Source organism: Neovison vison, chromosome 3 (genome assembly GCF_020171115.1).
Source record: "Neovison vison isolate M4711 chromosome 3, ASM_NN_V1, whole genome shotgun sequence".
Taxonomy (NCBI): domain Eukaryota; kingdom Metazoa; phylum Chordata; class Mammalia; order Carnivora; family Mustelidae; genus Neogale; species Neogale vison.
In genome coordinates this window covers 16,035,934-16,108,022 of record NC_058093.1, presented here as the reverse complement: position 1 = coordinate 16,108,022, position 72,089 = coordinate 16,035,934, and the positions used below count along the sequence as shown (strand labels likewise).

The 72,089-nt window shown below is 40.0% G+C and overlaps 1 non-coding gene across 1 annotated transcript; it reads right to left on the bottom strand.

Annotated features, from left to right (window-relative positions):
• Positions 1–25,518: 25,518 nt before the first annotated feature.
• On the bottom strand, positions 25,519–25,621 carry LOC122903829. Its single transcript, XR_006384047.1, has one exon. It is a non-coding gene; the product is annotated as a U6 spliceosomal RNA (small nuclear RNA).
• Between the last annotated feature and the right edge of the window lie 46,468 nt (positions 25,622–72,089).

Genomic DNA, 72,089 nt, shown 5'->3' with positions numbered 1-72,089 from the left:
CCGGGAAGACATTTGGGGTAGCCTTCTACTGAGGCATAACATACTTGGTCTTGACTGAAACAGTCAATGAATGTTTATTAGCAAGTTCTAAGTTAAAAGTTTTAAAAGCCTGAATTCAGTCACTTGGGCATGATCAGTTCTGAAGTATTGAAAATGCTTCTTTAGACCCTCTGGTTCCGTGACTCACTGACTCTAGGTCCCTTTTCTGAAGCCTCTTGTCACCCAAGAGTGCTTGTCCGGCCTTCTCAGCCTCTTCCTTTGTAACTGAGCTTGTCAGTAACAGAACTTTTCCTTTTGTGTAGGGGAGGATAACCACCAAGCATCAAGAGACAGGGGAACCTCTGATAAACAAATGTGCAGAGCCTTTCCAGGGCTACATTTTGCAGAAACCTCACACTCAGAGCCCACAGAGAAGAACAGCCATTGTATCACAGCTCCAAGGGCCTTGGCACAATTCCTACTATCAGGACATGTGTGTCTGGTGGCAGCAGAGCTGGGAAAGGCCCCGGTCCCACTGCTCTTTTCCAGTCTGAAGTATTAATCCCCTTCTTATAGGGTTCTTTCTGTGCATGTGTATATTCTAACTTTGCATCTGTAATTGAATTTACCTCCCAAACTAGGGACGCATTTTCTGTTGCTACTGTCGATATGTAAAAAATAGGTCTCTTTTATGTTTATTTTTCAAAGTGTAGGAAGTATCCCCTAGATTTCCCCACTTGGAAGTACAAGATCTTGTTTGTCAGGGGAAACTACCAGTCTGGATGGTAAAAGCTTTCCTTAATCCAACTTTAGATTTTTTTTGTTCTAAAAAAGGGCAAGTTTGGGATGGTTGCTAGAGGTTTCAATATATTGTTGGAAAAGTTAGTGGCTAATTATCTCTTCATTCTGAGCTTTATCATATGATGTTTAAAAAATTTCAATAAATCTAGCAAATACTATTAAGTAGGCAGGACTGTCTAGTTGTAGGGTTCACCATCTTTTATTTAATCAACAAAGAATTTATTGAGCACCTACAAGACTTTGACCAACCTCCTGCATCTCTACTGCCTAGCTTGCAGCCTGCAATTTAATGGGTACCCAATAATACATTTTCATAATTGCTCTTCAAAATGCCATGTTAATGCATCCAGAGAAACAAGGAAGTCTTTACACTTAAAGAACTAATACTCTACTGGATAAGATAAAGTCAATGCACAATCAACAGTGGCAGTAAAGAAAATATAATTTGAATATTTGAAGTGTGACAGAGAAAGGAAGGGATGTGAATGGGCCCACAAATAATACAGAAACTTGGAGTCCCTGGTTTTCCTGAGTCTCTACTAACTAACAGTGTGACTGTGGGAAAGTTGTTCAACATTTCTGGGCATCTGTGTCTCCAACTGTTAATTGAAAGAGCTGGCAAAGGTTTCATAATTAGGAACTAAAAAATTATATTATTGCACTTGAATGCATTCTAATGAAATTAATAAACAAACCATGTGGATAGAGCAAAATTTCTCCACTGCTACATCTGTATCCCTTAAATTTTGCTATGTTTGTTTTCATTTTTATTCATCTCAAAGTATCTTAAGATCTTTGTTGTGTTTTTTTTTTTTTTTCTTTGCTCCATTTGTTATCGGGAACATTCTGTTTAATTTCCACATATTTGTGAATTTCCCAAAGTTTTTTCTGTTATTGATTTTTAATTTCCTTCCATTGTCATGGAAGATGGTTTTATTGACTGAATTGTGTCTCTCCAAAATTTGTAATGTTGAAGCCTCAATCCCCCATATTTGAAGAAACAGCCTTCAAGGAGATAATTAAGGTTAAATCATGTTATAAGAGTGGGCCCCTGATTCAGTGGTATTGGTGTCCTTGTAAGAAGAGGAAGAGACACCAGAGATCTCTTGGTTTTTTTACAGAGAAAGGGCCATGTAAGAATATAGCAAGAAGGTGGTTATCTGCAAGCCAGGAAAAGAGGCCTCATCAGAATCCAACTCTGCTGGCAATCTGATCTTGGACTTCCAGTTTGAGAACTATGAGAAAATGAATGTGTGCTGTTTAAGCCATGGTTACTATAATATTTTCTTATGGCAGTCTGAGCAAATTAGTATAGGTGGGATTTATATCTGCCATTGTGCTGTTTGTTTTCTGTATATCTATGTCTTTTTATTCCCCTCTTACTCCATTACTATCTTCTTTTGTATTAAATATATATGTATGTTTGAGTGTATAATTTTAATTCTCTTGTTATTTATTTTAGTATGTATTTTTAGATTATTTTCTTGGTGATTGTCCTAGGAGTTACAAGTAACGTCTTAATTTCTAAAAATCTATTTCAGATTAATACCAAATTAATTTTAATAATATACAAAAGCATTTTTTAAATAACTTCTTTGGGCCGTTATTATTATAAAAATGACAACTTTATATGCTGTATACCCATCAGCACAGATTTATGATTGTTGTTTTATGCAATTGTTTTTTAAATTAGATGGGAGGGAAAAAAGTATTACATACAAAATACACTAACACTGACTTGGTTTTTATTTATCTGGGAATATCTTAATTTCTTCAAAAGATAGCTTTGAAAGATGTAGATTTCTTGGCTGACACCTTTTTTCTTTTAGAACTTTGAATATATCATTCCACTAGCTTTCTGGCCTCCATGGTTTCTGATGAAAATTGGTTGTTAATCTTATAGAGGTTTCCTTGTATGTGATGAGTTCCTACTCTCTTGCTGCTCTTATAATTTTTTCTTTAACTTAGGTATTGGCAAGTTTGAGTATGGTGTAAATCTCTTTGAGTTTATACAACTTGGAGTTTATTATAATTCTTTTTTTTTTTTTAAAGACTTCATTTATTTGTAGAGAGAGAGAGGACTCAAGCAGGGGGAACATTAGGCAGAGAGATAAGCAGGCTCCCTGCTGAGCAAGGAGTCCGATGGGAACTCGATCTCAGGACTCTAGGATCATGACCCAAGCTGAAGGCAGATGTCTATCCAACTGAGCCACCTCTGTGTCCCTGTAATTTTTAATTATGTACTTAATATTTTTCATCAAATTTGGGAAGTTTTCTGGCATTATTATTCAAATATTCTTTCTGCTACTTTCTCTCCTCTCCTTTGGGAACTCCTATCAGGTACATGGTAGTATGCTTGATGATTTTGCACATGTGTCTGAGACTCTGTCTTTAAAAAAAAAAAAAAAAATTCCATCCTTCTACTCTTCTATTCCTCAAACTAGATAATCTCAATTAACCTATAATCAAGGTCACTGATTCTTTCTTCTGCCTGCTCAGGTTTGCTGTTGAACCTATCTAATGAATCTTTTATTTCAGTTATTGTCCCTTCAACTCCAGAATTTCTATTTGGTTCCTTCTTTCAATTTTCTTTTTCTATACTTATATTCTCTATTTGGTGAGACATCAATCTCATAATCGTCTTTAATGTAGCTTTTTACGTCTTTAAACGTAGCTTCATTTAGGCCAACTGGACGGCTTAGTTGGTTAAACATCTGCCGTTAGCTCAGGTCATGATTCCAGAGTCCTGGGATTGAGTCCCACATTGGGCTCCCTGATCCACGAAGAGTCTGCCTCTCCCTCTGCCACCGCCCCCCCCAACCACTTATTCTCGCCATCTCTCTCTCTTCAATAAATGAATAAAATCTTAATTTTTTTTAAAAAAGCATGGCTTCCTTTAGTTTTTTGAGCATATTTAAATTGATGATTTAAAGTCTTTGACTGCTAAGTCTAATGTCTATGCTTCCTCAAGGACAGATTCTACTGATTGCTTTTCCCTTTCTGCGTATGGGCTCTACTTTTTTTGTTTCTTTACATGTTTCGTATTCTTTGTTGAAAACTGGATAGTTGGGCGCCTGGGTGGCTCAGTGGGTTAAGCCGCTGCCTTCGGCTCAGGTCATGATCTCAGGGTCCTGGGATCGAGGCCTGCATCGGGCTCTCTGCTCAGCAGGGGAGCCTGCTTCCTCCTCTCTCTCTGCCTCCCTCTCTGCCTTCTTGAGATCTCGCTCTGTCAAATAAATAAATAAAATCTTAAAAAAAAAAAAAAAAGAAAAGAAAAAGAAAACTGGATAGTTTAAATAATATAATGTGCTAACTCAGAAATCACATGTTCTATCCCCTCCCCCCAGGTTTGCTATTATTATTGTTTGTTGAGATAGTTGTTCATTTACTTTTATGAACTAATTCTGTACAGTTTGTTCTTTGTCATGTGTCATCACTGAAGTCTCTGCTTGGTTAGCTTTGTAGTCACTAGTAATTCAACAGGGATTTCATAATCCAAAGGTGAGAGTTTAGGGCCTCAGATCTTTTCTGATCATGTGGATAGTCCTGACATACTCACAGCCCTGTACATAACTTGTATACATAATCATTGAAATTGCACAATTTGTATACTATGGCTTATATATGCATATATATTTTGTTCTTACTAGAAAAGTGAGACCACTGTACAAAACTAATTCAGCTGTTCTTATGTCACTTTTTGATACATACTCATTCTATCAGAACTCTCTTCCTTTAACTTACTGATGAATAAGAAATGACTGGAAGGAAAAGGAATTGTAAGTTGTTCTGTTTATCTTTCCTCTACATTGTCATTTTCAGCTTAGGTGGTTGGCTAATCCAACGAAGTGACCTGAGTAAGAAAAGGTATGATAGAGTCCCCAAGTTATTTATTTTTCTTAAAATGCCATTGCTTTCTTTCTGTATTTGAAGCAAGTTCTGATTTGAATGGAAAGCACAGGGCAGTCAGTGCCCCCATTTACTCAGTTAAGGATGTAACATACTTACTTTGTACTTGCTTTGATTTTCACTGAGCTTCCATAAATCATGGATCCACTGTAATTCTTTGTCCTTGGGGTGCCATGAATGTTATGTGCAATAAGACCATGAACATGCAAATTACATGTACCTCCTGGGCTCATGCACATGTGCCATTGTCCCATTGGACTTCACTATAAAACACAGATCCAAAGATAAGGTTACTAAGGATTTCAAGATGGCTATAACAGAGCATTAAACCAAGCATGGGGTCCTGTGTGACTGCATAGAACGCATATCCATCAGGTTGTTCCTGTGGTACAAACACTTCTAAATGCCTACCTAGCCATTCTTCCTTTATTCTTTATGGAAAAGAAAAATAGATTTTTTTGATTATGGTGTAATTGTGCTCAGATAAGCACCTGTGTATTTTAACCTTCCTTGAAGCTAGCGTGTTGGTGACAGAGTTCTGACACTGAGATAGAAGTAGAAGCCTACTGGGACTTCTGGAAAAGTCCTGATATCAAGACACATCCATTATTCCCTGCTTCTTCTTTTTATTTCTGCTTAAAATAGTGACACGAGGTCAGAGGGTGGGAAGGAGAATGAGAGGATTGTCCATGAGGCAACCAACATGATGGTAAGAAGATGTGATAAGGAGGCTGGAATGGAAAGCTAAAGGGAACATAGATCTCTGAAGGCTCTATTTCTAATTTGAGGAAATAAATCCCTGTTTGATTAAGCCACTGTTTTCCAGGTATCTGCTCCTTGTTGCAACATGCATTCATAGCTTATACCCATTATCTTTAAATATCACCTCTATCATGTACTAAATTCCTATAGATATATGATTCTCTTTCTGTATACTCAAACTAACTCATTGATTTAAAAAATACATACATTTCTATGCTAAAAATCACATTCTTAATAGTCAGATTTATAGTATGTTTTGCAATTATTAAAGTAATGCCTTTTTAAAAAAATCATTAATTTTATCTATATTAATAAGAATTTTAAAACAAGTTTGTCAAGTTTTGTGAAAACTCAGAGAATATTTATTGAGATTAAATTGAATTTATGGATTTATTTGGAAAGAATCCTTAAAATTTTCAGTATTTCCATCTAGGAATATAACATAACTCTCTATTCAGATCTTTCTTATATCCTTCAGTAGAGTTTTGGTTTTATTTACATAGGTCTTGCACATTCTTATTAGATTTATTGCTGGTATTATACTTTTGGTTCCTATTGTGAACGGGATTTTTTTTTCACTGTATTTTCAAATTGGTTTTTGCCAGTTTATAGTAAAGTGATTGTTTTTTATTAACCTTGATTTTGTATTCAGCCAGCTGAATTATTTCTCCTAGGTGACTTCGAGGATCCCATTTTAGCTCTAAAAGTGCTGAAACTTAGGTATTACAGAATGTCTTAATTGTGAGATATTATATCTGGTCCAGGTCAATGAAAGAGCTTCATGGAAGGGGTGAGATTTCATTGTTGCCATTATTTAAGAGTGACTAGTTCTTCTAGTGGGAATGCTCTGTGTCTGTTTATTTTTAGTGACAGACTATTTAGGGTTCCTGCACTCTCTTCTGCGTTTCTTTATTGTTTAATCCCTACCTACACAATTGTTTTCAAAGTCAATATGTTAGGCTGAGTGAGGATTGCAATAGAAAAATCCCAAAACAGCCCCAGTATTGCTCACAGCATACTTAAGGGTAATCAAGTTCCCCTCTCACTCCCTACTCCAAAGACCTGAGACCTGAATTCAGATTCTCTTTACTAGGAAATGCATTGAATGGCCACAGCCAAGTTCATTTGTTTGTTCGTTCGTTCGTTCCTTCCTTCCTATCTTCCTTCCTTCCTCCCTGTCATCATTCTTTCTTTTTCAAGATTTATTTTATTTGTTTTAGAGAGAGTGAGTGAGCAACTGAGGGGAGGGACAGACGGAGAGAGAATCTCTAGTAGACCGCGTGCTGAGCTGGAGCCTGGAGCTCGGCATAGAGCTCCACCGCACCACCCTGAGAGGGTGACCTGAACCTAAACCAAGAGTCAGATGCTTAACCCACTGACTCACCCAGGCGCCCCTCACAGCCAAGATTCTTATTCAACATTTTAGAGTTTTGGCTTAACTAGATTGAGATTGAATTTACAATGGTTTCTGAAAGAACGACTGTTAGCCAAGAAGTCATATTATCTTCTCTCACTCCATGGCCCTCACTCCTATCTCTAAATTCTGAAAAAATGTGTCTTCTATTAACAGTGCTAAAAAATATTTATCACTCAACCCCCAATGCCTTGTTTTTTTGATCACGGGAATACGCATGTGTTGAGGGGCCAGTGTTTAAGCTTGGACTAGCCATGACAGCTGTATTGTATGTCATGCATGTATCTTCACATCTGGAACATTTTAGACCGTCCAATGTAAATGAGCAGTGGTGGGGGGAGCGCAGGGGGAAGTAGGGAGAGATAGGAAGCCTTATTTTCCAAATAGACAAATCTCTGAAATTTCTCCTAAAAATCTCTGATGATGTCTCTGAGGGTAGTGATCGGGGAGTCAGGAGGTTCATGTTAAAACCTGGCTCTGCTACTATCTCTACCATTTCCATAATTCATTCCCAACCTTCCTAAGGTTGGTTCTCTCATGGGAACGTTGTAAGGATAAAGCAAGATGAGGTTGACAGAAAAACTCTATAAACTGTAAAGTGCCATGCAGAAATGAGTTGCTAGTAATTGCAGAATATTGAACACTTCTCTTTGCCTGCTATATATAACATGCTTGGAATGTGTTACCCAAAAGGGGAAAGAACCCCCAAACAGCTCCAACATGTAAGAAAATCATACTTTAGATGCTAAAAACCTTCACAAAAATATATAACTCAAGTAATATCATGACTTGGTGATAAAATATTAATGAAAATGCTCAAAAACAAGTCATAAAATATAAATGCAAAGTAGTTAGCATTGTTTTGATGTTCAAAATCTAAAAAGCAAAAAATGGTGACAGCTTGATTGAATCAGATGCACAGAATTACTTCATTTTTATCAAGCTCCCTACCTGGTATCTTTCCCTAGGGCAGGAGAGCATACATTTCTTTGGTTGATTAGGTTCTGCTTCTTGATTGTGCGTAGGAGGTGCTGGATTTCAGATTGTTGTTATCATTATCGTCGTCATCATCATTGCATTAACTTTCTATTTGCTGCTATACCAAATTCCCAAATTACAAAAAACTTTGAGTGGGTGAAGACAACACAGATTTATTATTTTATACTTATGGAGATCAAGAAGTCCAAAACGAGTCAGCAGGGCTGTGTTTCTCTTGGAGGCTCTAGGGAAGAATCTGTTCCTTGCCTTTTCCAGCTTCTACATGCCACTAGTCCTTCTTGGTCCCTAACCCTGCTGCATCTTTCTGACCTCTGCTTCCCTCATCACATCACCTTCTCTGGCTCTGACCGTCCTGCCTCCCTTTCATAAGGATCCTTGTGATTACACTGGCCCCCCGGAATAATCCAGGATACCTTCTCCCGTCTCCAGTTCCTTAAGACTTCTGCAAAGTCATTTTTGTCATGTAAGGCAACATGATTGCCGGTTACTATGGAGGAGGACATCTTTGGGGGAGAGGTATTACTCAGCCCATCATAATCACCAATGATTAACACTTCCTGAGCATTTTTGAGTGCCAAGCACTGTACTAAGAACCTCAAATGCACTAAATTATCAAAACCTTTAAGGTCATGCCTTCGAGGTAACTTGTACAAGGTGGCTGACTTAACCGGTACACTCTCAAGATGTGAACAGACTGGACCACTAGACTTAGGGGAAGCAGAAGCTCCTAAATATAGTTTTTGATGAGGCAAAAACTGTATAACAACAATGGTAATATTAGATATATTTTTTTAAAGTTCTATTTATTTAAGTGATCTCTACACCTAATGGGGGACACAAACTCACAACCTAGGGATCAAGAGTTGAATGTTCTTCTGAATTAGTCAGCCAGGTGCCCTTATGTCAACTATTTTTTAATTGTGATTCACAATTTCTAACCACATTCCCAGCAGTTTTCCATGAAACTCTTTCATATTAATGGAGCTCGAAGTAATTTTTCCCTCCATTAAATCCTCTTCTTAAATTTATTTAAGTAGCAAGGGTTCATAGTATGCCTTCTGCCAGAATTTGTGTACACGTGTATTTATTCTGTTTCAACTGTATGAGATACTTAAGTAAGGGCAGAAACAAACACTACCCCCACAAATTTAAAAAAAAAACCAATAATATAGTTTCTTGAATATGGAACATATTCAATAAGTATGTGTTCAGCTGAATAGTAGACATGAGATGGAGTATTACTTGGAGGTAGTACAAAACCTACAAAAGAGACGTGGTAGACTGTTCCTTTGATGACTCCCATGAACCGTGCCTTCCAGGATTCATGCTTCTGCGTAGTCCCCTCTCAGCTGAGTCTGGGGAGAGCCTATAACTACTTTAACCAACTCAATATAATGGAAGTGATTCTATGCCAGTTCTGGGACCAGCCCTTACTTGGCCTGGAACTTTCTATTTTTCCCCTGCTTGAAACTCTCCCTCTTGGCATGTTCTTTTCGGAATCCAGCTACCATAGTATGAAGCAGCCCAAGCAGCCATGTGAAGAGGGCCTAAATGGAAGAAGACTAAGTCCCTAAATGGAAGAAGACTAAGTCCCTAAATGGAAGAAGACTAAGTCCCCTACCAACAGCTTTGGCTGAGTTCCAACAGAGTCTCCAAATGACAGCAACCATCCCAGTTCCTGGGCTGACACCCCAGGGAATTGCTCAAACAACCGGGATGGTTGTGGAAGAATGAATTATTGTTTTTGAGCCTCCAGGTTTTGAAATGGCTTATTATGTAACAATAGAGCATTAAAATGCAAGGACAGCCTTACTTGTGCAGCACAGAGACACCATGTTCTCTCTTCTTCCTGTTGAAGAACTGTCAGTGGGATCAGAGATTCTGGGGCAAGGAGGTAGAGGCTCTGAGATTCTGCCTCCAGGCCACTGAATGAGGCTTCTGCAGTTTGGACTAGGGTCTCCTTGCTGGTCAGACACTAAAAAATAAAGCCTGAAAGTAACCTTCAGAGTTTGGGGCTATGAATAGTTGGAGGAGGGATTGCTGGAGCCTCGTGCTGGTTTTAACTCCTCAGGATCTCCTGGTGCCTTCCTCGACCACCTGCCAGTGAAGCTCCATTCCGCACTGACGCTGGGTAGTGGGAGGAACGGGGTGGGGTAGTGTAAGCAGTGGTGTCAATCAGCTGAGAGGGCCTACTGCGAGAAAGGAAAAAAGAGTCGAGGAATATCCTTGCGATTACTGTACCCCGAGAAAGATCCCAGTCCCATCTTCTCCAGCCTTGCTCAGAGACTGAATATTGTGTTCGAGAACAAGGGATAGTTGTTTATGTAAAGCATGTGTAGACGGTTCGGCGAGAGGTTGGTTGGATCGCTTATTTACTTAGCAAGTCTTTATTAGTGCCCGTTATCTGCCACGCCCTGTTCTGAGCACTTTACAAATACTAACTTGCTGAATCCTTGTAACGACTCTGTGAGAGAGATCCTCAGAAGACAATACTATTTTTGTCTCCATTTTGCAGATGAGGAAATTGAGGCTCAGAGGGCTTAAGGACCTTATCCAAGACAGAGTTGTCAGCCTTAGCAAGTAAAAATACAGGACACCCAGTTAAATTTGAACTTCAGAGTAACGAATGATAATCTTCCAGTGTCAGTATGTCCTACGTATCACAGCCTCACAAATTTTTGCTAACCAAATATTGCACGTGACATATGGGACATACTAAAAAAAAAACAGTCTTTCAGACGTTCAAATTTGATGTGTCATCCTGAATTTATCTGGCAACCTAAGCTCCAAACCAGACTTCCTGTAAGTAGGGGACTAGGACTTGAACCCCGAAAGTGTGGGTTGCTAGTCCAGGCTCTTAAGTACTTTACAAAGCTGGCCCTCCAAGGAAGACTGGACCGCTCATGTGGCAGACAAAATACTAATCAAGCATGTTTTCCTGCTATAGATCATCTAAGAAAGAGTAAGGGGGCATTTTCTCTTTCTCTTTCTCAATCCATGGTAACATGGATTGGGATCTGTACCCAGTGGTTTACACTTCCTTCAGTCCGGGAAGGAATAGAGAAGCTTTCATTCCCCAAAATCTGGGCCCCTGAGGCTCCAGAGCTGGATTGTCTCAAGGTGTTTCTCAGAATTGAGGGTCCCGAACAGGGCTGTCTGCATGTATCCCTGGAGAGGCTGGCTATTGCATGATTGAGATTGGGAATCTCAGCCCAGAGCCTGACAGCCCGTTGCTGGCACAGGGAAGGCAGAGCACATGCCTCCGGGTGGGTAGTGAGGGCTATAGTGGAGAGCCCAGGAAGCACTGCCGGGACCCCACCCCGATTTTTCTGAACTGTGGAAGCCATAGAATTCGAGAACTCCTCTCGAAGGAGTTTGCTTCCCTTCTATACTGGAGGACTAAACCCACCCAGTCCTGTTAAAATGAGTACATTTAGTGAGCTGTTAGGGTGTACCCAGTACTTACAAATATTTCTCATTTGATGTTCACATGCTTGCACTTGAAAACATCGATCTGTCTCAACTGGAAGCTCCGGCTCCTAGCCTCCGCCTTACACTACCTCTTCCAATTATTGCCCTAGTTTTAAACTTGAATCAAATTTAGCATTTTAATCCCCTGATGCTGGGGGTGTGTGGGGGTGGGGGTTGATTTTCAAGAACCAGGTTGAGGGAGGTTTTTCTCCTTAGGCTCTACAGAGAAAAATCATCCATGAACATCTAGTGCTGCTTGATTAAAGAAACTACATTTCAAATAGAAGTGTGATTCTTTTTTTCAGGATTAAATGCTCTCCTTTTTTTTAAACCCAGATATCCACTGTGGTGGAGCTTTAGCCGAGTGTGGGCTTCTCTTCTCAACACAGATTCTGGTGTGATGGGATCCTAGTCTTGGCCACATGTCCCTCCATCTAGATCATTCTGTACAGTCATGCTTGAGTCACCATTTCTTGACAGAGTTCCGTGGACCCCATGTAAAAAGCCCCGTGGGAACCTGAAATTCAGTACACTCAGAGGAGCTGAAGCTGTTTACAACGTGAATCAGCAATTAATGGCAACTTATTTCTCCTCCCCCTAAAAAGTCACATCTTTCATATAAGCACTGCTAATTATGCTGTTTAGTTTTGTTTTTCTAAGGCAAATGACAAGAAAAATGTATAACCAAGGGACTGGTTGACAGAAGTGAAGAAATATGAGACAACTAAAACAGAGAACAAAAAATAATGAGAAAAATGATTAAAAGAACTGAATTGGGAGGCTTGTTCTACTGGTAATGAGCCTGAACTAAATGCAGAAGTTGCATGTATTTCTGGAAACTGCAGGCGAGAAGGAGGAAGTCATTTTCTCCCAATCTTGAACTGGATTTTGTTTTCAAACTGGGTGGATAATACAAAAACAGCATGAGAAATCAGTCCTGGGGGTGCCCCAGCTGTGGCCCTAGATGAGGCACTGGCTACACAGACTCTGTTGGATTCCCACCCCACCTCACCTTTAGATGCGACTCTGCCTAGACTTACGGAGAAGTTCACAGCCATCCAGACCCAGTTCCATTTTTGCACGCTCACCTATGCAGTGCCTGCCTCCCGCCCACCCTCGGGCCCGCTGAACAAGAATCCCTCTTCCACCCGAGGTCAGTTCTCTGTGGCTCTGTAACCAATAACCCTAACAGAAATGCATTCTTTCACTCTTATGGGGGTCCAGAAGTCTGAAATCCTTATGTTGGTGGGACCAAACTGCCCCTAAAGCGTCCAAGGGAGAATCCTTTCTTGCTTCTCGTGGCCTCTGGTGTCTCCAGGTGTCCCTTGGCTTGTAGCTGCAGAGTTCCAGTCTCTGCCTCTGGGCTCACGCAGGCTTCTCCTCTCCCTCTGCCTTTCTCTTACAGAAATGCTTGTCATAGGATTTGGGACCCTCCTGATAATCTGGGATGATCTTACCTTGAGATCCCTGACTTCAGTACATCTGCCAAGACCCGTTTTCAAAATAAATCCCCACCTGGAGGGTTTGGGCAGACACATCCTTTGGTGGGTATGGGAGGCACCAATGAACCTTTTTTTTTCCAAATCCAAGGATTCTTTTTAAAAATTTAAAATCAATTAATTAACATACAGTATATTATTAGCTTCAGAGGCAAGTTTGGTGATTCATCAGTTGCCCATAACACCCAGTGCTCATTACATCACGGGCTAGTGACCTTCACCCAGTTACCCCATACCCCCAACCCACCTCCCCTCCAGCAACTCTCAGTGTGTTTCCTGTAGTTCAGGTAAGAGACCAATCAATCAAAAAAGAGTCCATTTATACTCCACCAAGGCATTTTTAACATACCCTTTCCTTGTCTCCTCAATTTTCTTAGGAGTCAAAACTGTTTAAGGTCATCATTCCCTTATGGACTCCTCCTCTTGGCATTTAAATTTCTTTTGGATTTGAGGAACAATTGACAGCAACGATTCTGTTTAGAGAGTCATGAGCCATGAGGAGGGAGAGGCCTTTGTTTGAACCTACAACGTTGGAGGCTAACGCGGGAGCAGGGAAAACCCGAAGGGGTGAGCCAGCACGCTGAGTAGGCCAGAGCATAGCATGAAACCACACTTCTGTTCCACTGACTTACAAGAGATCAAGCCTCTCACAGCAGTTTAGGGCTTCAGGTTCTCTATCTGAAATAGTCCAGGAGCAATCAGCTTCTGAAGTTTGAGTCTCTGATCCAATCTGATTATTTGGTTTGGTGAAATATGGTCTCAACAAGCTTGCAAGCAAAACATTCCCCAGAACGATTTGGTGACAATTTAAACAACTTTTCCCCTCACCGCTTTCTACCCAAGGAACCAAGGCATTCTATTGCTCAGGAGATGTACAACTAGAACTAAGGGCTTAGCATCACCTCTTAACACTTAGAACACAGGGAAATGTTCAAAGAACTCAGCACATCATTCTTCAGTTTGACGGAACATGCCTGACAGAGTCCAGTAAATCACCGAAGGGGGTATGAAATGGCACAGTCTCTTTTGAAAACAGTGTGGCGGTTTCTTAAACAGTTAAATATATACCTCCCCTGTGACCCAGCAGTTTCACTCTTAGAGAAGTAAAATTACATGTTCATAATAAGGGTTATATAGGAATATTGATAGCAGTGGTACTCCGAGTAGCCATCAATAGCAGAATTGATCACTGTATTATTATATAATCATGTACTGAAATAGTGATCAGCAATTAAAAAAAATTATTGATTAAATCAGCCAATAGCCAAGTCCTATTGATTCTACTTCCCAAATGTATCTGCGTTCCTCTTCCCACTACTGCCATGCTGGTCTGTGCTCCCGTAATCATCCTCCCTCTGACAATGCAACAGTCTTCACCTGGTCTGTCCCTTTCCTCTCTTTCCTCCTTAAATCCTTTCCCTACACAGAGCCAGAGCGATCTCCCAAAAACCTGAATCTGATCTTTACATCCATTTGGGGCAAAATCCAAACTCGCAGTAGCCCACAAAGCCCTACCACGCTCCCTTCCTGCTGTGCCCCTAAAGGTTGTCCCCTCCGTCACTTAGCTGCAGACAGTCCCCTGCCCTGGCCACCTTGCTGCCAGTATACCACACTGCCTCGGGCGCCGGTGTGTGGCCGAGGTTGTCCTGGCCACAGCACATCACTCTCACTCCCTGTCTTCTCCTGGTCAACATACTCCTGTCTCCTCCAGAAAAGTCGAGGGAGGTCGGCTCTGGTCCTGTTTTAGATTAGGACTCCATTGGCATTCTGTGCTTTCCCTTCAAGGCACTCTCAACGATGATCATGAAATGGCATTTTGAAGGGTTATTTGCTCATTTGAGGGGTATTATTATTTTCCTATCGCTACTGTGACAAATCACCACAATTGTAGTGGCTTGAAACGACACAAATTTCTTACGTTATAGTTCTGGAGATTGCAAATCTGAGTTGGGTATCACTGGCCCAAAATCAAGCAGAACCTGGCTCCCTCTGGGAGCTTTATGGAAGAATCTACTTTCTTGCCTTTTCCAGCTGCTGAAGCTCACCTGCATTTCTTGTCTTGTGACTTCTTCTTCGATCCATATAGCTAGTGGTGTAGCATTTTCTCTCCACTTGTGCCTCTGGTCGGTTATCACAACTGTCTGACTCTGGTCCTCCTGCCTCCCCGTTATAAGGACCCTTGAGATTACATGGGCTCATCTAGATTATCCAGACTAATCTTTCTATCTCAAGAACCTTAATTTAGTCACATTTGCAAAGTCCCTTTTGCTCTAAAGATAACATATTTACAAATTCCAGGGGTTAGGATGTGGCCATCTTTGGAGGTGGGGCTATTTTTCAGCCTATCACATTTGTCTTTTCCCCACATTTTAAGCTCCACTGAAAGTAAGAACCATGTCTGTCTTGCCCACTACTGAACTCTGATTGCCTTGCTGGAATCTTGCACATTTCAGGTGCAAAACAATTCATTTATTGTGTAAAGTATACACATTGAGGCCACTTGCATGCAAACAGCTCAGATTTTATAATACTTATCTGTCTGTTCCATTTCCAAATTTAAGACTGGAGCATCTTTTATTACTCTGTAGCCACCAAAGAAAGAGGGCCCATTGTACCTGGACCTCCTAATCCCAAGCCAAAATGGTTCTAAAAAGCTACCTGAACCTTAAGTGCATTACTCACTTTTTTTGTTCATACGGTTTTCCTGCATTTAATTCTCTTTGCCTAATCATCAACCAAACTCCCTTGGACACCTCCCACTTTAAAAGTGTTCTCACCTGCTCATGAAGGCCACAGTTCAGAGAATGGGCATGTATCCTCTAGACCAACAGGCTTCTCAGAGATTTATGCTCCTGCAGTATTTCTCCAACCCAGATTTCTTCAAACTCTATTTCCAGCCTCTATATACCATTTCATTGGTTAATTTCACAAATGGAAAATCTGATATCAGTATTCTGAGAGCCAAATGATAGCATAAAAAAACTTAGAATAAATGCAGCTCAATTATATTAGTATTGTTTTAGTCTTGGTCATTTAAAAGTATATATATATATATATATATATATAGAGAGAGAGAGAGAGAGAGAGAAGGCAAAGTGACAGAGGGAATCTCAAGCAGAGCCTGGTGTGGGGCTCTATCCCAGTGGGGTGGAGTAGAGGGGGTGCTCAATCCTGATGGGTGCTTGATCCCACAACCCTGAGATCATGAACTGAGCTGAAATCAAGGGTCAGATACTTAACTGATTGAGCCACCCAGGCGCCCCCAGCCTTTGTCATTTTGAGAATCTCCCAGGTCAGGAGATTGAATAAAGAGATGGAAGAAGGGTGTGCGTGTGTGCTTTAAGTGGGGACACACTATAAATGCACATTAAACCCATTTCAAAATAGAAACCTTCTTAGATAAAGTAAAATAAGTGAATTCCTCTAATCAACTAAAATAAATATAAAGAAAGTTAAGTCAGCCAAACCAGTTCCTTGATACGTGGTCAATAAAGGAAAAAATGGTTACCCGAATTTTTAATTTTTACCATCTTTTTAAACCTATGTAGACACAGTCTGAATGTGAAAACATTAGACATCTGAAAAATGAAATAATTCACCAAAGAGATTTAGGACACTGCAAACTTAATTCTGCTCATGAACATCTTCTTGTCTTACCTAGTGTGTTTTGAAATCTTGGCTTGGCTTGTTTTGCAAGGACCTTAGGAAGGTCCCCTCCCCCACCCCCAATACAACAAGCAATCTAATCTAGTTAAGCCCATTGTCTCCACCTAGCCTTGCCTGGATTTACAGCACGATGCCTGGACAGATGAGGCTGTGGAGCATTATTCATTTCTCACAGAGAGGCCAAGTGAGTGGGGATTAGACTCAACAATGAGCTCTGCTATTTGCTATTTAGCCAGGAGCAAGGTTCTCATCCAACACAATGCTTGTGCACGGTCAGCTCACTGCTTGTCTGTGCAGATCCCCACATGCAGAGAGGACTTTTACAACCCAAAGTGACAACCATGTGTCCTGAGGCTCTGTTCCCACCAGGGATAGGAAGGCCACAGATCAGCTCTCTGCATTTTATCGCCACCACTGCTGAGAGCAATGCAATGGTCTGGGCAAAGGACTTGCATTTGCTTGGTTTTTATAGAGACAACTTATGCTGGTTATTAAAGAATGTTCATCAATAAAGAAGCAACTGACTTAACCTCACGTGGACACAAAGGTATCAACTCATTATGACAAGAACTTCACTGGGTTAATACTAGAAAATTCCTTCAAGCAAAAGGAAATCAAGCTGAAGAGAGAGAAGGTCAAGAGTCATATACAGCCAGTCTTCTATTTAGGGATATTTAGGCTCATGTTTCTGAATATAAGTAACGAAGTTTGAAGAATAGACTTAAATTTTACAAGGGGAAGGAGGATTTTCCATTTGGGGATGCCACAAATATTATAGCATTTCTGATTTCCGGTCTTGTAAAGCCATTGCCTCTCTTCAGTCCTTGTATAGTTTGGGTCTCCTCTAGGGGTGAAGAACTCCTTTTGATTCACAGGAAGCCAGTATTTGCTACAAATACAGAAAACTTTGCCTAAAAACTCATTTTGAGTCAAATATTAACTGTAGCAACAGATGCTGACAGAAAGTAACAGGCACTTGGAATTTAGTCCTTCATTCAATAGGTAAATGATGATTGCCACTGTGTGAGGAAGCCACGATACGGGTAGTTCACTTCCCTAGCAACCTCACCCAGGACTAGGGCAAAAAGCAAGCCTGTAATACTTTCCTAACACTGCTGTGACAAATACCACAAACTTAGTGGGTTGAAACAACACAAATGAATCACATTATAGTTCTGAAGTTCAGAAGTTCAAAAATGGGTTCACTGGACTAAAATTAAGGTTTCAGTAGAATTCTGTTCTTCCTGGAGACTCTAGGGGAATATTTGTTTTCTTACCTTTTCCAATTTATAGAAGTTGCCTTCAAGCCTTGACTCATGGCCATTTCCAGCAATCCCTTTACTCTGATTTCTGCTTCCCTTGTCAGATTTCCTTCTCTGACTTTCCTGCCTTCTGCTTTCTTTTATAAGGGCCCTGCAGATTACACTGGGCCCACCCAAATAACCCAGGATCATTCTCTATCTCAAGATCCTTAACCTAATCACATTTGCAAAGTCCCATTTTGCTATATAAGGTATTATCTTCACAGTTGCAATGATTAAGACTTGGAATCTCTGGAGGCCATTATTATGCCTAACACAATAAGGAATTTTTGGCCATTTTTATATTCTTGACTCATTTCAACCAACCACCTGACCTTTCTTTTACCCCCAAAGTCTTATTTGTAACTTATTTATACTTCTTTACAAGACTGCGGGCTTCTTGGAAGAACAGGTACTATATTTTACTTTATTGCACAGTGCCTTAGCACAGTGTCTTGTATAAAATTTGTGCTCAGAAAATTTTGTGATTTTTTAAAAAGGAAAATGTAATTGCTATAGAGAACTAGATATTAAAGTCCAATGTGGAGGAGGCATTGGTGAGAGTGAAAATATAATTTCGCTTCAAAGATGGTAGAAGGCCTTGGATTTTAGGGTAATTCAATGTGGGAAAGGACAGTCTTTTTAACAAGTGTGGTGAAACAATTGGATAGCCACGGGGGGGGGGGAAGTAATCCTTGAACTTTACCTTATTTCATATATAAAAATTAACTATAAGACTATAACATTTTTAAAGAAAACATAGGAGAAAATCTTCATAACCTTTGGATAGGAAAAATTTTGTCTTAGATTATTTAAAAAAACTGAACTAATGATGAAAGAAAAAAGTTGATAACATGGACTTATTAAAAATTGAAAACTGCTCATCAAAAGATCTCAAAATTAGACTTAGATGGATTTTTCCTCCAGCCATTTCTAAATAACAGGGACTAGATTTACCTTCCTTCCTGAAACAACTGAAAAACTAGACAAAATATATGGTGCAATGGTTATTAAAACTTTGGACATCAAGCAACAAAAGACCCTGAGAAACAGGAAACAAACGCAGTGCACCCTACACTTGTCCTAGTCTGCTGCATGGAGAGAGTTTCTGGCTGAGGTGCAGTGAGTGGGATCCCAAGGAGAGGACAGTAGCCTCCTGGAGTTGGGGGGAGAAGGGCATCTGTGTGGTTAGAGCTTGCAGGGCAGAGAATCAGAGATCTATAGAGAGTTCTGCTGGAGACTTCAGCTGTGCTGATCAGCACATGTTTATTAGGATATGGCCCAGGTTCAGAGAAACAACTCTGAAAATATTAGAGACCAGGAACTCACACAAAGTCAAGGATAGTTCCAGTTTCCACCAGACAGAGTAGAAAATCTCATAATTCAGGAGGCATTGAGTAGAGTCCTCAAGTCCTACAAAGGTTTAGCTTTGATGAGACAAAGGTAACGCTTGAATAAAGGCTGCTCTAGTTTCACATAACAAAGCCTACAAGCAGATTCAAAAAAGGTTGACATGTTTGTAAGCAACTCAACTGCATCCCAGAAGCTCAAAAATATTTACAGGAAAACAAAAATACACAGCATCCAAAAGGTTAAAAATGTATAATGTCTGACATCCATTCAGAAATGGGGGCACCTGGTGGCTCAGTGGGTTAAGCCTCTGCCTTTGGCTCGGGTCATGGTCTCAGGGTCCTAGAATTGAGCCCCATATCAGGCTCTCTGCTCAGCGGGGAGCCTGCTTCCCCCTTTTTTCTCTGCCTGCCCCTCTGCCTACTTGTGATCTCTCTCTGTCAAATAAATAAATAAAATCTTAAAAAAAAAAAAAAGAACTGAATAGAATTAACACTCTCAATTAGCATTTCGAAGCAGGAAAGTATGACCCATAATGAGGACAAAATCAATCAATGAAAACTGATCTAAGAATTATACAGATGTTAGAATTAGTAAAGAAGACATTAAAAGAGTTATTATGAGGGTATTCTATAAGTTCAAAAGACTAGAGGAAAGATTACGCATGAAGACTAGAGACATAGAAGATATTAAAAAGGTCCAAACTGAGCTTCAAAAGATAAAAACTACAATATTTGAAATAAAATATACAGCAGATTAAACATCGGAGGAAAAAAAAATAATTAGGGAGCTTGAAGACAATAACAATGGAAGCTATCTAAAATGAAAATTGCAAAGAATTAAAAAATATATTGAAAACTAAAATGAGCATAGCATCAGGGAGACAACTTTAACATCAAATACACATGTAATTGGAGTCCTCAATGCAAGGGAGGGATTTCTTCCAGTTCTGATTCATTTTGAATAAAGCTGCTATGAATACACATATATTATGTGAACATAAGTTTTCTGCTCTCTAGGGCACACACTCAGAAGAGAAATTACTGGGTCCTCGGGATCATATCTTCAACTTCTGAAAGAAAGTGTCAAATTTTCAAAGTGGTCTTTCTGTTTTACATTTTAGCGGTTGCACCAGCAATGTATTCAAATTCCAGCTTCTTCACACTCTCACCAATGTTTCATGTTATCACTCTTCTTAATTCTAGCCATCTTAGTGGTTGTGTAGTGGTATCTCACTGTGGTTTTAATATGTATTTCCCGGATGACTAATACCGTTGAGCATCTTTTCATAGGCTTCTTGGCCATACATAGATATTTCTTTATGAAATAACTGTTAAAATGTTTGCTTATTGTTTTCTTAGGGTTATTTCTCTACTTATTATTGTGTCAGTAACAATTACTTAGTATTTTCTATATTTTTCTATACATGACATCTTATTTTGTATACATGACATCATCTTTTTTTTCTGGCTTCTTTCCCTACTATAATTATTTTCATCTGTAGCGCTACAGTTTGTGTAACTCTTCTCCTTTTATTGCTCAGTAATAGTCCATTGTATAAATACAGCACAATTTATGTACTTATTCACATGATGATGACTATTTGAGTAGTTTGTAGGTTTTTGTCATTAAAAAGAAATCTTCTATGAATATTTGTATACCAGTCTTGCATATACATATAGTTTCATTTCTTTTTTTTGTCTAAAATCAAGAAATTTAGCATCCACCTTAAGACGTAGAAAAGAAGAGCAAATGAAATAGGTAATAAGCAAACAGAAAGAAATAATAAAGATCAGGGTAAAGTTCAAGGAAATAGAAAAACAGCGGATGGATGAAATGGATGAAAATTAATGAAACAAATGGATGAAAATTAATGAAAACAAATTCCATTTTTTTGAGAAAATAATAAAATAGATACATTTCCAGCAGACTGATCAAGGAAAGGAAAGACCAAAAGACACTATTGTATAAGTAAATAGATACAGATATATGTACACATATACACACTATTATATGTATATACACTATTTTATACACACACACACAAATCTGACATATGATTTCATCAAAATGAAGAATGTTTGCTCTTCAAAAAGCAGGCTAAGAGAATGAAAAGAGAAGACTCAGACTAGGAAGAAATATTTACAAACTATATATCAGATAAAAGACTGTATCCAGAACGTACAAAGAACTCTTAAAACTTGATGAAGATAATAAATTAAAACAAAGAAGAAAAACACAGGCAAAAACATTTGAACAGTTTCTTCACCAAAGAAAGTGTATGGTTGGCAAATAAGAACATAAAAAGATGCTGAACATTGTTACTCATGAGAAAGATGCAGACTGATAACATAAAAAGATCTAATGACATGCTTATTAGACTACCCAAAGTTAAAAAGATTTAGAGGGATGTGAGTTTGTGGAGGAACAGTCACTCTCATGCACTGTTGGCAGGAATGTCAAATGGTACAATCACTCTGGAAAACAGTTGAGCACTTTATCAAAAAGCTAAGCATACATCTGCTAAATGACCCAAGAACCACAACTTAAAAGCTATAGATTTGAATAACCTAACCAGCGAAGGGAGCTTTAGTTTGGGGTTTTAAGTTTGAGGTAAGTTTGGTTTCCTTTACAAGAAAGTGTTATTCAGATGTCTAATGCAGGAAAAAAATGCTGTCATCGCTGTGCACATCGGTGTGAGTTTTCCTGGTGCTGACTAGACAGCCCTTCCTCTAAGTTTGGAATATCATTTCATGTATTTCTTAAGTCAAAACTTTAAAAAATATATATTTATTCATCCATCCATCTATCTATCTATCTATCTATCTATCTATATTATTTATAGCTCAAGCAAGGGGAGGGGCAGAGGGACAAGTAGAGAGAGAATCCCAAGCAGGCTCCACACCCAATGCAGAGCCCAACACGGGGTTCCACGTCACGGCAAGTCATGACCTGAGCTAAAATCAAGAGGAAGACGTTCAACTGAGTGAGCCCCCAAACACCCCAAGTCACAATGTTTTTTGAAGAGCATCCTTCATTCATTCAGCATTTACTAAACCTCTATTCTTATTAGTACATTTTTTACCTCCTTGCTTATATAAAGACCTACAATAAAACTATAAACAAAATAGTGCTTATTAACTTGATCACTTTTAAACTCTCTTTTAGAGTGTCATCATTTTGCACATTTATAAAGTATGAATTCCTGATCATCTAAAATCCCTTCGTGGCTCAACTACATTGGAAGTATTTTTTTCCTCTGGCCTGGCTCAGTTCTTCCATTATGACCACTAGTTTGAATTTCTAATTAAAAAAATGTTTTTTTCCCAATTCCATGCATTTTCACTTTGGAGACTTCAAGACAAAATTTCAGCCATCAGGCATCAGATACTTCAAACCTGGAAGCAAATTTCGTGCTTGTCTCCTTTGTGTAGTCTCCTGTCCGGACCTGTGCAGCAGCTGGGTGTCCAGATCAACGGATGTGATATGAGAAACACATTGGGTCAGTCCTCCATCATGAGATCAGGCAAATTCAGTTTTCTCTCCAGTAAAAACAGAGCAACTTGTTTTCAAATCTTGCGGCTTCCAGCAAGCCCTGGTGTTTACTTTTGGTCTGTGGAGCCATTCAGCCTCACACTCTCCTGCTGGTGTGATAGTCGGTCTCCAGCTCAACAGCACAAAGAGCAAAGGAAAAAGAGACTCCGTAGCTGCTTTCCTTACGTGGAGGAGATCTACATGATTTCACAATAAGAGAAGATATCTGATCTCCGTTCCCCCCTTTGTTGCCTCTCTCCAAGTTTTATAGCCTTTCATTATCTGTAAATAAATTAAAAAAAAAAAGTTGTACATGCATTTTCAAAATGTGCTGCATCATACAACTTCATCCATTTAGGAAGCGGACGGCTGCCCTCCGAGGTACAGCCTGACAGCCTAAAACCCAGGAATCAATCACCTGGATACAGTGGTGCCATGTGAATGCTCCCAGTGTGTATCGCGGCACCCAGGGACCCCTTATTTGAGCTACGCCACCGTAACTCTGATAGATGAAAGCACCACATCCAAGAAACAATGGTGTGTTGTGGGGGGAATGCTCTCATAGATTGCCGGGTTACAGCCCAGAATCCAGCAGGCACCCGGGCAGGTCTCTGCTGAATCAGAGCTTCCAGAAACCCGGGAAGCAGCAGGATGACAGTTCTGTTCTTCAACAGCCCATTATGAACTAATTAGCATACATGAATTGCAGATTCGAAGCATTAAAGTGATGTACAAATCATTAATTTTTTGTCAAATCCGTGTCATCCTTGTGTATGCTTCCCTATTTTAATGTTGCATGACAGTGAAAAGAGGTACAATCCTCTGTATATAAAGAGGAGAGATTTGGTGTAGCTGCTGTAATGAGATCTATTTAAACACTATGTATTTTTCAGCTTTGAATATATCTTGGTTGGGGGGAAAAAAAACACGCTGCACTTGTCCTATTAGGGTTAATTGTGAAAGGATGTTAATGTATTCAGAACCCCAGGGGTAGTTCTACATGTTGTCTGAATGAAACAGGGAATGTAAGACCAACTTCACATTTGAGCTTTCTTTTTTAAAAGTCCTCTTTTTGATGAATAAAAAGAGCCATAAAATCTTTGTCACTGCCTGTGGAAGGTGTAATAACTACTTAGAATGAAAGCTGAGCCTTTCGGTGTGTGAGAGCTCCAAAGCAGCAGATCTGCTCTTGTTAACCTGGTGCCGAACTTAATTTATAAAGATGTATAATGTAACGCAGTGGTAAAGGGAAAACAACAGCAAAGCCGGTTTTCATACGAGAAAAGGCTTCTAAACATTAATTTGTGGTTTTCTGTATTGTTTCTGTGCATTTAATTACTAAGGATATTTGTGCTTAAACAAATGCTTGGTGTTTCATTTGAATTTCTTCTTTCTTATTACAGTGGAGTCACAATGCTTAATTTGTTAGTACCGCAATTGTTGTCATGGTAACAGACTCTAATGTTATATATAAATATGTATGTGGCATATATATGCGAGTATTATAAATATGTACTATAGATTATTATGACTTTATTCCAAGAGCTCATCTCAGAAGACTTAGCTCTCAAGAAAAACTCTAATCGTGAATGTAGTTATGCTTTGTGAACCTATTGATATGGTCACAAACTCAGGTCCCCATCTTCACATGGGGAAAAAAGGAAGTTCTGAGGAAGAGGGAGAGCTTCACGTGCTGGCTTCTTTTTTGCCCAACAGCAGAGTCATCCATGCCGGGGTCATATACTCTATGGACTTACTCTTTCTCCCCATTTCCTTTTCCACGCACTTCTTTTAACCACACAAAATCTGGATAAAGTGAAAACCAAGGCCAAATTCTAGGGGCAGATGTTTTTCCAAAGAACATTATAACAGGAAGATTAGGGATGCATTGAGAATGGAGAAAGAAAGAATAAGGTGATTTGTTCCATTTGTATTCTTGAGAGAGGGGAATTCATATTAAAGACAGCTGTACATGTATATATACCATCTGAATTAGGCATTTCACACACCTCTCAGTAAATATTTAAAGTAGATAGTAGTATCTTCATTGTAGAGATAAGAAAGCTGAAACCCACAGAGAGTGAGTAAAATTGTCATGAAGGTTAGATTTGCCAAAGACTCTGTTCTTTGTACAGTGTCATTTTATTACTCTGAGACCTTCTTTAGTGCAAAGAAAGAAGGCGTAAACGCACTTCTTTCAGTCTAATTAGCGTCACACCTGGTTCCCTATGCCCTCAGACCCCGGGCATTGACAATGATATACCCTACCTTGAGATAACTTTGGTAGTCAACCAAAAATAAACCTGATTGAAGGGGAGAATAAGATGGCCATCTCTATCAGTAGATGTTATTTTCAGCTTCATGTAATCACAACACCACCATGCCACAACAGCAGCTTAAGTAGTTTATTTTTCATAAATTGTCACAAATCCAGAAATAGGCGAGTTTAGGTTGGTATGGAGGCTCTAGGAAGTTATCAGGGACTCAGTTAAGCAGTTGTTTCCCTCTCCATTGTGTTATCCTTAGTGTGAGTCTATAATCTTCATGCTCATAAGATGGCTGCTGCCCACTCAACATCACAACTGTATCCCAGGCCAGAAAACAAGGAATGAATAAAGGGTAAATAACGAGTGAGCTGAGCTTGTCACTTTCTCCCTCCCTCCCTTCCACTCTTCCTCTATCCCTTCCTCTGTCTCTCTCTCTCTCTCTCTCTCTCTCTCTTTTTATAGGGAAAAATCACAATCTCAACATTGGATTCCACATGTTGTGTTTTGACTCCTCTAGTTTCCTTGGTATTAACCAATGAAGTGTCAAATAACTTCTGGAAACTGTGCAAAACATGGAATGCTTCAGAGATATGAATGTCATCCTTATGCAAGAACATGCTAATCTCTATATCATTTCAATTTTAGTATATGTGCTGCTAAAGCAAGCACAAGCTTCACTTCTTAAAATCTGCCTGACTCTAAAGTCCATTAAGTTTTTAAGGCTTGGCTTCCTTATCTGATAAGTGAGGATGATAAAACTTCTTCAGAGGGATTCTGCAAGAGGGAAATGAGTCCATACACATAAAAATCACATAGTAGAATATCTGACCCATGGCAAGTATTTGACCAATGTTAACTAATATTACTATTGCTATGAATCAAGTTCTGGATTCAAATTATGAAGTTGCCATTTTCTCAGGCAAGTTGCTAAAATCTGTGATGCTCAGTTTGATACTGTGGAAAATGGTTAATGGGTCACATTAGAGATGGGGAGTATGTAAATTACCCATTAAATTAAAATGACTGCTAAATAGTAGGAATGGTAAGCACTACTGATTCTCTGTCAATATCCATTCCCCTTTTTCCTTCCTGTCAAAATTTCTTTTTGTTCAGGATGGTGAACAAAATTATTCCCTTACCCAACTCCCTTGCAGCAAGAGGATGACAAATTTTGGCCTATGTAATATAAATGAATTTCCTTGGAAAGAGCTTTCTTTCTTGAATAAAAACATTATTTTGTGAAAGGCCTGTGTTCTCTCTCCTTCCCCATTGTATGCTTGGAGGTGCTGAAGCCATATTGAAAATGTGGGGACCAGGTCCACAAACTAATGATGACAGAACAGGCAGATAGACTTTTGGTCATTGATAGCTTTGTTGACGCCTCGCACAACTTTAGATTGCCCAACTCTAGGTGGACTACACCTAGGAAAAAAAACTTAGTGGTTTAAGCCAATATTTCTCGAGCTTTATTTCATGTGTAGCCAAGCAATCCATGGAGACATAAGCTTTTGCCACATGGAAATTGTATTAATAAGCATGACTACCACCACCATCATCATCATCATCATCATTATCTCTATTTATGACATGGCCTGAGGATGTCCAATCTATGTTCTATTTTTTTTTTTTTTTAAAGGCGGGGAGAGAGGGTACAAAGGTGTAGAGGGAGAGGGGAAGAGGGAACCTTAAGTAGGGTCCACGCCCAGTGCTCACCTGACCTGGGCCTCAATCTCATGACTCTGAGATCATGATTTGAGCTGAAATCAAAAGTTGGATACTTAACAACTGAGCCATCCAATCACCACCTTCTTATGAGTAAATAACAAAAGGTTTGATGATGGCCCTATGGAAAAAACAGTCTACAGGAAGTATTGATCAAAACTCCAGAGAAATGAAGACCCTGGAGGGAACTGGAGATATCCTAACTGCTTCTGGGACTTGGGGCAAGGACCAAGCAATTGTCAGATCAAACCATAGAGGTCCGAAGGGACTGCTAGCCCAGGGGAGCCCTATGCATGCATTGAATCCCACTGAAGCCCTCTGAGTCTATAGCCTGGAGATCTATGAGTTTATCACCTCTTAATTGCCTACAGGGTGACATTACAAATATCTGGGACAGGGTTAAAGAGAAATCAATGCTGAGTGAAGGGCAATATTGCAAAAGTTACTTTGTGGATAACGGGAACCACCAAAAATTAGAGAAAAATCTGCCACACAACCTTTTTACCAGTTTATATTGAAAGTAAATCTCTGACCAAATCTGGCCACACATAAGGATGCATATTAAACATTCATTAAGAAGTAGGCACAAAATAGCTTATCTAACATAGAAGTCTACAGTCTGATATAGTAGATAATCAGGCCAGCAGTGGATTGAGGGTTGAGTCAGTGCCTCGACACAGGATAAGCTAGGAAACAATATCCCTAATGGTACAGACCACCAGGTTTTCTAGGTTCTTACTGTGTTTACAGGCAAGGAAAGTCTACAATATTTTTTTGCAATCCATGTATCTTTAATATCTCCATTTCTACCAGTTTCACCCATTTCTAACATCCTTAATGCTAATTGACACACGTTAATTTTACCAATGGAAAGTCATTTAAAAAATATGCTAATTAAGGATATTCTGGTAGTGTTTTTAGAAGACTAAGATAGCTTAATTTTTGCTAGAATGCACCTCTGGAGGCCGGTTAGATTAGTTGATTAGAAGATTAGCTGTTGGGACACCTGGGTGGCTCAGTTGGTTGGACGACTGCCTTCGGCTCAGGGCGTGATCCTGGAGTCCCGGGATCGAGTCCCGCATCAGGCTCCCAGCTCCATGGGGAGTCTGCTTCGCTCTCTGACCTTCTCCTCGCTCATGCTCTCTCTCTCAAATAAATAAATAAAATCTTAAAAAAAAAAAAAAAAAAAAGAAGATTAGCTGTTGACACCTAGGGAGTGAATTGTTAGTTAAGGCAAATGACCACCCTTATGCATAGCTTAATCTAAATGACATACACATATACTTCCTATAAAATGTAGTGGGGAGTTTAAACTACACCCTATTAAGTAGCCCATGCAATTAATAAAGGGCAAAATTAGAACTAGATTGCACTCTTCAACTCCCAAATTTGAAAGTTTTACCACTATAATATCCCGACTTGGCAATAATCCTACAACTAGTCCAGACTTGCTGCCTAAGAGGTAACATTCTCTAAATCAGCCTATTAGTATCAAAAGTGTTCCCACTTAAAATGAAAATAACAAATTTAGCTGCTGATATGAATCTGGGAGCATCATACAAATGGATACAGCAGGATTAAAAAATAGAGCATTAAATTATGAAAGTTTGGATTTACAAGAGTCAAATGTGAATAAAAAATAGTCATTTATCAGAAAATTAATAGAAAACATAATAAATGTTGAATGAGAAGTTCCAAGCAAACCTTGTTTGCTATCATCTCTCCTATATTTTGACCCTGTCATGTCATGTCATGTTTGCAAGACCTGCTCCGATTTTAGAACTATTTATGTTCATCTCTTTGATAATTTCTTTGGTTAGTAGTCAGCATCTATTCCATGACTTCTAATCTGGTTTTATGCAGGATAATTGTTTATGGAAAAGCAATGATAGGGTTCCCATATGTGATCCTTGGTTTATACTCCCAAAGAAGCTAAGACAGATTCTGCTATGGAAATTCAGTAGTCAACTGCAGAAATAAAGAGGGTCAACAGCTACCATTTTCCTGCTTCTCCAAAGGCTTGGCTCACTGCTTCACTCAACATGGAGAAGAAGCCTTCTGCTTCCTACACTTGCTTTATGGCTTTATGTAAATGTCAGTGCACTTTGGCTGCTCTTCTGGAAGAAAATTGTTCTCAACTGTGCTCTTTTGTTTGTTCAGTCATTGTAGAGGTGAAGGCTAGAGATTGCCAATACAACAGATCAAGAAGATCTCATTTTATGGGAGAGTGTGTTTCAGTAAGAATGAACACTGACGGAAGCCAAAACTATGATGAAATTGTTAGACATCTTGAGGGAGTGATGAGGGATGGGGAAAACTAATTTCCACCTAGAGATGCTGGTACTTTTTCCCCCTAAAACAATGGTATATTGATAACACACTTTATCTGTGAAACAAGGGTATTTTTTTAACCTCCTTAATAGAAATGACAACATAAAAGCTCTTATAAAAGGCTGCGTTTGACCTAAGTGTTAAGTCCGTTCTTAATGATAATCTACTGAAGTCTTTATTGCTTGGTCTTCTGGGAATTAAAAACCACTGGGCTTTCCCTGAAACGCTCCACTAGGAAAAACATGTGGTTCCTATATTCTGTTCAATTACGCTTCCTGGAAGGGAGGAGGCTGGGAAATAGAGTATGGAGTTCATAGACCAAACAACAACCACAACGAAACAACTAATAGGTAACTGGGTTAAACGGTTAAGTGGTAATTCATCCGAGTATCAGCCCTTCCTCTGTTAAACCTGGTATCAAAGGATGAATGCCATGATAAGGAGTTCAAAAGCACCCTCAGCTTGAAACAGCTTTGGAAAAACCAAGCTGGTTTAACTGATATAATTATTGTGGATTCATTGAAGTCTGAACAGCAAAGTATTTAAAGCACTGTCAGGAAACATTAAATCTCCCTTCTGAGACTAGGATTGAAAAAGATAGGACAGCTCATTTTTTACATTAAAGCAGGATTGGACCTGATTAGTATTTGAAATATTTCTTTCCCAATTTTGGGCAGCATTAGATTTTGGCTAGTGAAATATAAATGAACATCAATTGTACATGACAGCTGCTGATCCAAACCACTTAAAATTCCCCGGATGTCCTTTTCTCTCTTCGACTGGCTGCCAGAGTCTCATCATCAAAGCCAGAGGTGGAGCCCCGCCTCGGCTGTGAAGGGTTAGAAAGATAGCTGTTTGTTTCGTGTGGACATGAATCACTAGCGGGGCCATTACAACATTTTAAGGTAGGTCACACTACTCCAAGTCACTCAGCATTATGCTCAGAGACCAGGGAGCTCAGAGACTTGTTGCTTTTTGTTTCCGTGGACATCAAATCCAATGCATCACCACCTCCTCCTGCTACTGGTTGTGACCCGAGAGTTTAAGAGAAGCATGCAAGCACCGAGTGTTAAAGCCACAGTAATAAAGATTTTACCTCGTAAATATTTTTGCTCGTGATTTGGAGACTGGGGGAAGATAAAGATATTAACTTTCCTTCAGTTGTCCTTGGAGGGAAATTTAATCATGGTTAGTCCTTGGCCATCATAATGGGTTCATTGAAGCAACTTTCCAGGCCAAAATAAATAGTTCATTATACACAAACTAATTCAAGAGATAAGGTTGATTTGGCTCCTTGGAATCGAAGTCCTTATCTTTCCATTAGTCTAGTTTAAAAATATGGTAACCAGGTTCACCTAAGACTCCAAGCTCTCTCCAACTCCCTCCTCCCCCCAATCCGACTTGATTTCAAGATCTTATCTGAAAGATCTATTAGAACAAAGAGCCCACTAATTAAGCAGCTAACCCCAAGACTATGCTGTTAGCCTGGGGGGACTTGTTTTATTCCATTAATTTGAGAGCTGCTACTTTATCTCCAGTGGTAATTGGTGCATTCAGTCTATCTCTACCCACTTCTATGGGAGGAAATACCACAATTTTCTCTAATTTGAACTCAATTTTATGCCAGAGTTTAGACCAGCTAGCCCCACATTTTTCTTTGTTAGTGATCTTGAAGAAGCACCCTTTACAGTGTTTTCAAAGACTGCTCATCTTTATCTATTACCCATGCAAATGCTCTGCGTTTAGCTAAGGCTGTAGCTGGTGGAACCCAGATGCTTAGCAGATTTTGGATTGATTCTGCTCTCCACAGCCCAGTCTGCTCTTTGCTATATGAATTGAGCAGGAAAGGTCACAGTGAATCAATCCAAGCCTGGGTTTGCAAAAACGTGAATAGAAGGTAGTCAGTCATGGTAGCTCCCTTTTGTGAGAAGGTTATTAAAGTTCACTGGAAAACAATTTCCCCAATCTCACATTTATAATTGAATACTGCTGTTGTGAGGTTTCAATGAGATGAAGTATGTGAAAGTGCTTTGTAAACTCTGTAAAATAAAAAGTCTTGAGAGAAGAGCTGCCCAGCTATTCACTATGGTTCATACTGAAGAACAGGATTATGGGGCAGAGGACGGACACACGTCACTGTCTCATTCATATACTTCTCTAATGTTTGAATCTCTAATATCGAAAGCTACAAATATGTATAACTTATAGAACTGGCATACTCAGTAAGAACTTTTTTTGGGGGGGGGGTGTTTTCCACAGGGAAGAATGGAAAAACAGTCTATACTTTGCCATTAAAATTCACCTTTCAAATACCTAAAACAGGAGCAATTATCAATTGTTTTTGAATATCACATATAGAGTCAAGAATAGGAAAAATGAGGCTAGCATTTTCTGAAATCATAACATATTCTGTAGGTATAATTTGAAGATTGCTTTTTAAGAATGTTGAAATGCCTTATTTTGCTATTTTTGTGGTAAAACAACACAGCCATGAGTATTCCAGAGAAGGTATTTGTGAATGGAATATGAGAACATTATAGGTCACCAAGAAAATAGTCCTGCACAAGATTCAGTATAAATAAGATGGGGACAGATCTAGAAACTGAAACCTTATGCACAGGAAGGAGCCTAAGGGGATCCCTTTATGAAGGGGACAATACCCCACCTTTGGTGTCTTCTTCAAGTCCTCACTCTGCTGTTCAGTCTCCTTCAGTGGTCTCATCCTTGGCCCCAGATATCCAGGCCTCCTCTGTAGATCTGAGTTCCGGCTCCAGCTCTGACATTTATTAGCTTTTTAAGGCCAGATCCATGCTTGATGCTTATTAAACCTCCCGTGGTGAAGGGAGGTCTGTGAGGATCAAATGAGATTGGAAACAAAAGCAACCCAGAGAGTCCATATCCACAAACAAAGGTAAGATGGAATTTTATTTATTTACTTTCCATACTACCTTGTCCTTGTCAACTTCTGTGCAACTGAAGTTCTGTTGCCTCAGGACTTTGTTTTCTGTAGTTAATCTGATTAAGTAAACTCTGCTCAAGTGTTAGGAGGTGCTAATGAGTTAACTTAGTACCCTTCTCAGGTAATATATTTACATTTGGAAGGAACTAAAAGGAGCTTTTCCTGTTTATATATGGGAAGGGGAGGAGGTAGGAAATGTGTCTACCCTCAGTGCCTTCCCCATGCGTCAGACACGATGATGGGAGCTCCATATTCATTGTTTTTAAAATCCACACAATGACCTTAAAAGGTGTGTATGAACTCAAGATTTCATAACAAACAGTGACTACGTCTAAGTGGATCAATTCATTAGGGAAAATTTAAGGTTATAATGCGATCACAGCGGGAACAGGCATCATGATTTGGAACTTGCATCTTAGGAAAAAAGCTGTTGCTTGCAGTTCAACTGCATTATTTAGTGCTTTGTTTATCTTAATAATGGGTAATCAGGATTATAAGAATGTGTATGCAACTCAAGGCTAATGATAGTGCTGGAGGGGATAAGAAAAGGAAAAGATTTCTTCTAAGTAAAAAAATCCAAAAAGAAATAATACAGTGAACCTCCCCACATGGCAGATCCAGTATAGATTCAGTGTTTATCAAGATTTCCCCTCATTTGTCTCATCTCATCCCTTCCTTCCCATTCTGAAATGTATTAAAGCAAATCAATGACTTTGTGTTATTTCATCCCAACAAAACAATGATGAAACGTGATAATTTTTCTTTGAAGAACTTTCCCTCATTGAACATGGCTGAATACTCTGAAATATAGTTCAAACTGGAGAGTTAGGTTCAATGCTTAAATTTTCCCCTCTAATTGCCAATTATCATGGTTAAGTATTGTATACTGGTTACCTCCAGTGATGACAAAGGAGATTGTGTGTTTCTTTTTAATTTTGCTTTGATTGCTTTGGCCAACCTCCTTTATGGATTTAAGAGGTTTTTGTGTATTCAGTGTTGTAGAAGATGTTGTTACTGCCCTACTTATACCTACCTCAACATTCATCATTCCTGAAGATGGCAAGCACCTGCAACTCTCCACCTGAGACTTTTATCTCATCTTATGCACAGGGCAGGTGGGAAATATCAGAGAATTGACATGCTAGGAGTATCTTTCAGTTAGTGGTATAAGACAAGTCTGAGGTGTGTTCCGCACAGTTTTCCAGGGGTCCCAGCAGAATTGTACCTCCTTGCTCTCCAGGATGACCTGCGTATTCGCATATCTTATATTGTCTTTTAACTCTTTACGGTTTTGCTTCCCCACTCTGTGATTCCTCTCCCTTAAAATCATTCCTCATAAACCATATGCACTCAAATCTTTTCAGCTTCTCCTTCTGGGAGCATGCAACCTAAGAAACTTGCCACCAAGAATAGCTATAAGGAGCAGACATTCAGAGTGAGATAGTAATGGGATAAATGGTGTAAGCCCCATTATTGAAAAGTGGGGCAATGATTGTCTCTAGCATGGCACATCATAGATTTCATTAGATTCGGTTAATCATTAGATTTCACCTATAGAGGTTTCAGAGGGAGAATGTGTGGAAGGGGATGTATGGGCTTATGCAATAGCTCCAATACTTAAAAGATATAGATCCTGGGAAGGTATGAAGATTGGGGAATTAGTTGGTCGTTGTTAACATCCACAGGAAGAAAGGAAATAAAGGAGGTCAACAATCTATCAGTTCAGGCTGGTCGTTAAATTCATGGGGAGTGTAGATAGCATAACCTCTCAACTTGTTGAATCACTGTGTGGTATACCTGAAACTAATGAAACATTGTGTGTCAACTACATTTCAACAGCAACAAAAATCTATCAGCTCAGGGCATGGTATGAGAACCAGAATGCCTCAGTGTGGTGTTTAGACACCCTCATCTCCTGTTTTCGGAAGGCTATACCAACAACCAAACCCAAAACATAAATGTGAGAGTGGAACTTCACAGAGACTGAATTCACAGCCTCAGCATCTCTGACACTAAAATCAAGACCCTGAAACCTAGGATGAGGACTTCTGAGTAGATGTGCTTGTGCACCGTGTACCTCAGAATCCTCTGATTCTTGGACAGCAAGGGTAGTCCTCTCACCTTGGCTAAAAGAAAAATTGTCCAGTCTTTTCTGAAGATTCTATAAAATCTTTACCAAAATGGATGACCTCAAGATGTATTTGTCTTCCTAAGATATCTGCTCCTTCCCAAATTCCTTCATTGGTTCTACATCTGTGTTGTTCAACTCAATAGCCACTGGCCACACACAACTACAAATCAGCTAAAATAAAATAAAATAAAATAAAATAAAACAAAAGTAAATAATTCCTTTTCTTAGTCGCACTAGCCATATTTCAGGTTCTTAATAACTACATGTGGCTAGTGGCTACCATGGACAGTGTACAATATATATTTCTATCATCAGAGGAAGGTCTGTTGGACGGAACTAATCTAGATCAGGAATTGGCAAGCCTTCTTTTAAAGGGTGAGATAATGAATATTTTAGGCTTTTTAGGCCTATTTTTTCTTTCTGTTAATCAACCCTGACACTGTAGCATGAAAGCAGCCATAGACAATATACAGATGAGTGTGATTGCGTTCCTTAACTTTACCACCATTTTACAAGAGTGTCCAGCCCATGGGCCCTAGCTCATCAACCCCCATCTATAATAAAAACTAGGGTCAGATCTTAGTGTGGTGCAAGTAGGAAGCACTGTCCATGCTATGGAAAGAAAAAGAAGTGTTCACCAAAAGGCTTATGTACACTAACAAGTTTCAGGACAACATGTCTAGGAACGTAATTTGAGGTTGCTCAGAGGGGATGAATATAAGGTTTGATAGGGAAGAGTATATTGATATGCGTGCTGGCAAGACTTAACTTCCTGGAAAGGACTTCTGGAGTCCGGCCTAATATACTACAGGAAAGGCAACTTAACTCTCAAGCCTCCCATTTTCTGGACGCCTCTAGTAAATGAAGTGAAGATGCCAGAACCCTCTTGGCAGAGTATTCAGGAAAGGGTCAAACGAATCAGAGATGTGGCTATGTTTGAGTGGATTTATTATGGAATATGAAAAGAAAAAGACCCAGCTGTCTGTGTTTTTCAGAGGTCCCAGAAGTTATTCTTTAACTAAAGCAAAAAGGAATCAGATAACTAATGGTGGTTATCATTTGTGGGCCGGGGTGGAATGGATGGTTGTGACAGGCCAGGGATACTCAACATCGATGGGGATGATGAGCTTCTGGTATACACGAGGCCAGATGGCAGCATTTAACCATCAAAAGTAAGGTGAATGTATTTTCTATTATGGGTGTACGGATGGAATGACAATGACAACGAGGAGCCCATGACCCACAGGAATCTGTAAAGATATCTAATAGACCATAGTCTTCCTAGGGGCAAGGAAGTTGACCAGCTGATGATTGTGTTGCTTGACATATACAACATTAAAAAATCAATAGTGGGAGAGAAGAAAGCTGATGTCAAGCACTGTGTTGGAAAATCATAATTCTTTACACTGTTCTCAGACCCAGAGTTAATTGAAGGGGAGTCTATTTCCCTTGGAAGGAAATGCGCGGTGATGTCTGAAGAAGTATGGGCTGTAGCTATTTTCCCAATCCATCTCCAGGGGACTTAGGGTCCTTTACTGGATAATCATATACTTATGGAAAATGGCTCTTTCAAGGGCTGTTTGGTGATGGATCATAGGTGATACTGGTAAACAAAGGGAATCAAAATGCCAAAAGATGTTATGGAAGCCATGTGATAAATGGAGTCCTGTCCCAGGTCCATCTTACAGTCAATACAATGGATCTGCAGATCATCCAATGATGATTTTCTTAGCTCTAAATGCATCATTAGGATGGTTTTACCCAGAAGCTGACAGAACCTTCACATACTTGATTGTAGACTGTTATAATTGGGAAAGTTTGTGGAAACATGATAGGCAGAATAATGGCTATTCAAAGATGTTCATGTCCTACTCCTGAACCTATATGTTAGGTTACATGGAAAAGGGTGATTAAAGTTGTAGATGGAACTCAGGCTGCTAATTAGCTGAGCTGGAGAGATTATTGTGGATTATGTGGGAGGCCCAGTGTAATCACAAGAGTCCTTATAAATGGAAGAGGGATGCAGAAGAGGAAGTCAGAGTCAAAGAGAGATTTGAAGATGCTATGATGATTTTTGAAGGTGGAAGAAGAGATTACAAGCAAGGAAAGCAGGAAGCTTCTAGAAAGAGGAAAAGTCAAGGTAACAAATTCTCCTCAAGATTTTTTTAGAATGGGGCACCTGGGTGGCTCAGTCGTTAAGCGTCTGCCTTCAGCTCGGGTCGTGATCCCAGGGTCCTGGGATTGAGTCCCACATCGGGCTCTCTGCTCGGCGGGGAGCCTGCTTCCCCTTCTCTCTCTCTCTCTCTCTCTGCCTACTTGTGATCTTTCTTTTTAAAAAAAAAAAAGATTTTTTTAGAATGAACCTAGTTCTTCCAACACCTCAATTTTATCTCAGTGAGACTTATTTTGGACTTTCAGAACTGTACGATAATAAATTTGTGTTGTTTTAAGCACTAGATTTGTGGTAATTTGTTATAGCAGCAATAGAAAACTAATATAGGAAGCTGTTAGGTCTGCACCACTATTCTCCACCCCTGCACGGAATTAAAATTAAAACAAGAGCACATCCTGGATGAATGGCAGAGACAAGTGTCACTCTCCAAGACAAACAGGGTGCTAAGGTAGTACACCCTATTCTCTTTTGATTCACTGTACAGTCCTTGAAAAATCAGTTGGATCATGGCAGAGGAGGGTGAACTACCATAAATTAAATAAGTGGAAACCCCAGTTGCAGCTGCTATGCTAAATGTGGCATCTTTATTAAAACAGATAAATATAGAGGATGCCTGGGTGGCTCCCAGTTGTTAAGTGTCTCCCTTTGGTTTGGGTCATGATCCCAGGGTCCTGAGATGGAGTCCCACATCCGGCTCCCTGCTTGGCAGGGAGTCTGCTTCTCCCTCTGTTCTTGCCCTCTCTCTCTCAAATAAATATAAAATCTTTAAAACAAACAAACAAACAAACAAACAGGCAAAAAGATAAAAAGAGCCCCTGGCACCTGATATGCAGTTCTTCATCAGGTGAATGTGTTCTTTTCAATCCCCATCAGGGAAGAGGATCAAAAGAAGTTCAAATTCACCTGGCAATTATGTTATATAAATACATAAATACAGTTATGTTCTAGGATTATAATACCTTCCAAGTCTTGATAGTCTTGATATTCCAAAACACATGTTGTTGATTCAACATATTAGTGATACCATGCTAACTAGACCTGTTGAGCAGGAAATGGCAAGTACTCTGATTGCCTTAAAACAAACTTGCACAGTAGGAAGAGAGAAATCTTATGTAGATTCGAAGACCTATCGCACTAGTGATGTTTTTAGCAGTCTAGTTGTCTGACATGTAGAAAGACATTCCCTCCAACAGAAAAGACAAGTTGTTGTACTTGAACCTCCTACTATGAAGAAAGTGATGTATTTTAGAATTTTCTTTGTTTTAATTTTTTCATACAGAAAAATATAAATCTAAGTGTACAGCTTAGTTATATGTATGGAGAGAGAGAGAGAAAGAGAGAGCATGAGAGAAAGACAGAGAGGGAAAGAGAGAGACATCTCAAGTAATCATGACCCAGATCAAAATATTGCTCAAATCAAGAATATTCTTATTGTTCCAGAATATTTTCTTTTACCATTTCCAATCAATACTCCCGTCAAAGGTAATAATTATTATGACTTCATCACCATAGATTAACTTGACCTCTTTTTCACTTCATTTGAAAAGAATCATAGTGTATATAATTTTGTATTTTGCTTATTCTGCTTAACAAAATGATTTTGAAATTTATCTGTGTGGTTTTGTTTCAGTAATTGGTTCTTTTTTCTTGTGGCATGGTATTCCATTATATAGATACACCAAAATAGGTTTATCTATTCTTTTGTTCATGAATGTTTAGGCTGTTTCCACTTTGGGTACATTATGAATGAAGCTTTTTTGAACATTCTTGAATAAGTCTTTTTGTGGACATATACACTCACTTATTTTGGGCATATACCAAAGAATAAAATTGCCAGTCACAAGGTGGGTATACTTTTAACTTTCTTAAAAGCTGTCAAAATTTTTCCAAAGTGGTTGTACCATTTCCTTTACAGATTTTATTTATTTATTTATTTGAAAGAGAGAGAGAGAACATGAGCAGGGGTAAGAGGGGAGGGAGGGGATAAAGAGGGAAAAAGGATCTCAGACAAACCCCTGGATGAGCACAAAGCCCAACCCGGAGCTCTATCTCCATACTCTTACCATACGATCCAGGAATTGTTTCTTGGTATTCACCCAAATTAGTGGAAAACTTACGTACCTATAAAAATCTCTAGATGACTATACCATCGTTCTTCATTATTGCCAACATCATACTAGAGTTTCAGTTGCTCTACAACCTTGTCTACACTTGATTTTGTCAATTGTGTGAAAATTTAATTCTTCTTGTATTTGGGGAATGCCATTCCATTGCAGTTTTAAGTTTCAGTTCCATGTTGATAGTGATGTTGTTTATCTTGGCCACTTGGGTATCTGCTTTTGTGAAGTGCCTAGTAAGTGTTTTGTCCACTATCTTACTGAATATTTGTTTTTTTCTTATCGATTTGTAGTTCTTTGTATATTATCGGTATGAATCCTTTGTTAAATATATGTATTGCAAATACTTTCTCATAGTCTTGGGTTGCCATTTTTTACTTTCTTAAACACTTCTTTTGATTAGAAGTTTTTAGTTTTGATGAAGTCCAATTATTTTTTTTCTTTTGTAGTTAGTGCTTTTTGCATTCTGCCCAAGAAATCTTCCTTCACCCTAAGGTCACGATGCTATTTTCATATGTTTTCCTCTAGAAACTTTAGACCTTATGCCCTCCCATTTAGATCTATTATCTATGCCCAGTTAATTTATATGTGTAGTGTGAGTTAGCTGTCAAGGTTCACTTTGTCCCCATAGAGATAAGCAGTTACTACAGCATCATTTATTGAAAAGAACTTCCTTTCCTCCTTGAAAGGTATTGGGACCATTACTGAAAATCAAATAATTGAGTACATGTTGGTTCATTTCTGAACATTGTATTCTATTCCATCAATTTATTTATCTATGTATATCCAAACACCATAGTCTATTAATCACAGTTTTATAATAAATCTTAAAATCTCACAGTGCATATACTCCAAATTTCTTCATCTTCGGGATTGTCTTGACTATTCTAAAGTCCTTTGCATTTTAATATAAATTTTAAAATCAGCTTGTCAATGTACATAAGTAAACCTTGCTAGGATTTTGATAACATTGGCTAGGACCTCAAATCCAATGTTGAATAAAAGTAGCAACAATGAAAACATTGCCTTGTTCCCAATTTTGTTAGATTTATTATTCAAAGTATTTTCCATTGCCCTAAAAATCCTCTGTGTTCCATCTATTCATTCATCATACTCCCCCTTGGCAACCATTGCTCTTTTTTTTTTTTTTTTTGACTCCATGATTTTTCATTTTCCAAGATATATAGTTGAAATTATATAGTATGTAGTCTTTTCAAGTTAACTTCCTTCACTTAATATATGCATTGAATGTTTTTCCATGTGTTTTTATAGCTTAAGAATTCATTTCTTATTAGTACTGAATAATATTCCATTGTCTGGATGTCCCACAGTTTATGTATCCATTCACATACTGAGAACACCTTAGTGGCATATAAGTTTTGGCAATAATGAAGAAAGATGGTATAATCATCCAGAGATTTTTTTATAGGTACATAAGTTTTCCACTAATTTGGGTGAATACCAAGAAACAATTCCCGGATCGTATGGTAAGAGTGTTTAGTTTTGTAAGAAACCACCAATGTGTCTTCCAAAGTGCCTGTAACTTTTGCTTTACCATCAGTAATGAATGAGTATTCCTGTTGTTTCACATCTTCATTGGCATTTGGTGTTGTCAGTATTTTGGATTTTGGTTCTAATTTCTGTGAAGAGTGCAATGTCTTTGTCTAGGTTTTTTTTTTTTAACATGTCCATGTCCAGTTGCTCTAACATCATGTGTTGAAAAGAAGTCTAGGCATTGAGTGATAGGTTGGGTAGTTTGGGCTTCTTTGTAGACAACACTCCATCCCTTGTAATCTCCAGACCCAGTTGTGGTTTTTTTTTTGTTTTTTGTTTTTTGTTTTTTGGGGTTTTTTTTTTGTATTGTTTTCATTTTTAGCTTGAAGTTCCCCTAGCTGCAAGGTGAAAATTTTATGCAGCTTTTGCCCAAAGAGACTCTTTCACCTACTGGCCTCTCCTTTCCTCCTTATTGGTAATTAACCCTTAGGGTCCCATTGCTTAGAAATAAAGCAGCACCAAGATCATTATGTGCAGGGTTCAGGACAGCCGGCACATACCTGGTTGAAATTGTTGGTATAAATTAAAGGAGAAAATAAGATGGTTTTATGATTAGCAAATTGAAAAAATGAAGCCACTCCCATGTACCCCTGCCACAAAGATGATGGGGGCTAAGCGTGAATAATCATCATAGAAAACAATGAACAGGGAAATACAGGATCCAAAACCAAACTAAACCAAACCAAATCAAAACAACAACAACATTATCCCTCCTAGGTTTTTCCTAAATTTACTTGGGATAGTTGTTCACAGGGGACCTCAAAAGGGTCTCGCATACTTCCTAGTCATGATGTGAGCCTCACACCCCTCTTATAAATGACACGTAAGAAGATCCGGATCTCTAGTGAGTAGAGGTGGCGGCGTAGAGGGGGCGGGGGTAGGAGAGGAGAGAGAGTAGGTGGTAAATTGACTCTTGGACTGCCTGGGTCTGAGCACTGATTCCACTGCATACTAGGACAAATCTTTAAATTCTCTGTGCCTGAGTTTTCTCATGTAGTCACTGAGGATATAATAGTGTATCAGAATATAGTATGGGTTACATGAAATAGCTGGTATAAATAGCCCAGCACATAGAGTTCAGTTAATGTCAGATGATGGTAAAGTTATTATTTTCCTTCATATGCCACCTTCCAATCACTGAGTTGGCTCAAAAAAATCCCATGGTTGGGATTTGAATGTACCTACTTTAGATCTCAAGAGTGAATAGCTTATTCTGTCTCAGATATTAATTCCTCCCACACTATGCAAGTCAATGCTTTTCTACTTGCTCTCAGTTCCATCTATATGGAACCTCTGAGGCTGGTGCCCCAGGATCCCATGTCTGCTAACTTCTTTTTTTTTTTTTTTCTCCAATTTGCTAACTTATTTTTCATTTAGTGAGAATCACTGGAAAAAGATTGGAGGGTGTGAGGGAGGCACGCTAGGGTATTTCCCACTCCCTATCAGCCTCAGAGGGTGTCTCCAGAAGTTGCTCATTCTCTTCTTTGGCTTCAGTTCCTGTTGTACAAGTCATCATGGTTCCAACTTCCCTTGAGCTCTGATAAGTCTGCCTTCACCATCACCCTTCTGCTTCTAATGGCTTCCTATTCTGGCTCAGCTCTGGTTTGTCTTACTGTCTCCTGTTTGATTTTTAGTTCTTTCATCACCTGAGTAACCAATCACTTCTACTAAATGCCCTCTTTTTAAAAAAAATAAACAGTGGTTTCTCTTTTCTGGTTTTGATTCTGACCAATAACCTCCGCATTCCTATCTCAGTCATGCTACCACTGTCTGTGGGCTGTTTGAAGTTAAGAGACATTGCCTGTAGCTGTGGCTTTAAGAGATGGACGCTGACTGACCTCACCTCCCACCACCTCTGAAAATCCTCGGAAAGTTCTCAGGGGCAGGAAGTCCCTCAGCTATGCACAAAGGCTGTTAGGCAGCAGTATTCCCCAACCCTAGCTGTGTGGGATGATTCCCCAACAGTCTCAAACACTGCTGCTCTCTATATGACAGCAAAGAAATGTTTTGGCAGAAGCCAGTCTGGGCATCAAAATGCTGAGGCCCATATGTTCCTGCTAACTTCCTGCCAAAATGTTGTTGTTTGAATTATGAAGAGTATAACTTTTTAATCTGGAACAAAAAGGGAACTCTAACCCATGGATACATTTTAAGCTGAAAAATAAGAGAATAAGAGAACAAAAATGACTTAAAATATTTATCAATGGGAGTAATTTAGACTGGGGGATTAGAGAGGCAAAATCTAGGAAATGTATAAAAGTCTAGAGGTTCCTACTGTCTGCCTCATCTTAGACTTGAAAAGTTAAGGGCTCACCTATACACAGAGGTCCCGCTGATTTCTAAAATGATATTGAAAACAATGAAACATTTCCGTGTAATGTTATCTTCCCACTTACATCCAACCAATCCTTGTTTCCTTTCTGGTTTCCCTGATGTTTGGATTTTAGACTCTACCTCAGAGTAGATGCTGGCTTCCGCCCCCTCTCACTTTTGTGATTTACCAGTCCCCCTTCCTCTCTTTCTCTCAGGTTTAAGACTCTGTTTTCAGTCTTGCTTGCTGCTTTGATTGTAGCCACCTCTTCGGCTTCAATAAAATTCCCTCCACTACTCAAGAATTCTCCCAGCTTGGCAGGCCTGAGCCCTCCAACATCATCCTGCCAAAGAAGGAAATCTGGCGCTATGTACAACAAGAAGACCGACAAAATCTAGTACAGATAGATAAGACATCATGGACTGGAAAATAAGCACATTTTCCAGTGTATAACCTTTTCAGTCCTTGTCAGAAATCATAATTTGCAGGTTTTATAATATATTTAAGAGTTCGCAATAATAAAGGGGGTAGGGAGAGAGAGAGACAGACAGAAATGGAAAGAGCAAGAGGGAGGGAGGGAGGTGCTGGGAAGGAGTGGTGGCTACCTGGTCCAGTGATTCGGAAATTCCAAGGAAAGCTATTTTAAACATAGGCTCCATGACATTTGTGTCCCACCCATATGCAAAGGCCCACTCTAGAAGTCACCTGCAGAAAGTTCCCAGATATGCCAAGGGTGTTTTGCCTCTCTCTGCCTGTGGCAGTTCTGTCATGGAGGAGCATGCTTCTTTGTGCCTCAAACAGGCTGGAAGTGCTAGAGAGTAACACCCCAGGAAGGAAATTCAATCACTGACCGATAGGAGTTGATGGATAAACATCCAGGTTCTTCAAGCCTTGATGAGACAATTAGAGAGTATATTCTACAGAATGTCCTAAAAGTCCTCAGACAACTCCCAGTTGCCCACTGTGGTAACCCAGTCATTAACACATACTTGATTGCCTTTATTTCCTTCTATCTCAATTCCCCACTCCCCATATTTTGCTTCTTGGGATAACCTCTCAAATCAAGTACTTGCTCTGAAATTCTTTCCCCAAGTACTTCTTTAGGGGAGCCCAATCCAGAGATAATAACATCCCCTCTAGCCCATGGGACCATCCCCCCATCACAACCCTCAGTAGTGCTCCAACTTACACTTGAACTGGGGATTTTGAAAGCAACACCAATAAGGAATGCCAAGATCACAAGAGAAAACTAAAATCTTCATGTTAAAGATGCAATCAATAGACTTCTGAAAAGGAACTTGGATGACTGTCCATGGTCAAAACATTTCTGTAAATATTTTATAAAGAATACTAAGCCCTAGGTAAGAATATGATACCCCTATATGTAAAACCAGAGCAAATTAGAAATACTCTATTGAGTTTTTATAAACTTTTTTAGGAGAGACTATTCTACATCAAGTATTATGCTAGAACTTTTTACACCATAGTATTAAATCCTCATAATCATTCTTCTAATAAAATTAAGGTTAAATAAAATGAAGCTCATTTTGTAATGAAAACAAAGAAGTCATGGTAAAGTAACTTGCCCAAACTTTAGATTTCTTTTGTGAGTATTTTTGGATTTGGAGATATATGTGACAGAGACAGAATGCTCCATCTCCAAATCCATATGCTCCACAATGCTTCCTAGCTTACCTTTCAGTTAGGCTGGGGCTCTGACAAATAAAGGATGAGTTGAAGTAATGTAAGCCACTTTTAGATCATTCCCTAAAGTTTTCCAGTGTGGTTATCCAGCCCTTTTACTCCCAAGATCCAGAGACCTTAGAAGGCAGGTATTCAAGATGAGAGCTATAAGATGGGAGAGGACCACCTGCCATAACTTACACATTGTGTGAGCTGGGAATGATATGTATTTTGTTAAATCACTGAAAGTTGGGAGCTCACCTGTTCTGGAACCTAGGGATTTTTTATTTTTTATTTTTTTATTTTTATTTTTTTATGTTTTTTTTTAAATTTTTTCAATTTATTTACTTTCAGAAAAACAGTATTCATTATTTTTTCACCACACCCAGTGCTCCATGCAATCCATCCTGGAATTTATGATATCAGTATGTGGCATTGGATTAGTGGATGGCCATTAGATGGTAAAGAAACTAATATTGGAGGCTGGAAAATCCTTGATTCATATCATGCACAAGTAAAACATTTGGAAACTTTGCCACCTACAATAATTAGAGACAGACCATGTAGTTACTGTCCTAGCATGTCTAAGGAAAAGTTTAGAAAACAGTATGTTAATATTGCATATTGCTGGGAACATGGCTGGCTCTGTTGGTAGAACATGTGACTCCTGATCTTGGAATGGTGAGTTTGAGCCCCACATTTGGTGTAGAAATTACCTAAATATATCTTTAAAAAAATATTTTGTATTGCGTACTATTAACTGTGTTTGGAAAGACATAAAGAAGAAATGAGCTCAGAAGAGAGCTGACCTCTTTACAAAAAGAAATTAAGACCCAAAATTTGAGGCATTATAAGACTGTAGAAGCCAACTGCTTCTAGATTCCAAAAGGTAAGAGGTGGAGTTATAAAAGATTTTGAGTAGCAAACACCTAATAAAAAGTAAAGTGACTCTAACACAAATTATATTAAGGGAGTGACCTTCCTCTCCAAACTTGAAAGGTAGCCACCATTAAGTCGAAAGAGATAGGAATGAAGGTAAGGACAAGGAAATACAGTAGATTTAAAGATTGTGTCTAAAAAGTAAATTTGAGGACACCTGGGGGTGCCTGGGTGGCTCAGTGGGTTAAAGCCTCTGCCTTCAGCTCAGGTCATGATCTCAGGGTCCTGGGATCAAGCCCCACATCGGGCTCTCTACTCAGTGGGGAGCCTGCTTCCTCCTCTCTCTCTGCCTGCCTCTTTGCCTACTTGTGATCTCTGTCTGTTCAAATAAATAAATAAAATCTTAAAAAAAAAAAAAATTTGAGGATGCCTGGGTGGCTCTGTAAGTTAAGCACATGCCTTTGGCTCAGGCCATGGTCCCAGGATCCTGTGATTTAGTCATGCATCAGGCTCCCTGCTAGGTGGGGAGTCTGCCTCTCCCCTTCCCTCTGCTCCCCCCTTATCAAATAAACAAAAAAACAATCTTTAAAAAAATAAAAGGTAACTTCAGATGTATTTATTACCACATGGAGCTAATTGGAGTCAAACAGATCAAAAGTCTACTGGATTTTTGAAGGAATGAAATTTCCCCCCAAAACCGATGACCCTGGAGTGTAAAAAGCCTTTGATGATTTGAGATCTGTCCCTCCTAGAGGACAGAATCAGGGCTAATAAAGGAACCTCCCTCACCCAGGGTAGTGGTCAGGAGAATTTCACAACTCCAGCTGTGTGATTGCTTTGTTTCTTTCTTTCTTCTTTTTTCTGAGAAGGAGCATTTATTGTGATGATTCTGTCTTCATTCCACCATCGTACATTGGACAGGACAGCTAATTAACCTTTCTGAAGTTCACTTTTTCCCAGACCAGGAGAAGCCTCATCCAGATTTGATAGAGACTATTGTGTATCATCCAAAGATTTGGGTGTTAAGCTGAATGCAGTGGATTTAGGGCTGGCTTTGGGGGGATTTGGGAGAGCAGTAACTGGTTTCTATGTCTAGAAGGAAGGAGCAAAGGGGTATTTGGAAACATGAAGCAAACTGAAGCAGAATTGTTGGTACTCAGTCTGCTATATACCAGCTCCTGTTTATTTCCTTTCCAATTTCCCTGCTAGATTGAAGAGTTGTAACTGGGTTCTGGCCATCAGACATAGGTAGAATCATTCCCCATGATTTTTCAGCTCTCTTTTTCCCTGCCATGGTGATCACGGAGAGCTCGTGTTCCTGATGGTGAATTGACAAGATGAAGGAGGACTGCCTCACACACATGAGATATCGTGTGAACTAGATGTAAACAGTTATGAAATGAAGCCACTGAGATTTTAGGGTTTATTCTAACTGTATCATAGCTTAGTCTATTCTGATTATTTCCTATTCTCTCAGAGAATATTAGGAATGTGGGAGAATTTTGAGATACTTCTTAAGTCTAGGGAAAAGGATAGTTTTGGAACATTGCCTAAGCTAATTTGGGATGAAGGCAGGCAGAGTTTTGTTTTTTTTTTTAATTTCACAGAAGAAATTATATATAAGATGAAATAAAATTTTAGAATTTCATGAGATGACATTTTATATACACTGAAAATTAAATCCAGTGATCTAAGTATTTCCAAACAAGTTTTGGAGAAAATCTATTTTGAGAAAAGTTGCACTCTGCCATTACTTTAAGTATTGGTTTCACCACTATATTTGATCTTCCTTGCCTTCTCAATAGAAGGTTTTCTTGACACTTAAAATCCTCTTTCCTCTGAGCACAAATTCATCAGTTTTCCCAAGAAAAATCTTTGTGGTGTTCTTTCATCTCCTGGGTCAGAAAAGAGATATACTAATATATATATATATATAGAGAGAGAGAGAGAGAGCGAGAGAGAGAATTGTTTTGAGCAAAAATGAACAACGTAAGTTTCTTTAAACTAAAAACATCGTTGAAATCTTTGACAATGCCGTAGACTGACTGACACTCCCACCTAAAATTCTGGACATTTTATTATTAAATGATATAAAGCTATTATACCATAGCAGAATTAACACCAGGCATCTGGGCATAATAGATATAATATTAGATATTATATTTGTTTCTTTATCAATCTTTTTGTCATTTCTTGGTTGAAAACTAGAAAAAAGACCAATTATTGGAATGGTGCTACAGTCCTTGCCCTACAAAGATATCTGGAACAATGATTGTATACCCGTTGCTGCAATCCATATCACCCACATATTTTGCATTTGGCCTTTCCCCGATGAATAAAAACTGTATCTTTGTCCCTGATAACCAGTTTGCTGATATAAGCCTCAGCACATTCAAAATGGACTCCAAGTCCACTACTCATACTATGATCTTATAGCCAATGTCACATGGACAAGGAATAACTCTGCTAACCTTTAGAATAATTAATGATTTTCTTTCTATGAAATTGAAGTGCAGATCAGAAACTGTTTGATCTAGCTCTAGCTGTTGGTTTGACACCTGCTTTCTAATCCCAGTAAGAACAAAAAAATGAGAAGAGAGCCTTGTTTTCCTCAAACTCAGATACTTGTTTTGTAATCCTTCTGCTTTCTCTATCAGTGCTCTTACCTTCATATGGATACCACCTATTCTGGGAATTTAACCCATCTCACATTTTAACTCAAAAACAAGTTCCTAATGCAGATTCTATTGGCTGTCTACCAAACATTCTTTCTTCCTCTTAGAGCCCTTATTTATTTATTTTCAGATTTTCTACCCATCCAAAGCACAGGGTTTCCCCTTTTGTTATCAAGCTTGCTATCTTTGTTGCTGATGTTGTCAAGCATTGATTTGCACCCTACACTTACACAAAGCCCCCACTCTGGCAGAGAAGCAGCTGTTTTTCATAACCCCTCCCTGGTACAATAGTTGTCTGCCTTCTGGCACCTGCTGATCCCTCTGCATGGGATGATTTCCGTCCAGATAGTTCCATTACTTGCTTCCTCATTCTTCTAGGTCTTTGCTGAACTGTCACTTGCTCAATGAGGCCTTCCCTGACCACCTTATTCATTTCCTACCTCCAACCATGGAATCCCTGATTCTGACACTGTGCGTTTTTTTCCTCATTTCTTTCTTTATGGTCTGTTTCCTCCACTTAGATACAAGCCCCATGGAGGCAATGGTTTTGTCTGGTTATTTGCTGTGATATCTCCAGCATCTAGAATAGTATCTGGAATCTAGTAATATGATTTGTGGAGTAAATGACTAAATTGAGCTGATTTTTGTGATTTTGCAATCACATGAGAAACTCCAAAGGGATAACACAACTTTGATGTGTGCTCTGAGAAGTGTGAAGGATCCAGGAAGGCAATCCAGTGCCAGGCCAAGCCATTTGGGGTCTGAAGCAAAAGAAAAAATTAGGAATGCCAATCCTGTCTTTATTTAACATTTTGATATTTTATTTACTATGGATTTTTTGCAGATATTAAGATACATCCCCCTAGTCCTGGCCATGTAAAAGTACACAGGACCCTTCAATTAATTACTGAGTATGTGTTAATTGACAGAGGGCCTGGAAGACCAACTGCATTTCTCTCCAAGATGTTCTGATCATACATTGTGTGAAGAAGGGAGACTCTAAATATACTATTCTGAGGAGAACTCCAAGCACAGTCCTAGAGGAAGGGATTTCCTTACTAACAACAGGGATTTGTGACAGGCCATTAGTGATGAAGATGATGACCACCATGATGATGGTATTTAAAGTGCCAGTGTATCTAATGAGGGAATTAGAATATGAAGTCAGAGCCTGAGGCAAAATTGACATCATATCAAAATGTTCCTTATACCTTAGAGTTATGCTGGAGACTGAAAACCCACAATTCTGAGTCTACTGCATCTAGTTGTTCTGTCAACATTAGAGCAGATTGGTGTTTCCTCATGTGTGCACAAGAGGAAGTAACTGGCTTACATTTAAAGGACATGGTGTATAACACACACAGACCTCGAAGCTCTCCTCGGGGCACGATAATGCAGTCACGAGGGGGCTGAGACTGACAGAGGGACCCACAGACTATAGCTCCCTTCTCTGGCTGGCTCCAGGGTACATACTCACTTAGTGACAGTGCAAATTAAATTGATATTTTCTCTCATTTCTTTCGTCTGTGGAGGACATATGCTGAGGTGAATCAGCTCAAGATAAATACAAGATATAATTCTGCTATCTTGAGTTACTTACTATGTGCAAACATTGTGATAATATGATTTAGTTTCCACAACAGCTGTCTGATGTAGGTACCCTTACTATGCTCCTTTTATAGATTAAAAATACTGAAGATCAGAACCATTTTTCCTAACTTACATAACTAGGAAATCTTGGAACTGAAAATGCAAATAGGAATTCAAAATCCTTTCTCTTTACCACTCTATAATATTGTCAACCTTTGCTTTCTGGTCTCTTCAGTCTAAGATATCAGAAGAACTTGACCTTGGCCTCATTTGCTGTCATGCCATGTATCGCTTAATCTTATGTGACTTTTTTCTACATAGAGGATAGAAAGGACACCTGACCTGGAATATGCGTGACTGAAATTCTTCTTTTGGTTCTGCCATTTATAGTTTTAGGCAAGTCCCTTGGTCTCTCAAAGACCGAATTAAGTCAATTGTAAAATGAAGGTTTTATATTTGATTAACTTTCATGTCACCTATTTAACTTGAACTTTCCATAATTCCATTTCATCATCTAATGTATCCACATTAGATGATGAAATAATCTAATAATTATTACATTATTATAATATAATAATTAGATTAGCTATCACAAAACACCTGACTGGAGAGCACTCATGACATCATTTTAGTGAGCAGTTACTGCTTTAAACCATTGTTCTAAAGCCAAGGTAAGAGTTAGAAGTGAGATAGGAAATAATTATAGAAGCAAAAGAATTTCAACGAAAATATTCAGTAAAGATACTCCTTGTGGGCCTATGTGCTCCCAAAACTGGGAAGACAGCATATAAACAAATCATTGCAACAGAGTGCAATCGAGGACAGTAATGAAAATATTTATAAAGCATTGAAATAGTTTGAGGAAAGGAGGGATTAACTCTCTCCTGGGGCAGAGAAAGCCCAGAGAAAGTTTTTCAGGGTAGCATGTTGAAGAAATTTTGCAGTTGAATAAGACTTTTCTAAACCAAGGGAGTGAGGAGCTAGGATGGAGTTGGGCAAGGTAGATGTAAAGGTTATTCCAAGCGGGGGGAACCGTATGTGCATGGAGGTATGGGCAAGAGGACGTTAGTAGTTTTGTGTTTCTGGATCACAAAATATGAGGCTGTCTGAAGTGCAAGCCGAGAGTGAAGATGAAAATAAAGTGCGACTCTGTGCGCCTGCTCTAAGAGTTTGGATTTAGGGGGCACCTGGGTGGCTCAGTCGGTTAAGCGACTGCCTTGGACTCAGGTTTTACTCCCGGGGTCCTGGGATCGAGTCCCATAGGGGGAATCCTTGCTCATCAGGGAGACTGCTTCTCCTTCTCTCTCAAATAAATAAATAAAATCTTTTAAAAAAAAGTTTGGATTTTTTCTTTTTGTCCGGACAATGAGGGGACTGCTACCGAGCTAGCTGAATACAGGAGAATGACAATGTGATAGTCGTTTTTTCCGGTTTCTTTGGGACTGTGTCAGGCAAGCACCAAGCAGAGTGCCAGCCACACTCAAAAGTTGTCCTTTCTCCACCAACAGCGGGCCATGGTCCAGATACATCCATTCTCTTGTACCTCAGAGGGAGCTCCTGTTCCCCACCCAGGTAGTCTCTGGAAAGCTACAGTTAGAAGATGGCTCAGACCTCATGGCACAGGACCTGACTCTTTGTTACATTTCCACTTCTCTCAGAGAACCCGTTGGGTCCTTTTGAAAACAACTTTGGTTCCTGAGAAAGGTTGACTGATTCTGTCCTCTCCTGGGGGCATATCCTGATAGGTATGATCTGTTGGGTTGAAGGAAACTAATCAATTCAGTTTAACTTAATAAATAAAAATAAACACTTAAAATACATCCCTGAAAGATGGCGTGGTGGCTCAGGGAACTTAAGTGTAGTCAGGGGTAAAGACGGACTCTAACGGGGAACTGGAGACTTTGGACTCATGAGCAGTGTTCTCTCTGTTAATCTCGTCTTTATGTCTTTTTCCTTCTTCTGATTACTTTTTCTTTCTCTACAAACCAACCTTCTTGGCTGCCCTGTCCATGGGGAGCAGTTTAGTTCCCGACTCCATAGCTCGTAGAGCAGCCACATTGAAGCCTGCCTAAGGGCCAATTGCAAATTCCCATAAGAGAGGATTTGATTGAGTTACCTGACCCAATTCACTGTCTCCAGAACAGGCGTGACCCTCCTAGCATAGCTGTCAGGGTTCCATACCTGTGACTTCAAGAATCAGATGTGGAGTGTGGGAGGACTATCCCAAAGAAAGGAATATTAATTGAGAGCTGGGCAGATATCCTGAAAGTATATTCTATAAATACAAACACAATCACAATGACCACACACACACATACACACAGACTCATGAACGACATCCAAATGGTCGCAGTATTAAGAACTAGTTAAATAAAATTCTTATTACTTACACTTCTTTAATCAGGGAAAAACACATTATTTTAAGTAAAATTTCATTATTATGGCCTGTTTATTTCTGTTGAGGAAGGAGTTGGATTCCATAACCCCCAGGTTTCTCCCAATGTTCCAATTCTTTGACTAAAGGCATGGGGGGACTATCAGGCACAAGGAATGTGAATTTCCATATATCTTGCACTTTCCAGCAGGAACTTAACTAAGCTCAATAGACATTTTTCCACAGCTACCCTAACAGAAGATCTTACCTAAATTGACATTCAACTGCTCATTCACTAGTTATCCTAGATCCAGATAACATTTATTATTTGCAAAGACAAAACCCACCCTGAAATGACAGAAATATTTCTCCATTGACAATATTCACTAGAAAATGCTGTAGGCTTAAGTTGCAAGTCTCACTCTGGTATTAAAACAAAAACCACTATTAAACACTAAAAGTTAAAATGACAAAAAATTCGGTCTGTCAAGATAACTGCTTTTAAAGTGGCAATATGTGAAAGTCTGGGTCCCATACAGGCTTTGACATGTGTGTTAAAAAATCAATATTACTTATACACTTCAAATACTTGGGCATTAACTAGGTAGAGCAGGAACTGTTAAAGGATTCAGATATCTGCCCGTGCCATCCTTCTTATACTCTTAAATAATCTCATCCTCCAGTTACCTTCTTGCTAAAAGAAGACAAGGGGTTAATATACCCACAGGTCCCAAGATATACATGAATTCCCATGAAAACAGAAAAGAAAGGGACTAGACGATGTGCATTAACGCCATTTCAACCTCCTGCATAATTTAGGGCTCTCTGCAGGCCGATTTAGTTTAGATCAGTGGTCCTTTATACGACTAAATTCACATATTCTTATCTTATAAATCTGCTTATTAATTTTCTTGCCAGAAAGCATTCTGCAGGTGATTTCTAGTCTGAGTTCTTCACATCGATGATAATGGTAGACATGTCATCGAAAATTCTTCTGATTTCCTTTAGTTTAACAAACCATTTCTTCCCATTGCCTATTTAGAAGCTCTCTAGCAGGAGGGGCAAAACAGTATTTTTAAATGGACAGAACAAAATCTTCATCCTATATTTATTTCCATTAGTAAGAAAAAAATATGCAAATCTTCTGCTGGAGTGCAGCTGAGGGATGCATAGGCAGTTGATGAAAAGACATTCATTTGAAACACAATTTCTCTGCAGTTGTTGGATCCTCCTCCCCATCCTCTTCCCTAACTGTCTGGACTAGGTGGGGGAGAGGTTACTGAGCTATGAACGCATTCCCCATATTGGATAGCAGCTAATGTACTGTGTATTCAAATGAGACTGTTTAAAGCAGAGCTGACTTGAACACAGATGCAAATCGCGGTGGCAGGAGCACTTTCTGCTGCCCTTTGTCCCCTCTGTCTGTGTCCTTAAGCACACAGTCAAGGACTCCTAGCTGAGATGCTTAGCCTGCTGAGAAAGTAAACAATCTTGCCCTTCCCCGCTTAATACAGACTCGGTCACGATGTGTCCTGCCTACTGAAAATGTGGTGGCAGGAATGTTCTCATCCACTCGGGCTGTGGTTGGGGGATGGTCCCTGCAGGACTGACCAGACACAGAAAAGGAAGCAAACACTCTGCTATGGAGTAGAGAAGCACTGGAAAGAAAGGAAAGGTGGTAAGGAGAGCGATCTGAAAGTCATTCGAGATCAAGGAAAAAAAGAAAAAGTGGGAAGAAAGAAGACTCCCTTGAACACGAATAAAATGTTGCATGGTACCTGCAACTAGCCATAATTCATTTCTCTGCTCCTTACCACCCACTGCGGGACTGAAAGGCAAGGCCCACACCCCAGTGAAAAGGACCCTTTCCCACTCGGGATGCTCTGAGACACGAATCTGTCGCCCTCGACCCGCAAGGACAAGAAGCCCCGGTTCAGATTTATCTTCTCTCTCCTTATTTCCGCAGGTCTACACACTTATATACGTTTACATGACCAATCAGCCAGCAGGGTGACCAATAAGGGGCCAAGCAATGGGGAGAGCCAATGAGAGTCCTGTTACTATGCTGATTAAATTTAAAACAGCCAATGACTATGTCCTCCTTTAGGCGGGCTTCACCAGAACGTTGGTTGTTCACTTGCAGGGTATTTTGCTGGCAGTGAGCCAAGCGCCATCTTGTAATGGTGGGGACTTTCCTGGCCGGAGGCGGTCCCCGACAGAATCAAACAAGGTAATTTGCCCTGCCCTCTTCCTCTTCACAAAAGGTGGTTTATTTTTATTTCGATGATATATTGGGCTTCAGTGTGGCTCCTGAGGGGAAAAATGCTGTGTCCACTCAGCTCACTCTCCACTAATTCCTTCATTTCTGAAAAAAAATTCCTGCCTAGCAAGTCTTCTCCATCATATGTGGTATCCCCATTTGACAAGGAAGAGAGACGAGCCCCGCGCACACTCACCAGAAACCGCACACCAGCAATCAGGGTGAAGCCAAATGAAAGTGTCTGATTCCAAATGCTCCCTTGGTCCCTTGTCTTTTCTGCCCCCTCCTCTGCTCATCCCCTCTCTCACATAGGTCAAAAATTCACTGGCAGAGTGATGCTTGGCACTGAGAGAAAATTATCCCGGTCATTTGGCTGGAAACTGAGCCCTAAACATCTATTTCAGGGGGCAGTGGGAACCGTCTCTGTGTACTCTATTAGTAACTGAACCAATGTCAGAATAAAAAACCATGTGATCTCCTTAAAAAATTGCTGAAAATAATTCAGTGGGCTAATTTAAATATATGAGCTAATTATCTGTTGCATGTGAGTTAAAAATATGGAAAGTTTCACAAAGCATCTTGACTAAAGAAAAAAAATAACCTTCCTTCCACTAATGAAATGTCAACACCAATGGCAGGATCCCATCATATGCTTTTCAGTTTGTACAATTCTGTTTATTATTCATAAGAGAGCTTTCTATTTCATAATTCTGAAATGAGAAATGTCCTTCTCTGGGTGGACATGAAAAGCAAAATTTTGGAAGGATGGGCCCCCCGCCCCCTGCCCCTGCCCCTGCCAGAGCTTCAACTGTTGTGTTCAGTGTGTTGCAATGTGGAATGAACATGCAGTGTGATATCGGCTCACAGGGCATGCGTATAGAGTCAGTATATACTGAGCGTGCAAGCCACATGGTCATCATGGGATTTAGCAAGATCCCTGTTTCTTATCTAGAGAGTTTTGGTCATGTTGTCAGGTCCATCTCAGAAAGGGAAACTGCTGTCATGATAGTATAGAGTCTTGGAAGGAGCGCCAAGCTGGCCCTAGCTTCCTCATTTTGCCATTGCTGGTGGCTACTGACCATATTTCCTTCTCTGGGCAGAACTGGACTTCACTGAAAAAGAAGTGACTTCTTATGACTTGTGGTGAGTTAGAGAGTGTATTTTTTATGCCTGTGAAGGAAATGATCTGCCATCCTCCATGCCTTGTGGCATCGATGCCACTGCAATTATTTTATCCAGTGGAAAACCAGAAGAGCAAAATACCCACCAACACACTGCATCAACAGAAATCAAAAGAATGTGTATTTCTTATTATTGTGTATTTCTAGTCCGGGTGGCGGACACAAGGGAGGGCAATGTAATTTAAAAGACAAGTCGTGGGGCACCTAGGTGGCTCAGTGGGTTAAGCCTCTGCCTTCTGCTCAGGCCATGATCTCAGGATCCTGGGATCGAGTCCTGCATTGGGCTCTCTGCTCAGCGGCACCCCACCCCCCCGCCTGCCTCTCTGCCTACTTGTGATCTCTCTCTGTCAAATAAATAAATAAAATCTTTTAAAAAATAAATAAATAAAAGGCAAGTCGCTGACCACCAACTGAAGGGAGCAGATGCACCCCATCTCCTTCAGAGAACCCCAGTTGTAGCTAATTTCAGTGTCAGTAATGGGCAGGAATCACCACGAGCCTGCTCAGCCAAAGATCAGTGATGCCTGTCAGGTGGTACCAGGCCTTTGTTTTTGGAACCCAAGAGGAAAAGTGGTGAGAGAGAGGTGGATTTTCACAGGCAACATGTAGGGGTGAACAGATTTGCTGGCTGCCTTTACCCAAATGAGGCTTTCTACTGAGCCAGAAGATGTAGCAGGTTCCCAGGGGGCTTACATACATGGAAAGGAAACAGCAGTGGGTTCAAGAACATGGGTCTGAACGATTTTGATAGGCTCTGTGTGTCTCCAGACAATGTAGTTTTTTCCCACTTTTCAATTAATCACCTCTTCCCAGAATCTTTCTTGGGTGAACAAAGAATGCAACGAGATATTTTGTAGGGTGGCCAGGAGATCACAGGTCAGGTACAGAAATAATGTTGAAAAGTAATTAATTAGCTGACATGCTTCAGAAAACTCTCTTTGGGAAAAGTCTCCTGCTACACTCTGAAAAGGATAGGCTGAAGGGAAAGAGAAAGAAAGAGACAGGAAAGAACACATAAGGAAATAGGGTGAAGATTTACAAAAGGAAGAAAAAAATCAGATTCCTTTTATTTCCCCTTTCAGAAGCATTTTAAATAACATTTTCTTTCAACCTGCCCCACAATACTCCTCTTCTGTCAGTGTTATCAAGCTGGTTTTTCTCCCCCCAGTGAATAAACAGCAAACTGTTTCTTCCGGAGTAAATTGTATTGACTGCATACACAATTAGCCATAGTCTTACATGTCTTTGGAGTTTTCATTCACAGTCTGCTTGTGTGGAGGAACTTGGGGATACACAAATGATCAAAACTCAGCAAAAGTTTCCCTATCCTCTACTCAAGAAATTCAGTCTGCTTCCAAGGTATCAAAGAAGTCTTACCCCCTCCATGAACAATGAAATCCAAAAGCCAAAGAACAGATTATCTCTCTGACTTACTAAGACTTTCCTTTCATTCTGGGGTCTACTATATCGTGATGGCCAAGGAAAAGGATGTATATGTCGGTGCGTGATCTTTCCACGCCTCCTCCAGTTTGTATGCCTTGAAAGGTGGCCATGTGGCTAGGGAATGGAGTCAGGTGCTGTAGTCTTTCACTTAATTTTAATTCTTAAATAATGAAATGGCAGTTATGGAGGTATCCTGTGGCGTTTCTGCTATGTGACTTCTGGCCCATGCAGAAGACAGGATATTTAGCGAAATCATTGCTGACAAAACCTCAAAAATGAGAAGATGATTACTCATGGTTAGAAATGGATTAATATTGGGGCGCCTGAGGGCCTCAGTGGGTTAAAGCCTCTGCCTTCGACTTGGGTCGTGATCCCAGGGTCTTGGGATCGAGCCCCGCATTAGGCTCTCTGCTCAGCCTCTCTCTCTCTACCTGACTCTTTGCCTACTTGTGATCTCTATCTTTCAAATAAATAGATAAAATCTTAAAAAAAAAGAAATGGATTAATATATTTGACTGCTACCTTGATGGATAGAATGAAAATAATTAAGGGTGGTATAATTCTTCACAGCTGGAAGAAACAGAGATCCAGGGTTAAGCTTGAAGAATAAGTCAAATAAGTGATTCTCAGATGTAAGAAATCAAATACTTAAAGAGGGCATAATATTTCAGCTCTAGTATGGGGTCCTGGATTTAGGTTCAAGGAACAGTAATAACAGCAACACTAACATAGTATTGAGGATGACCCACATACTTTACGTATATTTAATTACCTATTCCCTACAATGACCCTATGAAGGAAGTAACAGAGTTGTTCCCATTTTACAAAGGAGATAACTGTGGCCCAGACAGTTTAAGTAAGTTGAGTTTGGCAGCTAGGGCGTAGGAGAGACGGACTGGAACCCAGGCAGGCTGGCTCCAGAGCCCATTACTGAGCCGCCGCGTGGAACCAACCCAGATTGTCCTATCAAGGGGATTTCCCCCACATCTTCAATTACGTTTAGCGCTTATCATTTGCTGCGTTGAGAAGATAGTTGTGACACATTTACTGCCAAATTTTGAATATTCAATGACAGGAACATGTTATCAAATAAAACGTTAAAAGATGATCTTTTAAAATCCTCAGTGGAACTTCTCGTTCTCTGGGTACCAACTCCCAAGTCTCTTGTTACTCCAAATCGGCTTAGGGTGACAGCAAGCTGGGACATTTCAGACTGCTCTCAGAGGGAAGACAGTCTGTAATCGACGCTCATAATGCCCCATTCCTCTTCTTTAGAGCAGTTATCACAACTGCAGTGAACGAATGATTTGTTTTGCCATTTGTTCAACGTTTACCTCCCTCTCCAAGCTTACCACTGTATTTCCCACTCACAGCCTGGTGCCTGGCACACCTGCTCAAGAAGTATCTGTTGAACAAATGAGTGAGTAAATGAACAAATGACTCCGGCTCAGCGGCAGCTTCCTGGGTTCACCAGAGTCAATTTTCTTCTCTTTAGTAGTTATTACCCTACAGAAATGGGGGCAACATATGGAATTTTTACCCTGTGCTCTTACTTGGCAATTCATCAAGGAATTTTCCTGTTCACCGGTGGATTCACATGCTTGCTTTGTTTAAGAGGGATTTCTATGTATTACACAGGGGATTTTTTTTTTTTCCTAAGGATGTGATTATTCCTGGCTTGATCCTGCTGCTGTGATACGGCCACGTTTGGCACAGAGCTCACGTGGCATGGGATTAGGCTGTCCTCATTGTGTGAAGTGACTTGGACACATTGCTGCGCTTATTAGCGTGGGGTATTGTGGATCACTTTACAAAGGCAACAGCTGCAGCCATTACTCCAACAGTGATGTCATAATTTGCTACGTGCCACACCTCTGCACGACACACGCAGCAAAAACATTTATTCTTCTCATCTGTCAATATATTTGTGCCTCTCATCTCTCTCTTTCTCTTCCTTTCTCTCTCTCTCTCCCTTTTTTTTTTTTTTTTTTGCTTCTTTTCAGAAGTGGCAGAATGCCTCCCATATCCCAAACAATTGGCTTCTCCACAGAAATATTCTTAAGACAGCTGCTTTCTTACGGCACATTTTTGAACGATTATATATAAAATATATACATTTGCTTGATAAGAAATAGGCTTTTTGAAATGCAGGGCCAGTTTCAAAACATATAATGATATTCAATTAACCAAATACGGTCTATACCTTCGTGGTGTGGGCTAGGACACACATTCTGTTTGACTCTTGAGGAAGCCAAGACTTTCATGGGATTGACCAGGCTGAAAGATCTTGAATCCTTAAAACAGGCTAGAGGAGGGCACTTTTCATAATGTGTCCTCCCAACCCCTCCCCCAAATGATATGGGATCTGAGATGGTGCGAGATAATCCCCCAATTATGTTCCAGAGGAAACTGAGCTGAAATGGTTTCTCTTAAGTCACATAGTTAATCAACAGTAGAGCAGGATTAAGCTCAGGGTTCCTGGATCACAGCCATGTGCATATTATATTTCTTTCAAGCCATTAGTATAAGAGTCAACTTGACAATCATTGGTGAGACCAGGGTTGAAACATTAGACTTAGGTGCCCCAAGTCAGGCATGACATGAGTATTCGGCTGGTGGACAGTGGCAAGTTTTCCTGAAAACTCCCTTTCTTCCCTGAGAAGTGTGATGCTCTGGCCCTGTGGGTTGGGTGCCTCCCCCTATTTACACAGCCAGAAAGCATTCAAGACTTACTTGGAACATGGCCAGCAAGCTTCTCCTCATATGAGCCCTTCCAGCTGCCAGAAGGTGGGCAACCTCAGGTAGGACCCGCCATCCTGATAAAAGTGGGATCTAATGAGCGCCCAGGGGGAGGAGCCCATGGCTCAAAGAGGCCAGCCAAAGCAGTGGGGAGGTAGAAGAAGATGAAGCAAATGAGAAACAATATTTAGTGAGGCACCTGGGTGGCTCTGTCATTTAAGCATCTGACTCTCGATTTCGGCTCAGGTCATCATCTCGGGGTGATGAGAGGGACCCCTGCATCTGGCTGTGTGCTATGTGGGGAGTCTGCTGGAGATTCTTTCCCTCTGCCTCTCCCCTCACTTTCTCGTACTCTCTCTCAAATAAATAAATCTTTAAAAAAACAAGACATAACAACCCCTCCCCCCCAGCAGTATTTACTGAGTTCCAGCAATGTGCCATGCATAATGTCAGGTGTTATTTCCTTTTCACTACTGAGGCAAGGAGACTTTGAGAGGTTGCATGGCATGCCCACTTCCTGGTAAAAGCAACACAGCTTTGAACCTCAGTTTGTCTAATGTCAGTGTTCTTGACCAGGGCATCACTTAGGGCTGTGCCCTCTGTGTCCTGGTGTAGAGATGCCAGGCAGAGGAAGGGAATGGAAGATGAAATCCAGCTAAAGACTCTCTTTGCCACAGTAACCATCTGGAGGCAGAGGCACGTTTTGCTAGCAGCAGCTCCTCCATGACTTCCATTTTACTCTATTAGCCCCATGGACTGGGTATCTGAAGAGTGCAGGACAAGGATCCAAAAGCTGACTGTGACAACAACGGCCCCAGATAAATAAGAGGTTGCCTTGATTCTCTGGGGAGGTTTTAACTTGCTGCCTCTATTGTTCCTTGTTTTCTCCTGGGTGTGGGTGGCCCGGGGACAGCGAGGGGGTTGATCATAGTGGAAGAAGGTCCAGATCTTTCACATTAATCCTGGTCCTAATGGAAACAAGATCTCACATACCTGAAGTTGCTGGAGAATGTTTTTTCTGAGTTCTGTGGGCCCTTTGTTTTTAACACAAAACGTTAGGTGAAGTTTGGGGCTGAAAGAAGTAGGTAGAGAGGCCTCGATCGAAATTGGTTTCAGCCACCAAGTAAGACCATCTGGACTTCTGCTCCTGAGTAGAAGCAGCGTCCTACATCTGAAAAAGAAAAGGAGCCTTTGCCCCAGGGTGACCAGGTTAAGTCATCTTTAAAAAGTGATTTGTATGCAAGGTCCAAAGCAGACTCCAGAGCTACTTGGAGATTATGACAATTCCATCCAGACTGGCTTAAAAAACAGGGAAATTTATTATCTCATGTAAAAGGAAGTTCAGAAAGAGGGAAGACTTTATTGATTCCATAGCTCAAAGATACATTCAGACCTAGGTTTTATTGGTTTTTCTCTTTGCTCTCAATCATATCAGCTTTATTCTAAAGCTGGTTCCCCACATGGTCACATGATGGATGCCAACAGCAACTGTTACAGCATACTCTTGTGTTTATTTCCAGTTGGATGAGATAGATTGAATTTTTACTTCCAGAAACCCCATGCAAGCTTCTCCTTGCATCCTGCCAGCTTAAATTGACTTCGTTCTCCCATCCCTGAACCAAACCCTGGCAAGAGGGGTGGGACCACCTGGTTTGGCTTAGACGAATTATCTGGGGTAGGATGAGTGTTGGAAACTCTTCCAGTTCTCCTCCAAAATGTCACTATACCCTGAAATCCTCCACTGACAAGAATATCAGTCAGGCTTCAATCAGAGAAACAAAACTGCCATGAGTGGCACAGAATAAAGGATTTACTCTAGGGATTAGATCCCATTCAGTGCTCGCTTCGGCAACACATATATAGATCCCATTCAGTTGTGGGTGCTGGTGAGGTGGTCTGTGTAGGTTGTTGCTTCTGGGTCTCGTGTTGACCCAAAGTCACCATAGGTCAGATAGATTAGCAGTTGGGAAGAAAAGCTGGTGCCCTTCAACATAAGACTCAGGGAAGGGAACAGAGGACATCTGGCAGGTGCTAGAGGGGCTGCAGGTCTGCCACCCGTGCCAACATGGTGAGCCGACAGACCAGTGACAATGTACATGGGTGGCCACTGAGCCCGGTGCTCTCCATCAACTGCAGAATGTAACCAAACATATGAGGCTTCAGTCCACCTCCCAAATCTTATACAAAATGTCTCTTGTAATCAATGCTAACCTTCAACCATACAACAGGGGGAATTCTGGAGGGAATTTGCTCCAGCTTAATAGCACAAAGCAACCACAGTAAGAATAATCGAGTGCAGTGATTTTCAATCAGGGGTTATTTTGCCTCCCAAGGGACATTTGGGGATGTCTGGAGACATTTTTTTGGTTGTTGCAACCGGGAGGAAGCTACTGGCATCTAGTGGGTAAAAGCCAGAGATGCTGCTAAATATCCTACAATGCACAGGGCAGCCCCATCACAGCAAAGATTTGTCTGGTTCAAAACGTCAGTAGTGCCAAGATTGAAAAACCCTGATTTGGGTGACCACCAGTTATAAACAAGTTATGATCAAACTCTCTCCATTTCAAGCTCATAGAGCAGGAAGAAGACACCACTTAGGTTTATTTGGGGGTGGAAATTACTGGCATAGGCCTACATTTGAGAATAAATTATACGCCCAGGACATTTGGCACCTGCCACACATAGCTATCATTAGAAGGCCTTTACCTTAAAAATTAAAAAAAAAAAAAAAACAAAATTTTATCTCCAACTTGGTTGCAAGCCCATAAAGAATATGAGCCCTCCCTTTCCCCTATACTGACTTGTATGTAAGTTTCTTGACTGATTTTACTAGAGTGTAAGAGCTGCAGCGTTTATATGCAACCACATTAATGCATAAGAGCTACCTGTAGATGGAAATTAGATACTGTGTTGCAGATGGGCTCTCAGGCCTCTTGGGACATGGCTTACTGGTGCAACACGGTTGCTTATTGTAGGAGGAATTTTATTGTGTTGAAAAGTGTTGGAAGGCCAGGATTGGTATTTCCAATTAAATTCTCAGGAAAAGTTTTTTTCTGATGATTTAGTGGCACCATTCCTGTCAGATATCACTTGACTGATGGGATGGAAGTTGTTGGAAAGAAATCTAAGCCAAGAAGGGTAGTGTGTCCTTTCAAAGCTTCCATTTTCTCTTAGATTGTTGGTACTTCCATGAATTCTGTGGTATGGATTCTGTCAGCCCAGGAGGCAATAGGAAATAGACACTGGTTGAAGGCAAGCTGCTTATGGATCTGATGCTGTAACTCACTGGCACTTTCACAATGTAAGAGGAAAGATCGACTAAATGGTCACCAATCCTCACCAGACTACCATGGTTGCAGATTTCATCCTAAGATGTAGGGTTCTGGTGAGCCTCAGGAGTGTAAGGAAGAAAACCAATGAGAAAACTTGAATATATCCTCTGCCTTGCTAACACCAGGTGAAATGTGGAGATCCATTCTAGAACATTCTAAAGAAAATGTAAATATATATGCATAATATAAAGGATGCATGTGGAATTGACAGGTGAGTGAGGCACTGATTCACTGTGTCTATACGAGCTGTATATTTTTTTAATGAGGTATAATTGACATACAACATTATCTTATCTTAGTTGTAGGTATACCATGTGACTCAGTATTTGTATAAATTGAAAAATGATCGCCACAAGAGTCCTTAATGTCCAACACCATATATATTGAGAGAGAGAATAAAAACCATTTTCTCAACTTATTTTTATAATGAAACTCTTGCTTCAAAGAATTCCTATTACGTATTTCAAAACATGGTGTGGGAAATGCTGTACCCTGTTGCTTCCTTTGATTTAAAGTAATGTCTCTTAAGGTTTTGGGGCTAATAATGTTGGGGTTTTTTGTTGTTGTTGTTCTGAATGCCAAGAGTTTTAATTTATTATAAACTTTATGTGTATAATTTTCATAAGATTTTTTTTCACATCTTAATTTTTTGTTTTCAGTGTTCCAAGATTCATTGTTTATGCACCACACCCAGTGCTCCATGCAATACATGTCCTCCATAATACCCACCACCAGGCTCACTTAACCCTCCACCCACTCCCCTCCAAAACCCTCAGTTGGTTTCTTAGAGTTCACAGTCTCTCAGGCTTCATCTCGCCCTCCAGTTTACTCCAGTTCATGTTTCCTTTCCTTCTTCTAATGTCCTCCATGTTATTTCTTATGCTACACAAGTAAGTGAAACCATATAATTGACTTTCTCTGCTTGACTTATTTCACTCAGCATAATCTCCTCCAGCCCTGTCCATGTTGATACAAAAGTTGGGTATTCATCCTTTCTGATGGCTTTAATAATCTTTTCTGATTATAAAGATAATGCACATTCACTTAAAAAATGAAAAAAAAAAAAGACAGAAAAGAAAAAGGAATGAAGAACAATACAAAAATCAGTAATAGTATTTCTACACAGAAATAGCCACTATGAATATTTTGGTATATGTCCTTTGTCTTCCTTTCTCATTTCTTTTCTCTCATACTCTCCATTTCCATACACCTAAACATTAAGCGCAAACCTGGAATAATATTTTATATACTGTTTTATAACTTTTGTTTAACCGTACATAGTAAAAGTTTTTCTGTGTCAATAGATAGAAATCTAATTTTCCATTATTAATGGTTAGATGAGATGTAATTAAAAAAATGAACCATACTTGATTGGACTAATTTTCCACAAATGAAATTTAGGGTTACTTAAAAAAAATAGAATCTCCACTGAATACTCTTTTTCCCACTGAATATTCTTAATATACAAATCTTTGCATCATTGAACACTTGAATATTTCTTTCCTTAGGAAAAATTTCTATAAGTAGACTTATTGGCTCAAAGGGCATTCATATTTGAAGGCTTTAGATATTCATTTTGGAGCTAATATTTTCTTAGCAATATTATATGCTTAATTCTGGGGAGGGGTTGTACATGAATTGCAATCATGAGTTTTATTGGATACAAGGGGCCCTGCTCGGTGCTTTTTTTCCAAAGAGCAAACGTGCCTGCTAGCAGTAAATATGAAACAAAAACCTCAGTTCTGCAATCTGGCACGCAATTGTTCATTTCTTCAACAGAGCAAGGGGGAAAAAAGTGGTTTTGATAGTGTAACAAACACATTGATCTATTGAAGTACTACCACAGACATATTTAATTTCTGTGAAAATAATTGGGTCTGTGGGAATAATTATAGCTATCAAATTGTTTCTTCCAAAAAAGAAAGGAAAGGGGGTTTAAACCATTAACAATCAGAGTCATAGCTCTTTTGATCCTCAGGAAAAGAAGCATGAAAGTTGCCCTCAAGTGGGAGGGTAGGCAGGGAGAAAGAAAGGAAAGGGGTAGTCTTTACGGTTCCACCTTCCCCTAGCACAAAGGGTTGGCAGTATCTCAAGTTCCATTTATCTGTCAGCTGCCATAGCTCTCGGCCTTGGATGAGGGGCTATGGGGGCATAGGTGGGGGTAGCTGCTGAGAGAAGAAGCAGCTTATGGTTTCGTACCTTCTACATTGCAAGGGCAAAAGCCATGTGACCCTTGGTTATAAGGCTGGTTAAGGCATTTTCACATGTTCTCTTAATCATCACAGCTATAGAGTGAAGTTTGTACTATTATATCCATTTTACAGAGGAAAAATGAGGATCAAAGAACTTAGAGGTGGAAGTGGTTTGCTGTTGTAAGAGTGGGAAATGGAGTTGGAACCCTGACACTGCAACCCCAAACATATAATGTTCTAGTAACTTACCTGTTCCATATTATTTTTCCTGTTACTCACTAATGATTCCCATGTACCAAGTACTTTCACATAAATAATCACATATATTTAATCCTCAGAAAAGTCCTCTGAAACAGATTTTATAATCTGTATGAGTTTGCTAAAGCTGCTATAACAAGGTACCACATGCCAAGTAGCTTAACAGTAGAAATATTTTACACTTCTGAAGGCTAAAAGTCCTAGATCATGGTAAGGACAAGGCCATGCTCCCTCTGAAGGTCCTAGGGAAGGTACTTCTGGGTCTCTCACCTATTACCTATTTGGTAAAACTTCCGGGTAGTTTCTTGACTTGTGGTAGCCTGTCCCCTGTCTTCTCATGGTATTCTGCTTATGTGTGCGCATCTCCAACTTTCTCTTTTTTATAAGGACACCAGTCATGTTGGATTAGGGGCCCACCCTACTCCAGTATGACCTCGTCTTAACTACTTAAAGCTGCAACAACCCTATTTCCAAATAAGATCATATTCTGAGGTATTGGAGGTTAGATCTTCAACATATGAATTTGGTGGGGGACACAAATCAACCCATAACAGCATCTCCATTTTTCATGTGACTAAACTGGTTGATCTAAATTTGCTGAGCATGGAAATGTCAGGGCCAGGATTTGGAGTCAGCTTTTCTGAAGAGGAGCCCACAGCATTTTGCTATTATAGTGCTCTTCCTCACAGATAAATATGGATTAGATCAGAGCCAATGTGACTGAGACATAAACAATTGTCATGCAAATCGTACATTAGAAATGCAAATAAAATGTAATTACAAAGATGATTTAATCCCAGGCCAGCCTACTTGATGGACTTAAAAGGGCAAAAGTCACAGGAGATTCTTGATTTGGAGAATATAGGGCTTGCAGACCCACAAGTCTGCTGAGCAGGAAGATTAGATGATTCAAAGCTGAGAAGAGTATAAACTGATTGTCTGGCCAACAGGTGAAAAGGAGAAAACTGGGGACAGGGTACTAAGTTGGGTGCAGAGAATGCACTTGTGAGGCCAAGTATCCCAAGGTGGATGACACCCCGAGACTCAGTAATCCTAAGAAAGGCACTGTTACTGTAGGCCAGTTACTAGATTACTAGAGGGTAGAATGACCAGTGCCTTATTGGCCGGGGGCTGAGAGGTTACCCAGAATGGGATTTTTAGCCCTAAAACCTAACAGTCAAATGTATGGTTGTCACTTATTAGGGAGGGAAACCTGGAAGTCTGGCATGAACCTGATTAATTAGTAAGTGGGGCCTCCTGGTTTAAGTACCAACTAGGGAGTCAAAAATTTGCCATAGGAAGCGTTCAACTTCTAGTGGAAATAATGATGTTGTTAGGTATCACACCTCATCAGCTTCCCCACTGCCACACACACAGAGTGTACTTACATCGCTTTCCCATTAGCTGAGGAGGCTACATTAGGAGATGGGGGATTCCATTAAAAGTGAAAATCATAGACAGACTTCAGTCCTTTGTTGGTAACTGAAATATCAAAGGCGAAGACTACCCTCACCAAAGGACCTTTCTGTTTCACCTCCTTTTCTCCAGTCCCTGCTCTGGTCCCTTACGTGAACAGGCAATGAGAGAAGAGAATTTCTTCCATTTTTCTGATTGAAAAATAACTAAGGCCCTTATTCACAGCACAGATTCTGTGGGGCCCCTGGGGGGCTCATTCAGTTAAGTACCTGACTCTTGATTTTGGCTTAGGTTATGATGTCAGGGCTAAGATAAGCCCTGGGTCTGCTTCAGGCTGGGTGTGGAGCCTGCTTAAGATTCTCTGTCTCCCTCTCCCTCTGCCCCTTCCCACCGCCCTGCTAAAGAAGAAAAAGGAGGAGGAGAAGGAAGAGAAGGAGGAGGAGGAGGAAGAAAAGAAAGAAAAACAGCACAGATTCAGAAACAAATTTATTCAGAAACTCCAGGGAAGAGCCTGAGAAGCTATGTGTGTATGTATTTTAAATCATATATATACTTGAACTAGCTCCCAGGTGATTATTCAAAGTAGGGAAGAGTTAGGAACTCTTTTTTTTTTTTTTTAAAGATTTTATTTATTGATTTGACAGAGAGAGATCACAAGTAGGCAGAGAGGCAGGCAGAGAGAGAGAGGAGGAAGCAGGTTTCCCGCTGAGCAGAGAACCCGATGCAGGACTCGATCCAAGGACCCTGAGATCCTGACCTGAGCCGAAGGCAGCGGCTTAACCCACTGAGCCACCCAGGTGCCCAAGTTAGGAACTCTTGACCGGGAACCACACCAGTAGGAGACCACATGCCCATCCTCTTCTCAAAACAAAGTGAGAGATGCCCCCTCCCAAATCCATAGTCAGGATACACAGAGGGGATAGGAACTGGAAAATACTAGTTTCTGTTCAGTTTGCCTCTGCCTATTTCCAGAGGCATGTTTTTTGTTTCCCAACAAGCACACCTAGGAAAGAGGGTGGATGGGATTTTTTTTTTTTTTTCAATAGTCTGGCTCTGTACATTTTTCTGAACAGCAATGTTTCTGGCAGCCAAAGAGAGCTGGGGAAGGAAATGGGTGGTGTGATGTAGGGGTGAGAACAGAACCTCAGCACACGGCAGGTTCGAGAGGCCTCATCTCTCTGCGCCGTGCTCTTGTCTGTGTGGAGGACGAGGAGGGTTCCAGATTGTTAACCAGCAGCAGCTGGCAGCTTTATTGTTTTTTAATTAAATAACCCCCAGCCACATGAGCACGCACGAATCCCCCACCCCCTCCTCCTCATGAAACCTCATTAAGCAAGAGGACTATAATTAAACCCGGAATCCACGGTTGACACTCCTACCATCAGTCTATTGCTACTGCGTCCGGCTGTGGGTAAGAAGACAGCTCTCTCCTCCAGGTTTTATGGGCAGAGGGCAAATAACAGGGAGAGGCCATCTTTATCTGTCACATAATGGGCAACTCGGCCCTTCCTTGAGGGCAACCAGATGTGCCTTTTGTCCTTAACTACCTCCATGGTGGATGGGCGCCCATCAAAAATAAAGACAGACATCTGCCTGGGAGGGCCAATTTACCTCAAACAGGTGAGGGACTTTGATTCCAAGAGCAAAGGAATTTTCCTGATGTTACTTAGTGGTGCGTTTGGGCCCAATATGTCAGGACAATCTCCGTATGATGGGAAGTGATATGGAAAGTGGTAGCCGTCAGCACTTTAAATGTAGGCCTATTTATGTCTTACCAGGGCTGTATGGCTACACGTGCGGTTGTTTCTCCTACCTTGCCCCTCCTTCTCTTCTGCCCCCCCTTACTTGGTTGGCCCCCTTAACTGTGCCTTACCCATCCCCAGCAGTCTCTTTCCTCTATGCCTGCCATTCCTCCGTCTCTGAACTCCCTCTACCTAATGTCTAATGGCAGAGCCTCTCAGTATGTAGTAGCTCTCATTGATAGTGGAATACTGCTGCTTTTTTTTTTTTTTAATATTTTATTTATTTATTTGACAGAGATCACAAGTAGGCAGAGAGGTGGGCAGAGAAAGAGGAGAAAGCAGGCTCCCCATGGAGCAGAGAGCCAGATGTGGGGCTGGATCCCAGGATCCTGGGATCATGACCTGAGCTGAAGGCAGAGGCTTTAACCCACTGAGCCACACAGGCGCCCCCGGAATACTGCTTCTTTTTTTTTTTTTTCAATTTATTTATTTTCAGAAAAACAGTATTCATTATTTTTTCACCACACCCAGTGCTCCATGCAAGCCGTGCCCTCTATAATACCCACCACCTGGTACCCCAACCTCCCACCCCCCCCCCCGCCCCGCCACTTCAAACCCCTCAGATTGTTTTTCAGAGTCCATAGTCTCTCGTGGTTCACCTCCCCTTCCAATTTACCAATTCCCTTCTCCTCTCTAATGCCCCTTGTCCTCCATGCTATTTGTTATACTGCTTCTTAACACAGGAGCAGACTCCTTTAAAAAATCTCCTGCGTGGGCCGAGGAGTGAGGGAGCAGAAGAGCACAGAAAGGCAGAGTCTTTTCAGATGTAATCAATCCTGAAAAGCCAAATTCCTCTCCCTACCCCCAGCTTGGGCAAAGCCCTGGTAATATTGTTTCCTGTAAAGTCCCAAAACCCAGTGAAAACGAATTTATCATTTACATCATTTCTCTTTGTAGCTCTGACAATTCATATTACCCCAGAACCTGACATCTCCACTTTCCTCCAATTGATAAATAATCTCTTTTTGATTTCTGTAACTGAGACACATCATAAGCCCAACATACAAAGGAAGATTCATTGGTCGTTTATTTCACATGTGAGCTCCTTGAAAAATCGAGTCTGCGTCACCATTTGGGCATTAATTCCTGACATGCCACTTATCATATTTTGATTGTTTCCAGGAGAACACCATACTTTAACTCTTTGGGAATAATTTAACTGATCAAATACACGCATCTGGTTGTTATGGTAACTAAAGTTCTAAAAATAATATAAAGAAAAGACTACCTTTAATTGAAATCACAAGAAGTTGTTATGGTAACTGGAATTTTAAAAGTAACTAGGTTAAACTACATTTCATTTTATCCAGCTCTTTACACAAACAAATTCTGATTAAAATATCAGGTTTAATTTAATCAGTTAATTAATGTCACTAAATGTCATTTATCTTATAACTCTCATTTACATTCACTGCTGAATTATCCCACTTGCTAATTTATAACCATTCTGCCTTCAATTTAACATTCTGGAACCTGGGGCAAAGTGTGTAGTGAGAGAGTGGAACTAGGATTAGATAGCAACCTAAATTCTGCCTCTGCCTCTTATTAGCCTCCTGAACCATCCACTTCTCTATCTGTAAGATGGGGATGATATGGCCAGCTCTGCTTTTGACATATTCTCTGTACGGCTCAAATAAAATTATGTATATGAACATGTTTGATATTCGAGAACATGCCACAATGGAACACATTATTATACCATGTTATTTTGTCCACACACGTTTGGTTACCCAGTTTTTGAAAAAGAAAACCATACGAAAATAAACTAGAAATGTTTACACTTACCACACTGAGTACAGAATTTTAAGTTGAGATAATTAATTCAAGAGTGATACTGATCATTCTCCTCTCCCAGGTCAAAACTCTTAAGAATGGAGGGATCTGGATAATGGTAAGGATGGTATTAAAACCTTCACTATTTTGTCTTTCCTATAAGAGGTACATGAAAGGTACTTAATAAGTTTATATTCATTCACCACGTTTTAGTAGTGGATTCCACATGTTTAAGGATCCATGCTAAAATAAAGTCTTACACCATTCAAATTATTTCCATTTTGAGAAGGGATGCAGACACGGAAACAAAGATTCTTAATCAAACTTTAGTTTCCATGAGACAAGAGGAATAGATCAAGTCTGTAGGAAGATGGGTGGTGTGAGTGAGTTTAACAAAAACTTGTTTAGAAGATAAACCTTGGGGCGCCTGGATGGCTCAGTGGGTTAAGCCCCTGCCTTCGGCTCAGGTCATGATCTCAGGGTCCTGGGATCGAGTCCCGCATCAGGCTCTCTGCTCGGCAGGGAGCCTGCTTCCCTTCCTCTCTCTCTCTGCCTGCCTCTCTGTCTACTTGTGATCTCTCTCTGTCAAATAAATAAATAAATAAATCTTAAAAAAAAAAAAAAAAAAGAAGATAAACCTTGAAGAGTGTGTACCAGGCCTGGGAGTGTTTGGGGATAATGGAGGTCATCCCATTCATTGGGACAATGTGTAAAGGCTCACACCTGTTCCAGGAACTAAGCTTGGTGAGAGAGAGAGAGAGAGAGAGAGCAGGAGCTAAGACTGAAATGTGCAGGGTTCTGGACCATATTTGCTAATGAGCACTATAGAGGCACAGAACTTCGTGTTTGAGACCTGAAGAAAAAAAAAATGTATTCGCCTCAAAAATAAAACTGCAAAATTGAGTTTAATTCATGTTTAAACATCTACAAAATGTAATGTTGGGCCAACTTCATTAATTATCATATTTACTACTCCTAAATATTTCATTACAGTTAAAACAATTTGAAAGTTAAATTTTCCTGACTTTGCAAGAATTTCCAACAATGCAGAGTAATTGCCAAGGAATCATAGCCAATCTCAAATTAAATTTGCTCTCTGTAGCCAAATTATTTCCTCAAGCAAAATTATATTTTTTTACCCCCCAAATAAGTGTGTGTTAATGAGTTAGATATGGTGTAGAACAGAAGCTCCAGAAGCAAGAATGCTGAGGATCTATATGGTTTTTAATGGGACAGGTTTTTTTTGTTGTTGTTTGGTTTGGTTTTGGTTTTGGTTTTGGGGGGGGGTTCTTGTTTGTTTTTTTGTGACTTAAGGACTTAAAAATAAGAGGAAACAACTAGCAAAACAATGATAAAGACAGGGGTGAGGATGTATTGTCAGGACAATGATAGTACATGTTTCATGAAGAGAAATAAAAAAGTGTAGAAAGACTGGAAGATTTTGAAAGGAAGATTTGCGTTCTTTTCTTGGCTCCATGGCCAGGAGCTCAGCTTCCCATGTGCAGCAGTGTGGCAGACAGCTCTTATCTGTGCCAGCATTTTAAGTTCTTGCTACTTCTTCAGTCTGAAAGCTAGCTGAGGACCTGTGGTAGCTTTCCCTTGTCTTCCCTCCTCCAGCCTGCGCACCAGTTTTATAATTACCCAATCTCCTCCATTAAATCCCTTCCTACTTGAAATACCTGGAGGTGACTTTATTTTTCTGACTGAGACCTGATTGGTACACTACAATCATTACAGTTTTTGTTATTGCTAGAATTATTCCCCCCAAGGTCTTAGGAACAGGACCTTGTCTTATGCACTGTAATAGCCCTTGAACCAAGGATGTACCTTCCTGCGGCTTTCTCCTCCTCCTCAGTTCAGGGCAGGATTCAATTACAAATCAAACTGGCTGAACCAAGAAAGCATCTTCCTTCTCAGTACAGAGTTCCAATTAGCTACGAACAGTCAATAGAGGATGGCATTAAATATGAAATCTATTTGTCATTCCTGACCTAGATGGGGGTAAAAAAAGGTTTGTGGAAAGAATAAATTAATGCATAAGTGTAGAACAACCTTTAGTTTAACTCTTTGCTCTTTTAAGGACAGAATATACATCCCTTAGCCTACTGCTGATAGCTGTGCTGTGGATGCTTTTTAGAAGTAAGAAAAAGAGTTAAGAGCCTGGAGAATCATGGACAGAAAAGCCCATGATTTCTTTTTCTTCAAGTACAGAGAAGTAGAGAAGAGTTAATGAGATGGGAAT